Here is a 72,089-nt window from a genome sequence, read left to right on the forward strand (position 1 = left end):
TCATTCTTCTTAAGACCTTTGTTAGACTTGTCGCAATCTAAATCTTCAGGTAAATACATAAGTCCTTTCCTACTAGTTCTAATAACATCTAATTTACGAAGCATATTTGTAAGCTGATCCATCGTCTGAACACTATGACAAGCGATATTGTTAGCAACATTATCAGGCAACTGGTTCATTATCAATTGTATAACATCAACATCATTCGGATTGTTCACTAAATTACAATATGTTGAATGTGTTTTTAGTGCAAAGGTTTCTAAACTTCCATGTGCATTTTGGTCGTATTTTTGATTCCTTAAAATAGCTTACTGTGACTGTAACATTTCAGGCGAAGCAAACTGCTGAATAAACTTACTTTCGAAATCAGTGTAAGAACAGAAATATCTTTTGTGTGTTCTAAACCAATAAGCTGCTCGATTTGTAAAACAATTCTTAATGCTCTGCAATCGTTTATCAGCAGGCACTCCTATCAGATCTAATGTTGAGTTTAATTGTTCCAAGTATTCTCTTGCAGATTGCTTTTCAACTCGACCTGAAAACTTTGGTAATAAAGACAATTCATTTAACTTCAAATGTCTATCTTTCCTCATGTACAAGGGCAAAGAATCAGAGTTCGGTCTTGTATTACAATCTTCTTGAAAATTATGTGCACCATTACAATTTTCTATTCCTTTCACAAATGCACTATCATGAATGTTTGGTGACTGTTGATTACCAGCAAAATATGTGCAAGGGTAAGAACGATTAAACCTTTTCCTTCTAGACTCATCGTTATCATTATGAGAATTAAATGTTCTCTGTGTATTATTCATTCTTGAACCTGTGTTATCAGACCTGTCTGGATGAATTTGAGTATAATTAGTAGAACCGGAACACCAAGTGCAAGGATAGTTTGTGTAATTCAAATTACAATATCCTCCATAACTGCGGAAGTCCTCTGGCCTACCTAACATATTTGATGTTGTTTCAGGAAATGCGTTATTCGAGGAAAAATCAATGTTATTCTCAGTTTGTACCCTGTGTTCGTTTAAAATACAACTAGATCTATTCATACAAGAGCAATTAGAATTTACTTGCGTCTTTCTAGAATTATGTAAACTACGTAGAATGTTTGCGATTTTGCTTCCAACTTACATGCTTAAGATGTGGTTCCCTTACATAAAACGTCTTTACTTTAGTAGTATCCGTAGAGTTAATAGAACTTCCATCTGAATCACTCAAACCAGAATCATGATTATGACCAGTTCCAGAATCGCGCCTTACATTTAATCTTCTCGATTGGCGATTTGCAATATTATCAATACCATGAACTTGAGTGTTCGTATTAGAATATTTGTTATGAGAAGTATCTGTAACAGTACAATCAGCACCACCATAATTTACATTAACTGGTTTGTGCATATTATTCTCAATGACATCAACACGTAATGCAAGCTGTTTCAAATTATTATCGTACTGATTAACAATTTCGAAACACTGTGAAACCTTAGAATCGAATGTTTCAACTTGCGAACAACAATCATCAAATCCACATTTGAGTTTACCTATATCGTCTTTTGCACCTTGCAAAGAACCTTCAATGTCATTTATTTGTTTCTCACGAAGATCTTGTATACTAAGAATGTCTGATATTTTACAGTCATAATTTTGCATGCTTTCTTGCAACTTCTGGTTTAATTCTGCATTTGAACTTACACACGTTTCTGCTAAAGATTCGATTCTTATTGCTACATCAGAAGCCAACATATCTATACGGTTATTAACCTGCTTAAAATCAAAATTCATAGATTCAATTTTAGACTGTAATTCGACATTGGAAGCTTCAATTTTGGATTTCAACTCTTCGTTAGAAGCTTCAAGCTGAGATTTTAATTCCTCGCTGGAAGATTTCGATTCTCTATTGGAAGCTTCAAGCTGAGATTTTATTTCCTCGATGGAAGATTTCAATTCTCTATTGGAAGCTTCAAGCTGAGATTTTAATTCTTTGTTAGAATCTTCAAGCTGAGATTTTAATTCCTTGTTGGAATCTTCAAGCTGAGATTTTAATTCTTTACTAGAATTAACTACCACGAACTGAATGTTCTTGATTGTTTCTAGCAGATCGTTAAAATTAGGACTAATACTCTCTTTGTAAGCTGACAATTCATATGGATTATAACTAGGTTCACAACATTTACAAAAGTAATTCTCTACCGTAGTAGAATAAATAGACCAATGAACAACTGACAACTTAAGACATGAAAAGTGAAACCATGAAAGACATTTATAGCACTGAACAAATCTGATGTCAGCTTTCGTATCACCACAACATTCCACCTTGCGAGTACTGGTATCAGTCTTATCATCAGAATTAACTTCTTGACCTTGAACGTTTGTAAACGTTGCTAGATATGTGCCCTCGTATTGAATAGCAGTCTTCTTTCTGCTACGAGATTTAGATGAATCTCTGGAAGACATTTTTCATTAACGAAAAAAAACTTACACACACTTAAATCAATCCCAGACGTACTGAGATTATATTTCACATCATTTATCCGAAGAACTACTTAACTTCAGAGTCCTGTCACACGGTCGCCACTTTTTGCTAGTGTCGTAGAGGCTTGAGCATTTTACATTATACTCAGTAAATCACTGTTCTACTTCACAGCAAATTATGAAATAACAATAATGTATATAGTTCAAAATCACAACACTGTTCTCTGATGAGTATACTTATTATTTGCACTGAATAAATACATTAATTATGCACCAATTACTATGATTCGAACTATATGCAAAACGTTCTTGTTATCTCCTTTCACTTGTTTCTTACAACTGGTTGCTAAGCAACAAAACAGTATGCTATAACATTTCTTTATTTTTCTTTTACACAAGAAGTGATTATACATTTTACAATTTGAAAACAGTCACATAATGGATCTCGTAAACTTATGCTTGTGCCAAGACTCTGTGTATTTCTTATTCTATTTTCTTCAAATATTACTATATGAATGTGTATGCAAAATAAATTCTTAACATTATTCTTTTTTAAAGGTATTCTGTTTAATTTTCATTTAATGCAATGATTTCTTGTCAAATAAGATTTTTCCTCTATTTCGTTTGCATTTTCTAAATCACGCTTTTTCTCGTCCAATTTCAGATTGTCAAACTTGAGTACCATCTCGTGTGTGTTTATTCCTTAACAGTCTACACAACCGATAATGCCTAAATGTGAAAATAATGGGTTCCGGTTCTTGATTGGACACTAATCTAAAATGAGGTGTAGATGGGAAACAAATATTGTCTCCAAATGCTTCCTGATTATGCCGAGCTATTAAAAAAGGTACCCTTGCGAACAAAGCAGTTCAGTACATCTGATCTGTACCAGAGAGAAGACGATTTATTCACAGAATTCCTTCAGAGTTGTTAGAAAAGAGAAAATGCGTTTTACAATTCCAAGGATTTTACTTGCAGCATGTCTTATACATCTGCATTATGTCGCAGCTGAATGTAAGTTTTTTTTTACTGTTTTAAATCTTCTTACCGGCAAGAATGGTATCAAGATTACCCAAAAGGGGGGGGGGGTCACTCTGCTTGAGATAACTGCCTGTAAGTTTTGCATCAAGTTAATTCTTAAGTTGAAGAGTGACAGGTTCGCACCAGACATGTATTTATTTCATTATCGTCGGAATGGGCACAGAACTTAAAAAAGAAACAACGAACAAACAGTATGAGGGTAAGTCATAACTTTTTACAAGAGTGCTTACAGAAATTGCGTTTGTCTTCGACATAGTCGCCCTGCTTCGCAACAAACTTGGTCCGGTGGAACCGCCATGTTGTACGAGCTACTGCGCAGGCGCATACTGCTCGATCATCACGACCCCCCCCCCCTTCCCCATTTTTGGCAAGGAACCATTTTTGAGTCCCGAAATAAGATATTCATATGTGCTTACTTGTCCATGTACTTTAGAGTAAAATTCCTGTTATTTAATAACCTTACCTCGTGTATGTATGTATGTATGTATGTTCGTATACATATGCATAACCAAAATATGCCATATAGGTTCCACATTTGATAAAACGATTATGACGGTATAGCCTATACATACTATGTACAAACCTACACAGTATAACCGCATTTTGAGATATAAAAATACTCAATCTAAATGAATAATGATTAAATGATCAAAGAATAAAAAAAATGTGCATATTTTTTGCAATATTATTCTGCTTAAAATAAAGTTATATTAACGGTAATACTTATACAACAATAACTAACATAGTAACGCAATTGTAAATTTCCCATTACAACAAAGCGATAAGCCTCCCCGATGGCGCAGTGGTAGCGTCGTCACCTTGTAATCAAGGGGTCCCGGGTTCGATATCCGGTGGAGGCACATAGTGGTTCGCATCCTACTTTAAACTGTAGACCCTGTCCCGATTAGCCTTACTGTGCATAAAGTGGACTTTAAACACGAAATCAATCAATCAACAAAGCTATAAGTAAGAACTTTACAACGTTTTGTCGCAAGACAGTGTGTATTGAACGTTGCTCTATTTAAGAAACAACAATTCTTCTGTTGACTGAAGTGAGCATTTGAAATAGTGAGAAATAGCTGCTTGTTCTCGAATACTTATAAGGAAGGCCAAGGAAGAAAAGGGTGTCGAATTGGACGGAGAGGCGGGAGGGGTCGAATTTAGGACAAGTCCCAATTAGCTTATCTGTGCATAAACAAAAACTCGAACTCAATATACGTACATGAATGCTCTGATGTTCAAAAAGAAGCAAATTACGCTTGACAGAGAAAGCAGAGGTTTCACAATTACATGTTATAACTTCAGAACTCTTTCATTGCGGAGTACATGTAAACCAACCCTAAGAAATAAGACAATTTGGTAATCGGAATATCGGAAGTACTTATTACATGCAATTAGTTTAAACTGTAACATACGCAAGGAAAGTTTTCAATTTGCATCATTGTGTCAAGCACTGGATATCTTATACAGTTTGGTTGTTGCTGACATCTAGCGACACTTTGCTGAACTATTTGAACCGTACTGCCAGATTCGGCTGTTCTGCACCAATGTTGGGGATTTCAAAATATGGAATATTGTGCTACAATGCAAGAATAATATTGGCACATTTTGGAGGGGGAGTTCGAAATATTTTCGCAAACTAATTAAACAGGTCATATTGCATGAAAATACCACACTCAAGTCGAAGTTTCATTTGAAAAACGTTTTAGCAGAAAAATATGACTTTGTGAGTGTAATTCTTATTTTATGTTATTAAAACCCCACTAGCCGTTGACCCCTCCCTTCGTGTATTTTTACGTGTAAAGTGAAGCTGAAAGTATGATTATTCAAAATTTTTAGGAAGTAAAGATTGAGAATTCATGTTAAAATAATTAATTTTTGGAATAAATATTTTTATCTTGTTCTTGTGTACTTTCAGCAGTAGCAGAACCTAATGACCCTCTTGGAAAATATTCTACAGGAGAAATCAGAAGCATTTTCCCGTCTATTGGAAGCGGATCCAATGTTCCGTTCATTTCAATGTTCACGCAAGCTTTTGATCAAATACAAAACATAATGTCAACGCAATCGGAGATTCTGAAAGAACTGCAGAAATGCATTAGCTCTGGACTTAGCTCTAACGTTAATCCAGCAGAGAAAAATATTTTGGATAGTATACTTCCTTCATTCATTGACACATCAAACGTTCCATTCGCTTCTACGTTCAGCCAAGTGTACCAGCAACTGCAAACCGTACTGTCAACACAGAAGGAAATTTTTGAGAAGTTGCAAACGTGTTTCTCAATGGGACTAATTCCAAGCACAGGTACTGGCGGCAGTTCATCCGAAGTTGTGGATAATAGCTCTAATTCTGGCAGCGCCTCATCCGAAGTTGTGGATAATAGCTCAAATTCTGGCAGCAGCTCATCTGAAGTTGTAGGCGGAGTCTAGTCTGGTATCACTCTCTGAAGTTGACAGTTTTAATTCTGGCAGCACCACATCTGAAGTTGCAGATGACAGTTCTACTTCTGGCAGGTCCCATCTGAAGTTGCAGATGACAGTTCTAACTCTGGCAGCACCCCATCTGAAGTTGCAGATGACAGTTCTAATTCTGGCAGCACCCCATATGAAGTTTTAGATGACAGTTCTAAATCTTCATTCAGATTTGATATTACATTAGTATTCAAATACAAACTGTACCGATTACGAGCAATAACATTTAGTTTTCTTATGAAATAATTAAAAACGACTGCTTGTAATAAGAATTGTCAGTCTCTCAATAGTCGTTCCACAGAATTTCATCACAAAAAAATAATTTCTATTTAGAAAGTGAAACAAATCTTTCGTCCTTTTCTGAAATGAGTCATTGTGCATTAGAAATAATTATAGCAATATCTTGATTAACGTTTGAGATGTTTAGTAACATTTTATATTAATGTACTTTTCATAAAGAACAAAGAAATATTTCCTTTTTCCACTTGAGTTCAATAATTCCATTAATGCCGAATGTAGTAAATAAGAGAATTGCACTCAGAATTTCTGTTTGTTAATACCACAGTGATTAAAAGATATATTTGTAAATGTTACAGTGTACTTGATTTTTTTAAGTTTTCCTAATATACCCTTTTATTTTGTTTGAAGACTTGTAATAAAATATTATTAAAATCTTCGAAATTAATATTTGCTTTCCAGTTTAATATAAGTGTCTCCAGAGTGCCATCTGTTCGCAAATAGTGTATTTTATTTGTGGCGTGCTTAATTTGTTATCCATTGAAACTAAAATTAACCAATGTTCGTAAAGTTACTTTTTAATAGTAAGTAAGTTACAACTACATTAACTTGTTTCAAAAGTAACTGAGTTACAGTTTCAGCTATTCATTAAAAAGTAACTCATTTATTGTTACTGGTACTTAAAAAAGTCACTGAAAATTACTTCTTCAATTACATTGTGCTCAAAATTTTCTTGCAATAAATGAATTATCAGAGAAGTAATAGATTCAAAAAATGTACCTAGGTAGGCATAGAGAGAAAGAAAAAGAGAGAGAGAGAGAGAGAAAGGAAAATAAATGACAGAGAAAGGGAAATGAACCGTGTAGTCCCGTTTCGTCTAATCCCCTTTATCCAAATTACTTATTATAAGCAGAAGATAATGTTATTTTATGACCTGATCGCCATTTTAGATGAAACGGGATAACCCTTTTCGCCAAATCCCATTTCGTCAAAACTAATTGAAATGGAAATATTCAAAATGAGGGAAATTTAACTGTCTCAACAGTGAGATACGTACTCTGATTGGTCATGTTAATTCATCGTTAATTAGCGCTTAAGGTTAGGTTACGTTAATAATACAATAACTACGTTAATTAGCGTTTATCATACGACTAAAGCTATTGTTTGTTATATTGCTGATTTTTGGCTCATGAGGCTGCCTGGCACACTCGACCATTTGGTTCATGTGACTGTTCGCCGGCCCCCGTCGCGGAGTGGTTAGCACATCGCCCTATCACGCCAGGGGACCCGGGTTCGAATCTCGGCCTGGGAATGGATGTTTGTGAATATCCATTCATCAATTTCATCATGTCATCAATCATCTCCATTTTCGCAACTTGGCCAAAAGTGGCACAAAAAGCAAAATAAAGTAAAGCAATTCAATCAATCAATCAATCTTGTGACTGTTCGTAATTTGGCATCTGTACATGTTCCGAATTGTTAGGTGTTTTCGTTGATCACCGTGCGTTAGCTGCATCAGAGAACGTCAAAATTCCCCTCCCATCCAGCCGGTTTAGGTGAAATGGGATTAGGCTAATTGAGATATCCCGTTTCGCCTAAAATGGCGGACAGCTGTCAGATCTGATTGACGGGTGCTGAACGCCATTGGGTGAAATAGGGTGCGATCAAATAAATGACTGAGAATAGAAGTAATGGAGAGAGAGAGAGAGAGAGAGAGAGAGAGAGAGAGAGAGAGAGAGAGAGAGAGAGAGAGAGAGAGAGAGAGAGAGAGAGAGAAATGGGCGAGGGAGGTGAGAGGGGAGGAGATGGAGGGAGGAAGTAATATGAAAAGCTATGGAAGAGAAAAAAATTGACGAAGAAATTATCATATTATCATTATTAATACTGAGAAAGCTTGGAAGGCGACAAGAAAAAACAAGAAATGGATTAAAATAGAAGAGAGAGAAGAAGGATGAATAAATATTTTTCTTTTTTCGGAGGAGGGGTAAAATGTCCACCCATTTAGTTCTCCTACATGTCAAAATACCCCTGTGAAAATCAGATATCAGTATAGGGGGAGCCTCTATGGTCTCAAGCCGGCGCGAAATTTTTCACTTTACACAACACAATTTTTTTCTCTCTCTCTTTCTTGAAATACAATTTTGAGATTCTAATTTAGCAACATAAATAATTATCATCCCTTGGTATTACATGATCCACACTAGCAGTTGCTTGCAAGTGATGGTGAGAGTGCTTGACCCTTGAAGGCAAGTATAAAGGGTGGAAGATTTTCCTGTACGAAGGTAGGGGGCAACGCCCTAAAGCAGTGTTACCAACCGCCTGGCCGCGGCCCGGTACTGGGCCCTGGCGTCAATGTTCCCTGATAGCCTTTCGATGGGGTTTTTACTGTGATAACAGGAAACGCTTTCGCGACAGTGGCGGTGAGCGAACAAACGATCTAACCGGGGGCCGCGTTGCTTCCCGCCTCCAAATTTGGAGGTTGAGGGACGGGCAACATGGTCAATTTAATTTTTGTGATTTGATTTGCTTTATTTTACTTCGCTTCTTGTGCCACTTTTAGCTAATTTGCAAAGATGGAGATGAGTGATATTATGATGAAATTGATGAATGGACACTCAGAAATATCCATGCCCAGGCCTGGATTCGAACTCGGGACCCCTACGGTCAATTTAGTTTTCGCAGCAAATTTCATTAACTAATATAATGAAGTGGAAATATTCTGATTCATTGGAATTTTTCGGTGTCTGAAATGGAACATGCCAATAAAAATCAGCACTTGCCAAATTAACTTAATGATATTGGCCAGAAGAGACTAAAAATTACATTATACCCAGTCGTTGTCGACTAATTTAATACTAGATATAATGGAACTAATACTCTATGATTATGACAGAATTTATTTTACATTTCAAGGGTACTTATTAAAGAACGCATAAAGTTGTTTTTTTTTTAAAAAAATAGAAAGCTATTAAGGAGTAAAATTGTTGTGATGGGAAAACATCGACTTTTAGAGAGCCGCGAGCTCACGAAGGTTGAGAACCATGGCCCTAGAGGAACGTTCTTCCCTGGAGATGAAGTAAGAACGCTTCAGTTGAATTTTTGTCAAACAACTGGTGGCTGGGTGGCCGAGCGCATGAGGTGGTCGAATTTGGATCTCGACAAGGAAATTCCCTGGTTCTAGTCCCGGACATGCATGGTGTTCTTTGTGAGTGTCCCTTCGTCAATTCCATCCAGTAGTCACTTCATAAGCATCGTTGTGATTAGCCTAAAGTGGCAGAAAAGAGAGAGCGAGGAATTATGGAAAGAATGAACTAGAGAAGCAGAGGAAAAAGAGAGAATGGAAGAAATAGAAAAACAGGGGAAGAAATAGCGGGTGATGCTAAAAGAAAGAAAACGAGATAGGAGGAAAGAAGAGAAGGAAAAAAGAGAAACAGAGAATGGACGTTGAGAAGAGAGTGAGAAAATAATTGAAAAAAGAAGTAGAGAAACAGAGAATGATAGAAAGAAAGAAAGAGATAACATAAAAAAGAAATAGAAAGTAATGGAAGAAAGAGAGAGAGGGTACAAAGAACGGCAAAGAAAGAAATAAAGACAGAGAGGATAAAAGTTGAAAAGAGAGAGAGACAGAGTATGATTGAAATAAATAAATAGGCAAACAGAGGGAGAAATTGGGGTGATAGTGAAATAAAGAGATAGAGGATAAATATTGACATAGAAATAAATAGAGAAACAGAAAATGAAATTTAAGAAGAGAAAGAGAGATAGAGGAAGAGAGAGAGAGAGAGAGAGAGAGAGAGAGAGAGAATTATTAAAATAGAAAGAGAGACAGAGGAAAAATAGTGAAAAAGAGAGAGAGAGAGAGTTAATAGAATGACAGAAATAAAGAATTAGCGAGACAGGGAATGAAAGTTGAGAAGAGAGAGAGAGAGAGAGAGAGGATAATGAAAATAAAGAAATAGAGAATCAGATAATGAAAGATGAGTAAAAAAGACAGAGAGAGAGAATGACTGAAATTAATAAATAAACAGAGGAAGAAAGTATGACAGAAAGATATAATGAGGAATACAGAGATAATCCAAGCAGCCAAGGCCACTAAAGCAGGGACTATATGAACATTCTTTATCTCCACTTGAGCCAACCGAAACGCAATCCTCACTCACTACGCCACTGAGATCAATAGTTGATTGCAATTATTTAAATATGTCGTAGGGATAAGTTTAGGTCTAAAGTCAAAATTCAAGACGACACCAAGGTTTACTACTCGGAAACTCGTCCACTCCGAGCGTTCAGTAATTTCTAATTTAATGTGTATGAAAATTTGGCTAAAATGTAAACAGATTTTTCACTTCTCAAGACACGACAATGGGTGATTTTTTATAGATACTTATTACGTTGTAACACCATTAAGCCTTGTTCCCATGATATGAGAAGCTCAATATGTTGACCAAGGCAGTAATTTATTTTATTATAAAACATAAACTAAACGTAACGTTTCAACCTTCTAGCAAGGTCTTCTTCAGACTCTGCACCAAGTACAAATGTAACAAGGTACAAAAACAGGACGATATATATATATACACACACACACAAACAGAGTTCAACCACATTCTAGATGGAAGTAAATACGTATGTTTAGCCTTTTAGGTGAAAGTACAGTTGACAAGGGATGCTAGAATGTTCCAGAACAACTTTCTAATAGTCTCGAGGGGAGTAAAGTTTGTGTATATATATCGTCCTGTTTTTGTACCTTGTTACATTTGTACTTGGTGCAGAGTCTGAAGAAGACCTTGCTAGAAGGTTGAAACGTTACGTTTAGTTTATGTTTTATAATAAAATAAATTACAGCCTTGGTCAGCATATTGAGTTTTTCTTATTATGTTGTGTAATGTGAAAAAGTTTTGATATTTCTTCAGTAATACATTTTACATTTTTGTAGCAAATTACTTCGATACTTCAACGAGGACGAGACGAGAAATAAGTCAAGTTCGAATCTCGAGACGAATCACTGGCGACTCGAAGCAAGTACATTCGTAAGCAGGGGCAGCGCCAGCGGGGATCGAAGGGAATTTTCTTCCGCACTCCCTTTTCAAAACCTATTCTCAACCGAAGTCAATATTAACTCTCGAAGTGTCACATTACGTGAAGATACGAACCATTTGTTACCCAACGCACGCAAATTGAACAAAGGAGTGTGCTTTTAAAAGCAAGGATGAGATTTAAGGTATGACGCTCTCCGAAGACACCCAAATATTAATCTCTCTTCAACCCTGGACTGCGTTTTGTAGAATAAGGAGGCTCTGGCGTCTGGAGTCACACAGCCAGTGGGGCTTCTGTTTGTGGACTGTCCATGAACGTTTGTGATTGTCCCTTCATATTCATCTTCGCGATTAGCCAAAAGTGGCAGAAATGCGAAGTAAAATAAACAAATTCAATCAACTAATCAAAAACCTTGACATAATTTCATAGATGTCTACTAAAAGTTGCTTGGTATTTGATGTAGTGGCTTAAGCGTTAATACATGTGTCATGTTATGTTTGTTTACAACATCGCACCCGCCCCTAAATCTCATTACGCACCCCCTCAGCATGTCGAGTAATGCTTAACGTCCACTGAGACGCGGAAAAACGTGGGAACAGAATGCAACAGGACTTCTGTTGTCTGTTTACATTGAAATGAAATGATGTAACGCCCAGTGCAGGGAAACGCGCGGAACCGAAGCGGGAATTTCCGTGCCAGAAGTCTGCAGGTTATCTTATAGTCGACGCGCTAGCTACGTTAACGACCGGCGGGCTTTGAAGTCCACGGAGCGCGCCCACCAGCTGCAACAATCACATTCAACGTACAGTGTTGACACACATCTACTCTACGCCACCTTGTCCCTCCGCCTTCCCACGGTCTCCACATTGAAGTTGCAAAGTACGGCAACAGCGTATCCGCCGTCATGTGACTGAGACTCCACGTGGAGTAGACGAGCAAAATGACAGCGGCGCCCATTGGCTGAAGGTTGAGTGTGATTGGACGAAAACAACTCGCCCGCTGTTTAACCCCACCCACGTTCGTGGCGGCGGCTTTCTTCAGTTCTTCGACGTTAACGAGGTAAACGCGTGGACTATAAAACATTATCGCCCATTGAGACGTCGGAAATGCGTCTGTTGCTTTCTGTTGTCGCATTTCTCCGCGTCTCGGTCAAGCTTAAGAGGACTAATAAATAAATAAATAAATTGACCTCTTGGTGATATTATCAAACAGGTAATTTGTGAATACAATCTGCATTTGTAATCTGTTCTTCAACGATATGAATTTCACGGCGGCATCTTGCAATTGCTTCAAATCATTGCATCAGCTCGACGGTAGAGATAACGGATAGACATAAATGCGTTTTTTATTTACTGAACTCACAGAAGTTACCACGTGGTTTAGATCTAGTTTTGTCTAAACAGATAGAAATGCCAGGGAATTTTTTCTGACGAAAGGACAGACATTATGAGCTCATTTCATGAAGATATTCGCAGAATGTAAAGTTGTATTCAAATATGAACTAACAGTAAAGTAAGGTTAATAACTCCTACACTGTTAGATAATGCAGTAAAATTTACAATATTCTATTGAAAATTTAACAGCATGGACGTTGCCAGAAATTTTTGCAGCGGGGCAGGTCAGGCCACTGATAAAACTTCAATAGTAGAAATACTAACAACAATAATAATTATTATTACCGCAGTTGTAATTGTAATTATGCAATAATACATTACAAAGTAATAAAAATAAGCCAATTTTATTCCAAATTTATTATTATTATTATTTACATAAGTGAGAAATCATTGGTACTCGATCCCCAGACAAGTGAATATCAGCACAATTGTTTCCCATTACTTTTTTTACATTTTATACAGTTATTGTATTTTCGTATTAAATTTTACAAGTTTCCTTCAAGAAAACACTTTAAAAGTTACTGGGGAATTTTCCTCTTAAGTTTATATTATGTGACCAATCACCTAAAAGTAGATAGTTTTAAATTTTGAAAACTGTGGAGAAAATTGTTATTTGTATTAAATAGTAGAAAATGAAAATAGAAGTATAACCTTGTTCCTGTATTTTTCACTCGATTTTTCCATCTAATGAATATTTATTATGCTTATTCTGCTCGGATACTAAATGAACGTTATTTATGTTAATAATAAAAATAACAAGCTTCCTGCTTATTTGTAAGCAATGCCAATTTCCAGGAAGGTCTTCGACTCGTTCGACCCCCCTTACCGACGGCGACGACCATGTTTAACAGTCCCCCCCTCAAAAAATGCACTTTTACAGCACAGTTATCTATTTTTGCTCTTTTAATAGCAAACATTCTAGACATGACATACATATTCGATAATCACTGTTCAGCAAGGACGTATTTAGAGGGGGGTTCCAGGGAGTCTGGACCCCCCCGAAAGACTTATTAGGTACGAAAATTAAATAATGAAAATATACTCGTTTTTACGTTTCATACGGTTTTGAATGACATTACAAAGAAGATTTATGTACACTACTACTTAAAATAATATGCATAAAATTTTAATCAAAAACTTACTTTTCTCCAACTACATGTAACATCATTTTTATTATTCGATAAATATTCAATTGTTCATCTATTTGACATTAATTTCATTGCCAGGGCACTTGTTTTTATGTAAGATGTTCCGATCTTAACTACAGGTAAGCTACGTAATTAATATGCGCTGTTATTATCTCTATTCTTATACAGTCTTTTTATCTATTCGTATAATTATAATGTAATATTAATTTATGTATTGTAATTAGTATTAATTTGATTTAATATAATTATTTTAATTTAAACATTATTATTATTGCTGAGACACTTAGTTCGGATCCCCCCTCCTAAACATATTTCTAGATACGTGCCTGGTGTTCAGAATCTCTACACATGCCAAAGATAAATTTATACTTATAATATTTTCTTTAATTATTTCAGTGTGACATAAATGAAAGCAACAGTAAATCGCAGTTTGGGACTTACGATCCTTTTCCCGAACACCCTAGCGCGCTGTGATAAGCACTCCGTCACGGAGCCGGCAGTTCAAAATGTCTTCGCTCCAGATGACATGATACAGAAACAGGAATAAAAATAATACAAGGATAAGGATCTGATGCAACAATTTCCATGAATGAAAATTACATATTTATTAACTATATCAATTGACGCACCAAAATTTAAAGCTCTGTTTATAGCATTTTCCACGAATCATAACCAGTTAGCGACCACCTGAGAGTAAGTAATCCGCTATCGTGCGATAAAAATGAAATTTTGCACGCCATAGCTCGAGGCCAACTGGAACTGGTATTCTCCAATTATAGTCAGAAACTTTCAATGTGGTGTAGTTTCTTTCCCAAGGCACAAATGTATGGAAGATAAGCTCAAGTAAACAAATCGATTGTTTATCGCCAGAGCTACTTTGGCCCACCGGTATAAATGACGGTCTTTCTTTGAACGCAGCACAGTCATCCCCAAGCTTGAACCATGCAGATCATCCTGGTTTCTCTTCTGCTCATCTCTTCTGCACTCGCAGAGCCGAGCAAGATTCCCAAAGCATCTGGTAAGTAGAAAAATGTTTTCACGTTCACTCAACAGGAGCACTTCCCTTAAGCCCTTCCACTTTAACACTTTAAACCCGAAAGATAGGATGAAAATACAGAAAAAGTCGTGAGGAAAGTATGCTCTAAGAAAAGTAATGTACGTACAAGCTCAGCTAGAGTTAATTTCTCAGGAATTTTCTTAAAACTAATTTCGAAAGATCTTATAAATTTTCTCTGTTAACTATAAGGAAAATCATATTAAGTGTGGATAATGTTGCAATTGTTTTATATCATAATTTATTATCAACATTCATTTGCTTGTAAAGATTTTTGTTACGAAGTTCAGACATCTTGAAAATTTGTAAATAGTTGGGTCGTTGTTATTATGAATTCTCGTGATGATATTTATTGTGTGATGAACCTACGTGTGTGCAGAAATTAACCACCTAGCATATGCCCTTGAATTGGTTCCTTCATGCCTCAAAATTTGGCAATACACCGCCGGACCCGTTTTGAATAACCGACGAAAGAATGAAGCGACTTCCAGTGCAAGCTGGCAACCAAACGCAACGATGGCCGGCCATTCGTTTGCGTTTTGACTGCAGTAAGAGAAATTCCTTTCACGCCCGTGGTGGTCAAACATTCGAACCGAGTTTGGTTTTCTCATGCCTCCAAGTTCGAAGATTGACAGTCTGGCCCTTCTGGAGTTAGGGCATGAAAAATGAAGCGAAGTCCATCGTTCGCAGTTTATACCTCTTGCACTTACGAGATTTATCCTACTTTCAATGTACTCGCCACACTATATATTAATAATAATATTAATAATAGGAAAATCTTAAAATTTTAATAAAAATGTAAATGTTAGGCAAGACAAATAATTTTGATCTTAAAAATAACTAATATTAGATAAGAATGGAACCGCTTAGTGATACACGATACCGATCTGATCTGATCTGTTGTTAAATAATTCAAGTCTTCCTCCATTATTATTATTATTATTATTATTAAGCAAAATTAGGTGGAAACAGTTTACGGGGTGTAATTTTTTAGTGTGGTTTTAATACCCTTTTCGAAACTTGAGTAATATTTGTATCTATGAATAAACAATTAAGAATGAAAATATTAATTCTCATTTATTTATCTTACTTCAAATTTGTTTATCACATATCTTTAAAATATCCTAACCACAGCAATATTCTAAAACTTATTCTTATATTTTCGGTTTATAATAATTTCATATATTCAATTCAATAAATCTTCTATTAAGAATATGTTTCCCTACTTATAATAATTACAGTAGATATCTTTCACTGGTTAATATTTAGAACACATAAAATTTTATGTATTGAAGAAAAAAGTTAGTGGGTACATAAAACGTGAGGATTAGTGCCATGTTTGAAGAATATCCATTGAAGAATATATTACAGCAGCCAGACAGGGGGCATAGAAACCAGGGGGAGAATTAATTTTCACCCCCTCCCAACCCCGTTATATACCACAGTGATTTATAAATGATTACAGTCACCTAAGATAAAAGATTTCCAAGTGCAATAATGAGGCAAAAAGGTATGGCAATAACAATATTTAATTAATTAATTTACTTATAAAAGTTTACAGTTGGAATTACATAGAATAATTGATTTTATAATGATTGCATTCATAATGTTGATATTATACTGACCAGACTATAAATAATTTTGTTAACTGTTGCTAGAACTTATCAATATCCTTCTCAATTGTAGAGTTGCGGGAGCAGAGAAGAAATGAAGAGATTGAATCTCTTTGCAAGTTGGTGGATGATCTTTTCACCAAGCCAGTACGGTTGGAAGGTAAGTTATACTGTATAAATGAAGAGGTTCTGTCGAGTTAATTAACACTACCTCTGAGGGAGATTATTAGTCTTGGGTTATGTTACCTTGTCCTCTGCTCTCTGTCCCTGGTGCTGTGAGCTCGCTGCTGAGGGAGGTAGGGTGTAACTGTTCCCAATGTTCATCGAGTTGCAGTCAAACGTGACTGATGATGCGTGGGTTTATGGGAGCGGCTCCTTCTCGCTGCTGTAGCGAGAAGAGTAAAGAAATGTGTAAAGATAGATTGGAGAAATGGCAACCATTGATGACATGCAGAGAAGAGGCGAGTCAGTGTATCTTGGTGTGTTGAATGGAGCAAGTCACTAAGGTGGAATCAGACGATGAGGTTGGGCGATGTGAATTGAAGCTACTAGTCGGCGTGGACGATGAAACAGGGAATGTGGACTGACGTGGATAACTGGGTTACTGTGGACGCCATTTCTTGCCCATATTCTGACCGCACATTCCTCCATAAGGTCTTCTAGATATGAAAACCAGAAGTCTTAGTGTAGCTGTATGATGCGAACTGTGGGTTCATGTCGACTTCTGTATCTTCGTATAAAAGTTTTTCAGCAAGATTCATTCTACGGAAAGTGCATTACCAATGAGTAGAATCACATATTTTTGGTAAATAATAAAGCAAAATTTCGATACAAAAACAGAGTCAATTTCGGGTTCAAAAGCGGTAAATAAAATGAAATTTCACTGTTATAGCGGTGAAAAAGCGGCATATAAAATGACATTTTGGTTTTAAAAATGTGAATATAATCCCAAATTTGATTTAAAAACTGCACTATTACACAAAATAAACATATATCTTCTAATAACACATTAAATCATTACCAGAATATTAAGTCTATTCCTGTATAAAGAGGTCGGTCCATTTTTGCTTCTCAAATATTTACAGCAGAATTAATCAATTTTCCGTGAATTGCATAACTCGCAGGATAATTCTGACTTCAGAAAGTGTTGTGTCAGTAAATAAACTCTAAATTTCGTGTTTAAGAGTTTATTTCGCATTTTTCAGTTCATTTCGCATTATTTCGTGACAAAACAGGGTAGGAAAATGCACCTCACACCTTTCAGAAACATGAAAAATTAACATTACAATGTGTTATTTCACATTTCGAATTTTCGTCAAAGAAGGTCGTTTCATTATATAGACAAGAGCGCGGACCGCCTAGAAAACACTGTAAACGACTGATCTGCCATCTACCGAGCTACAGAGTCAACGAACACACATAATGAAGCAGACTCTGCTTGACGCTCTTCATTTAATTTGCTCTCGAAATCTCGGATTCTCCTTCAGAATTCATCTTGTCCTTAAGCCCTAGAGAATCTCTTCGTCAACTTCGAACATAAATAACTAACTAACTAACTCTCTAGCCTTCTTAAACCCGAAGGTTCATGGCTGCAGCAACACAGGCCTTCCAGCTTTCCCTATCTTGAGCAAGATCTATATACTCTTTTCCATCCCTACCGATTTCCCTTAGGTCCATCTCAACGTTGTCCCTCCATCTTCGTCTTGGCCTTCCTACTGGTCTCTTACCATCAGGTTTCCCAACAAGAATCCTGTAAACTCCTCTTTCCTCTCCCATTCGTGCCACATGGCCTGCCCACCTAAGTCTTCTTGATTTAATTATTCTAATAATATCTGGACATGAATACAAATTATGTACTTCTAAATTATGTAACCTTCTCCACTCACCTGTCTCCTCATCCCTTTTAGGTCCAAATATTTTCCTAAGGATCTTATTTTCAAATACTCTCAATTTATGTTCCTCTTTCAATGTAAGGGACCAAGTTTCACACGCATATAATACTACAGGCAAAATTACGGTTTTGTATATTTTAACTTTTAGTTTCTTAGATATAAAGTGAGAAGACAAAAGTTTATGAAGAGAGAAGTAACATGCATTTCCTGAATTAAGCCTACTTTTTATTTCCTCTTTAATATACTTTTCGTTTGTTAGTATTACTCCTAAGTATTTGAATTTGGAAACTGGTTCAAACGAGTTGTTATCAATAATTAGATTTTGATTATTACCTAACACTTGGTTTCGGCCTGTAAGCATATATTTAGTTTTCTCTTTGTTAACTTCCAAACCTATCTCTTTAGCAGTTTTGAAAAATATTTTAGCATTATTCTTAATTGTAATCACATCATCCCCTAGTAAGTCTACATCATCTGCATATGCTAACAACTGAGTCACACCATTTAATTTTAGTCCTTCTTTAGTTTCTTTTACCTTCCTACCAGCATATTCTAAGGCAAAATTAAAGAGCAATGGATATAATGCATCTTCTTGTTTTAACCCATCATGAATTATAAATTTGTCAGACATATTAATACCTACACGAATTTTACTTTCTGTTTCACTGGTGCATATTTTTATCATACTAACAAGCTTCTTAGGTATTCCAAAATCTACTAATATATTATATAATTTATCTCTTTTGACCGAATCATATGCTTTTTTGAAATCAATGAATAGCTGATGGACATTTTGATTATATTCCCACTTTTGTTCAAGTGTCTGTTTGATGTGAAAAAATTGATCTGTAGTTGATCTGTTACGTTTAAATCCACATTGATAATCACCTATAATTTCATTAGCATATGGGGTTAGTCTTGTTAAAAGAATGTTAGACAATATTTTGTATGTTGTTGAGAGTAGAGAAATTCCACGGTAATTATTGCAGTTCATTTTATCACCTTTTTTAAACACAGGAACAATTATGAATTCTTTCCACTGTTGAGGGATTTCTTCTTTATTCCATATTAAACAAATTAATTTATGAATTTGACATATTAATGAATTTCCACCATATTTAATTAACTCAGCTGGTATTAAATCAATGCCAGCTGCTTTGTTATTCTTTAGCCTTTTAATAGCATCTTAAACTTCAGTCAAGTTAGGTTCTGGAACTAACTTCGAAGTTCGAACATACCACTTCGAAATGTAAAACGAAGGTAACTAATTGAATAAGCCGAGGCAGAAGGATATATGTTTATAGTCAAATACGCAGTTGTCATTTTCTTTACTGTAAATGAAAGGTTGGTAACTCAGAAAGCCACTGCAGATAAGAAATAAGAAATCGTTTACATAATTATGATACATAAAAGTGAAAGAAAGGTTTCTGTGTCAGAATAGGATAAGGAAATTAGATACATGAAGAATGTAAATAAAATACTTGTATATCCATAGTATTAAACTCATAGCAAATTCCTTCTCGCAGATGCAATTATATCCGACGACATGAAAGTCACAAACCACACCCCTTTATCAATCATCACGAGAGTCACTGGAGGATTAACGCAGTCACTTTGCGACGTGCACAAGGAGATGTCTGCAGCAGTAGAAAGTAAGTAGATGTTAGAATAGGCTCCTAAAATAGTTCACGACTATTTATGGCAATGAAGTTATGAATTTGAAACCAACCAACCATCTCCACTATAGCTTCTTGGTAGGTTTTCTGCTCTAAACAACATTGGTACCATAGAAAATATTTCTTGCAAACATTGACCCCAACAATATGCACTGTAGTGAAACAAAATGTTTGACTTCAGTATTGTTGCTACGTTGCGTTGAGTTTAAAATTCTCGAGATTTCTGAATAGCAGCCAACTGAATAACAAATGTTTCCTCACAAGAAATGTGTATCTGTTTGTATTCACTTCGGCTCCGGTACCTTTTTCTACACCCTCGATTTTTCGCACATTTCAAATATTCTCGTTACAAAAATTAGTTCTTCATAATAAACGATGTTTCTAAATAGCGCAGAAAGTAATTTTGTAGATCTACGTGCTACGAAACTTACGTTTTTTATGAAATTAAAATTCCTTGCGTAACGTCAAAAACGTTTTTCAGAACTTCTATGATGGCGAATGATGCATTCATGTCACAGGCGCAAGTCTGAAGATTTCGGATGATCGATTGATGTTACAGGCGCACGTCTGATTTTCTTCTTTTTCTTCTTATAATTGACTTGTGCAATAGGAACATTTGCGATTGCGATATGATATTTGTGTGATATATTGGCGGATTGGACATTTCAGACATTGGATTTCATTTATGCGACTTCAGAAATTGGAAATAATTATTTTTTTTGCAACTGCATGCCGTAAAGGGGAGGTTTTTTTTTTTAAATGACTTGTGGGATGGGATAATTTGCGACTTCTTATTTTTATGATGGGAAGGGAGTGGAGGTTGGTATTCTGTTTAAAAGGACAACAAGGACTTTCAACGTAGGAGTTACTTCATTTTTGGAATTACGAACTGAACTTCGACCCACAATTCAATACCTGGCCTTGGTAAAAAGAGGTAAGTTACCTTCTTTGGTGTAATTTTAGCCTTCATTTTTTGTATTGTCATGTGTCAAGGCGGAAAACAGTGAAAAATAGTGTTGGGGGCAGGTGACTTCGGCCAATTTCTAACATGCCTTTAAAAGGGACTCTGTAGATAAAGGCGGGGCCGCGGTAGCGGTAGGGGGCGGTAAGTCAATTACCCCAGGGCGGAGCCCGGAACCGGTGGGAAATTTGGACTCAACAATTTCAAACGACAAAATCACAACTTTAAACGGTTTTACAGTCGTAAATACTTCTTTCCGCTCTCCAATTTTTTTAAATTCACAAATAGGATCACATAATCTTCATAATGAAAAAAAAGAAAAACTTTCAAAATTCGAGGGTGTAGAATAGGGTACCCGACCCTTCACTTCATTCTTCAGTGATTAGGGTAGGCACAGGAACGTTGGTAGAAAAAAAATAGGGAGGGTTCTTTACGAAGGTGTTATTGTCTGCAATAGAGTAGGTATTTCAAGGAATGGCGTAGATTAATCACAGCTATACGAAGGACTTTCCTTCTTAGATTTACATGAAAGAGATGAAGACTTTGAATATGATTTTTTACAGGTTCAGTAAACGGCAGCCGAAAGAACATGGGCCAGGTTGAGTCTCTTGAAGGCCAGATCCAGGCGAAAGAAGGTGAAGTTGACGCTGTGTGCGACATGGTTGGCAAAATTTTCGATAAGAGATCTATGCCCATTGAAGGTAAGCAGATACAGTATCTTCTATACAGGGACTCTACTAGTACATAATGTAGATGTTTAATTAAAAACCGAAATGTAAAAGCATTACTAGGAAAGGTGACTATAATGCCTTTGAATGCACTGGCACTATAGTGAATTTTCGTATCATCGACCTGGTAAGGTTTGTAAAGGTTTTAAAGCTACTCTTCCCTTCAGAGTGTGAAAATCAGTTGGCAGAATCGGATTGGTTAAAAGTTGAACTGCATGTTTTCAAGTGAAATTGCTATTTCTGTCGCGCAATATATTCATGGAAACTTCAATTTTTCTATGCTTTTACTATAATTTGTGACGTTCGTTTTGGTGGGAGCCTCAGGATTGACACGTAACGGCAACTGGCCTATCTCCGTGTGCGCCAGAGTTATGGGACTCTCCTTTAAGTTACTGCTACGCTGAGCCCTCTGTTACCATTAACATTAACGACACACAATATCAATACAATGATCCCCTTAAAATTGTCTTCATAAACCTTGCATCTTCTCACATGTCAATCAACGTTCGGTCTCCTCAGTCTCTCTTGTCCTGGCAACTGATTCAACAACAGACTGGACAGTTCTAGATACAGAGTGGCCCAAAACAGTGTTTACACTCTTTGAATGTTATTAACAGAGAAACTATTAAAGATAACTTGACTGGACTTCTTGTATTTGTAGCTGTAATATCTACATTGTGTGTGTGAGCGAGTGTGTAGGCATTCTGTTGTTTATAGTTCCATCACAGCCCACCAGGCGGTAGGCATTTATGTACCCGAAGTGGCAGAGGTGAGCGTTTTTTCTTTTGAGCAATGTAGGAAGTGTCAAATACCACCCAGATTATCCTAATTTAATACCGTTAGATTTCTACCTCTGGGAAACTGAAGAACGATGTGTACCCCACAACGCCATGGTCACTGGATGACATGAAACATGCGATTGACATTACCTGTGCTTCCCTTCCTGTGGAAACCATATCTGCTGTTTGTTGATTTGTGGATCTGTTCTACATCATTGCAAACAAAGTATTGCTCAATATGCTGACCAAGGCAGAATTTATTTTATTTTAAAACAAACTAAATGTTACGTTTCAACCTTCTAGCAAGGTCTTCTTCAGACTCTGCACCAAATACAAATAAAATAAGGTACAAAACAGATATACAGGGTGGGCCAAAAGTCAGGTGACAGCATTGCCATAGGAAAGGCTGGTGTGTTGGAGGTCCACTTTGGCCACGTGTGATGTTTGAGGGGTGGGGCCAACCCAAGGACACATGTGACCACCCCGGGCGCCATCTTGGAATCCGCCATCTTGAATGCAACTTAGGTTTCTTAAATGGAAACATAGGCATGTGACATATGATTTCCAATTGTTTTTTCGTCAGGAGTTCAATGCCGCAAACAGTTTTGTCCTATCGTGAACCTTTTCCTAAGTACGGCCTGTCTTTCCTTCTTTGTGTCTCCTCACAACACATGCTTGAAATGACCACCCTCGTGCACAATGGTTTGTGCCACACGCCTCTTCCAGTCCTCATGCACAGCCAGCAATGTACTTGGACGCACAGCAGCACAGGCATTCACAATCCGCTGCACCAGATTCTGTAAATTCTGGATTTTCACGGCGTAAACCATGGCCTTGTGGCTGCCCCACAGGTAGAAGTCGAGAGGCGTGAGGTCCAGTGACCGTGGGGGCCATTCTACCGGTCCCCGACGCCCGACCCACTTCCCAGGGAACTACTGGTCCAGGTAGTCCCGTACACAATGTCCGTAGTGGGGAGAAGCTCCATCCTGCTGGAAGAACGTTGGGTATTGTGACGTATTGTGACCTCAGCAGTGCTTCAGAGACGCTTGTATCGACTGGAACGGAACGACAACAACCCTTTGGCTCGACCTAGCCGGCGGGAGACGTACCTAGCGTGCTGCCTTGGTGGACGGAAGCCTTCCTTGCTTGCCACTCGTGAAATGGGCCCCTACTAAGAGAATAAGGACGATAATCGGAGTGCGGCATTACATGGCTATTGAGGTTGAACACTGTTGGTTTAGGTACGTAAAACTCTCTGCTGTGCTATAAGGACTTAATAACATCGTGCCAACGTTCCACGTCGTCCCTTTTTATTACGCATAAGGTGCCGTACAAAAAAAACCTTTTTTTTTTGTACTCTTGTTCCCCTCTTTCCCTTGTTGTGTGTCACCTTTTTGGGTGCAGTGAATGTACTAAGTGACAAACGAAAGATATGTATTCACCAAATTAGTGAGAACAGAATTGCTTAACTTTTACTTGATTTTTGGTTCAAAATACTATTCCGTCGCTAAAGATTTATTCTTCTCGTATGTGATCTCTTAACAAGTGAACTCCTTTTTGAGTGGGCGAACGTATTTATTGCATCTCGTCGATCATGTAACACAATTCTTCGACTCACGTTTGACGTTGTGGTCTGATGGTCAAAAAAGGCTTCGGGTTAAAGTCCTCGCTTGCAAAAGGAAAAATCTACGAACCTCCACTCCCCCTTCATTAATTGACTCGGGACCTCTGTTCCATTTTACACCTTTCCATTTTGACGGTAGCATTAAAAATCGGGAGAATTGGGATAATATTAATTCAATGGGAAAAACGGCTATTGTAAAGTAAATTAGCGTGATGATATGAATGAAGACTAGCTGTGTATTAAACACGTGTAGAAGATAGGTGGGGTACATTGTTAATTGTCAAATGTTTATTGTCTGATTGGGATGAGTGAAAGACACGTACGCGTACTTGTTACGTATTGTTAATGGTGCTTGATTAATTGTTGTAAATGAAATTTATGCACGCAGGACGTGTGGGGAATTTTGTCGTGGACGCACGTCTCTCGTGAATTTGCAATTTGACTTATACCGACCTGTTAATATTGGGCTGTTTCACGAGTTGTTTGTTGTTTATGAAATATATGATATTTGAGTAATGCATTTTTGTTGTTGATAATCGGTCATCGTAGATTGCAACTTTACCTTACCTGGAATTTATAGTGTGTAAGTCAATAGATACATGCATGAAATACGCGTTACGTGGTAAATATAAATTGGAACCAAAAGCACTATTGGATAATCTTGGACGTATATAATAATAATAATAAGAGTGGATAATATAGTAATTACGAGGACAAACAAACGCAATGGAGAAGGCACGGTGTGCTATTCATTGCCGGACCCTTTGACATTATACGTACATTTATATTATATATTGTGTGTATATTTCTTACAGGGCTTTGTCTCGCGCTTCTCGTCGATTTTGCTTGTTGACTCCTGCATTGTCGTGCGAGAAGGGCGACACAAAATTGTAATTTGTGATATATAGTGTGGGTATTCAACCTTATCTTGAAGTTGCGATTGCCGCGCAGCCGCTTCCAGACAAAATATCGCGTGCAATCACAACTAGACCCCACTATACCATTACAAAAAAAAAAAAAACGTCCTCCGACAAAACCGACGGAAAAATCTCCTCATCCAACAGTCGTTGGTAGTGGTCGGCGTTCAGCATGCCGAAGATGAAAAATGGGCCAATGTTCATCGGGCCAAAAATACCACACCATACCATAACCTTCTCGGAACCAACGATCCGCGATGCATCAATCCAGTGTGGGTTGTTGTCACTCCAGTAACGGTGGTTTTGTTTGTTCACTTCTCCGTTTACGTAAAAAAGTGCCTCATCGGAGAACAACACTTGCAAGGGGAGATCCGGGTTGGTCTCCAGTTCCTCCGTCGCCCATTCGGCAAACTGTACCCGACGATCAGGATCGCCCTCTGTCAGATGCTGGTGCATCTGAATTTTGTATGGGTGCCACTTGTTAACGGCAAGTATCCTCCGTATGGACGTTCGGCTAACTCCAGATTCAAGGGCGATACGTCTGGTGCTACGTTGGAGGCTTATGGAGAAGGATGCGAGGGCAGCGATAGTGGTTGCCTCATCTGTTCAAGTTTTCGGGCGACCACTGCGTGCTTTATCGGCCACAGATCCCGTCTTTCGGAATATGCTGATGAGTTTGGCCACACCATTGTGCGAAATGGGCTCCCTATCGCGGTGTAATGCATTAAACTCTGCAGCCACTACACGCGAGCTCCGATTTCACACATGAGGATGATCCCCACACGTTCTTCGGTCGTCAGCACCATTATTCAGTCGGTGATACCTGCATAGATAAAACAGGCCATAATTAGGAAAAGGGTCAAGATAGGACAAAACGGTTTGCGGCATTGAACTCCCGACGAAAAAACAATTGGAGATGATATGCCACATGCCTATGGTTCCATTTAAGAAACCTAAGTTGCGTTCAAGATGGCGGATTCCAAGATGGCGCCCGGGGTGGTCACATGTGTCCTTGGGTTTGCCCCTCCCCCCAAACATCATATGTAGCCAAAGTGGACCTCCAACACACCAGTCTTTCCTATGACAATGCTGTCACCTGACTTTTGGCCCACCCTGTATATATATATACACAAAAATCACTCCCCTCCAGACACAAGATTATTAGAAAGTTGTTTATCTGGAACATTCCTTTCCAGGTGTTCCAGCAGGATACCTTCTCCTGTCAACTGTTGTTTCATCTGACAGGCAATATTTTTGAACCCTTGGAAAATAAATTCAATAAAGTTATTGAAGCGTTAGTGAGACAGCAAGAAAGCAGAGCAGTGAGGAACAGTGAACAAGTGGTGGAACTCATAAAAATACTTATGTTGAAAGGGAAGAAGACGACAATGTTTAGCTTAGACGTGAAAAGTATGTTCCCAAGCATCAAGGGACACGTTTTGGACATTGTTAGAGAGAAAATGTGACAAGAAATTATATTTTTATATATTTATTTAAGAAGAATTCCAAATACAGTTTTAACCATTTTACATTGGAATGTATAACAGTAGAAAATGAACAACAAAAATAATAACATAAAGAAAAATTACGTCATATGGGACAGTGAAAGGGTAGTGAAGGCGCTGGAAACTATTTGGAATAACGGTTACAGTAAAATGGGGGATAAAATAATGTTAATGAGTGAAGGACTGAATATAGGTTCTAGCTAAGCCCTAAGCCCAGCATTGGCTGAATTGGTTATGAATGAATGGGAAAAGAAAGTGGTCGGAAAAGGCAGGTGACAAAATGATTATGTTTTGTAGACGATTGTTTTGGCATATGCAAGGAAACAAAGAGGCAGCTTGACATATTTGCTAAAGAAACACAAGATGACGAAAGAGGGATATTGCTGGAACTCGAAATAGAAGAGTAAGACAAGATAAGCTACCTAGATATAATGATGAAAAGGAAGAGAGGACAAGAAATTGAAACCACTTGGCATCAGAAGAGGTGTGCAGCAGGGGTATTCTGTCACAAAAGAAGTGATGTAAGTGAGGTGAAAAGGAAATTATAAAGAATATGGACGACAGAATCAAGAAAATATGCACGAAAGAAAGTGAAAAAGAAGGCAAAATAAATAGCCTATGGAAACAGTTGGAATAGAATGGCTACGAGGATGAGGATAGACTGGACATAAACAGAAGAAGGAAGAAAAGTGGCAGGGGAGAAGAGGAAGATAAAGGAAAAGAGTGGTGGTTTGGCATAAGGAGTATGGGGAAGACCACAGAGGAGATATGCAAAGTGCTTAGGAAACCGGACATTAAAACTTACAGGAAAGGAGGATGAAGCATCTTAAGAATAGCGAAGAATGCAAACAATAAAAATGAAAACAGAGAAGAGGAAGATGAAGAGATTATCTACGAAGTGAAGTGTAAAGAATCAGAGTGTGTACATAGGGGTAACAAAAAAGAGGCTGAAAGACAGGTTGAAAGAACATAGGGATTTTGTAAGACCTAAGAGAGAGAGAGAGAGAGAGAAATGCGATATTTAAGCACACGAACGAAACAGGACATGACATATTGTGAGATGAGGCTAAGCAGATAGGAAGGGAGAAGAGAGTACTAGTGAGAAAATGGAAGGAGTCCAAGGAAATGGAGAAGATAGGGGAAGAAGACACAAAGAACTGGAATGGGGGACTGAAGATAAACAAAGAATGGAAGAAGTGTAAACATTATTTTGGGACACACTGCATTTCTCAAAAACTGGAAATGGCTTCAGCTTAGACACTTCATTCCATTGTGTTTAATCTTTAACATAATTTGAAAAGTACAAATTAAACAACAACATAAACAACAATATGAAAACACACATTAAATGTATTAGCGTGAAAATAACAAACAAATAAAACGTATACATGTTGAAGAAAGCAAGGCGTAACAAATTTATGAAGTTGGTTTATGTGTGTGCATTAAAATGTATGTTTATGCATCATTTTGCTTTCGTCTTATGCATTTCTCAGTTTGTTCACACTCTCTCTTGGGGTATGTGCATTCTCGGTACAAAGTTTTTAATTTTTATATTTTAGTTTATTTGCTTCAGGAATGCAATGTCACGGCAAGGGTCGTCGAAACTACATTGTACTTACCCCTACATGTTCAATTACACGCCCACGGGGAAATCTTCTTTGCTCATCGTGTTTTACTGCAACTTCTACCCCATTCCTGTGCTGTCCCCAGCTAAATCCCGCTTTTTGGCGTTTATGCATTTAATTGCCTATGCTTCTTTCATTTCCACAGGTGTTAATAGTGAAAAACCAGAGAGTAGAAATGTGTTAAATACGTTGGTGGACGTTACCCGCGTAATGACAAACTCACTCTGTGAACTGCACAAGGATTTATCAATTATATGATCTCAAGCTGCCAGCAGTAAGTATTTTTAGTTCTTGCACAAATATAGTATAACAATTCCGCGTGACTTGTGAAAAAACATAATTTTTTCGCTTATCAAATTCTCGAACAATTCACAGAAGAAGGCTGATCATATAACAGCGTAGCCATAAGATAATTGTAACGATACATGTGGCCAACTTTGAACAATAGATGTCAATCTTGGTTATAGTCTAGTTAATTAGAAATAACTTGTTCTTAATTTGTATTTTTTTTTAAATAGGTTGCCAAATATCTTAGGTCTGTTTGAGCTGTTCTTAGAATTGACTTTGTGTAGATATAAGTAGATCTTGTATAATGCATTGAATTTGTTTGTTGCTTGTGAAAAGTCTTGTTGCCTTGATTAAATACAAAATGCTGGCAACGTACAGTAGGGTGCACAAGTATTGCTTGGCTGGTGTAAAGGTTGTCAGCAACTTGTTTGGCGTTTTGTTTCAGTTCTTGAAACTCTCATTAAAACTAAGCAAATAATCATGGTAATGTTCAATTTGCTTGGTAATACTTACGCATCCCACTCTACATATTACTAATAATTAAGACGTTATTACATCACACAATAATCTAATCCGATTTATTATTATTTCAGGTGATTAAATCATCTAAGGAAGTAATTATATCCATTGTCTATTTGATTCTCTTTCTACGATATAATACAATGATTAAATGCAGATGATGAAAGCGTCTTATATGGTGAAGGGTTTTGAATATGATCCGTGTCAATTAAAATGACTTGTAATTTTTATTTAGAGATAATGTAAGAATAGTCATGCAACAACTGTAACATATTTAACTTACTTAAATATTAATAAAGTTTTATACGAAACATTTCCTGTATTCATTATTTTACTGTACAAATTACAAATAAACAATTAGTATATGTAATCAAATTTAGTTACGATAAAAATAATTGTTCATAATCACAATTGAGGCGCTCAGAATAATAACGGTAGATCCCAACCGACCTCGAATTTTGAGATATAAGTATGACGGTGTACTGCTGTCACCTACCTTTCATATGCTGAAGTATCAAAAGAATTGGGATATGCCAAAACTCTCAAATTCCACCTTTAAAATTCGTCCGTAAGTAAAATGGAAATATTATCAGTGAAAAAATGACATATCCCAACTGTATGTGCTTTTGTTTATGTCCGCTACGAGTTCGGTGGCGTTGTAGACAATATGGCAGCGTCCGTGACTGAGTGTGTTGTTATGCCAGAATCTCCGAAAAAAGGTAAAAAAACGAGTGAAAAACTCAATTGAATGGGTAATAAACAAACGGAAGTTATGCAGAAACAGTGGCAAGTCATATGCAGTGATCAGAACGCTACATTTTAAAAGTAGCTTCGTTACATACTTTTATTTTATTGACCTTTAGAATGTATACATTCATAACTTTATCATATATTTCATTGGATCACTACATTTTCACTACATCTCATTATAATATAATACTTTTTGAAACACATATACATATCTAAAGGGGGGAAACCTCCCGAAGTAGCCCGCCTCCACCCGCGTACTTTCGAGGGTATGCTCTTAATGTCCTGGTACCTTTAAATAAACCAGGACGTCAGTTTCCTGAATTTAATCGGTTCCCCCGCCTTTTTATCCTACTTCTTCTCGTCTTTATTTTCATACATAAAATACAAGTACAAAAAAATAAAAAGAAAATACATGGAGATTCTATACATAGCTACATTTAATAATTTTTAGTTTGTATTATTTTAATAGACCGTTCTGGTGACCGGAACAAGTCTTAAAGATTTCTTGTAAATTTACTGTGCATTTGTATGATTGGTAATTAATTAAATTTGTTGATAGTAGTTATGGAGTAATTTATGTTAGTTTATTGGTTAGTTTTAGTTATCGTACAGATAGTACGATAGGAAATGCTATCTACAGGAGGGACAACCATTCTGGTATCCAGAACTGTTTCAAGCTTGAGGGGAGAGTATGATGGGGTGAGAGTTTAGATTGGGGTGAATGATTGCTTGGATTAGTCTGCACGGACGCAAGTTCCCTGTCTGGTTTCCAGATCAGGCTTTATTGTAGTGTGTGGGGAGAATTTGCTATTTGGAAGTTAAATGCACTGAAATACTGGGCTAGTTCATTAATTTAGTGATGTCGATTCCTAATATACACTTACTGTAAGAGGTTATGTAGTTTCTTATTTATCTCGCCGTTGTTGCATTTATGTGTTGAAGACACACGCCCGATAAGATACCGGCGTCAGCACTCCGTGTCAACTTGGTTATGCGACATAAAGCTGACTCTGCATTCCACGCGAGCGACAGTGGCCGTGCAGACTGAGGCTGCTACGAGATCTCAGAATGAAATCACAGCCGCACAATTTCACGTGAATCAGTAATACAGGGTACTAAGTTTTAATAGCATGCTAATTTTGCGGAAACTGTAATTGTTAGATATGTAATAGATAAATAAATATGACATAAAATACGTAAATAATTATATGTAGACTTGATAATAATAATAAAAAAATTAAAAAAGGGAAAAGATAAACAAACTTTTATATTAGATTATATTAATTAATAATAAGTATATAAATGTATGTTCATGGTTTTTACTACACTTACATTGTTAAGAAATTAATTTAAATTTAATTTGTTTGTGTTTTCGAAATTTCCTTTTATATTAAGTCTCTTTGGTGCCTACTGGATTCCAGCAGATTCCAAGTCTAGCAATTTTCAAGTTAAAATTTCTAAGTGTTTATGGTCCCTCATCTTGGATTTATTATTAAAGAAAATTTAGTCACGATTTAATGTGGGGTTCTGATATTACTTTTAAAGTGTTTTTTTTTTCGTTATTATGCTATTGTATTATTTTATCCCTAGAGATGGTTTTTAGGTCATTTTCATCTTCGACGACTTCTCTCCGGGCAACCTTCATGGCTCTCCCCAGGCTGATTGGACGGGCGTAACCCTCTCCTGGCGGCGGCTCCTCGTCTCCCAGTAGACACTCTGAAGTTTCTCCTTCGGGTTGAATCTTCCGGTGCCGACTCCTCTTCTTCCTCTGGTATCTGCTCCCGACGCGATTGTGACGGTCTCCGGGGAGGGGGTGTGGGGACTTGGTTTCGTATCCTGCTGCTTCTGCGGGGCTCCTGTTGAGGAGGGGGGCTGGTGGGCGCCGGGTTTCCGGTTCCGTCAGGTACCTCCGCAACTCGATATTGGACACTAAATCTGCGAGGTCGCATAATTTCTTTACATGTTCGCTCCTTATCAGTTCGAAGATGTTGTTATTCGGCAGGTCTCTTCTGGCCGATATTATCTGTTCATCCGAGGCGGGGCAGGAAAAAACTCTATGTTCTGGCGTGTCTCTTTCCATCCGGCAGTCTCGGCATACGTCGCTTTCCCTTTTACCTATTTTTTTGAGGTAACTTCCGTATGGTCCGTGCCCTGTTAGAAGATGTATCAGTCCTCTGGATGGCGTGACGTCCCTGTTAAAAACCTTCTCCTGCGTGCAGGGGAGGAAGTTATGCAGTCTTCTACCCTTCTCGCACTCGTCCCATTCTCGCTGCCAGTCTCGATGAATCTTCGCCTTGATCTCCTGGACGGTGGGGAGGAATTCTCCCATTTGTTCGGTTATCTCCCTCTCGTTCCCACGTTTGAAGTGATAAGTCATTGCCCTCAGCTTAATTTGATAATCAATTGGCAAAGTTTCCATCATGACAAAGAGCGCTTCCGACGAAGTAGTTTTAACAGCCCCAGTAACTCTGAGAATTACTTTCCTGTAAGATGATCTTAGCTTACGAACGTACGTTATTTTATGCAATGACGACGAGGTCCACGCCGATGCACCGTAAGTGATGATTGAAAAATAGATGGACACTAGATAAGTTTTAATAACTGACGGAGGAAGTGTGTAGCTGTTGGATGCAATGGTAGCTATTTTGTTCATGAGAGCTTCCCCATTGGAGGTTATGTTCTCAATGTGGCTTTTGAAAAGTAAGCCCTCTTCCAGCGTCACTCCCAAGTATTTAATCTCAGTTAACCTTTTTATTGATTTGCCTTTCATTCTTATTAATGGATTCCGATGTTGGCTAAATTTTCCTTTCAAAACTATGTATTTGGTCTTTGTATCCGATAATTTTAATTTAGCTTTATCACACCATTGTGTCAATTTTTGTAACGCGGTGGTAGTATTTTTCTCAATTTCTTCTCTTGAGTTTCCTGTGGTGATAATTATCAGATCATCGACGTAGGCTATGCACTTAACTACTTCCAGTGTTTCTTGCAAGGTCTTGATGCAAGGTTCGAAGTTTACGTTCCATAGATGGGGTCCCAAAACGGAACCCTGTGGGCAACCCTTTGTCATTGTTTTAACGATATCTTGGTCCGGAATATGTAGGGTGACTTTTCTATCCCTGAAAGAGTCTTCCAGAATTCTATACAGGGTGCCCGGGCATTTCATTTCTCTGAGAGTACAGAGTAAGTGAGGCCATCACAGATTATCAAACGCCCCAGTTATATCCGCCAGTGTTGCCACCACGTATTTGTTTTCGTTCGAAGCGACGGTGTTTAATAAAGTATTTACTGCATCCTCCGTGCATCTCCCTTTTGTGAAGCCGTATTGGAGTCCTGTATTTGGTTTCAAAGCAAGGAATTCTAATAATCTTTTTGTTATCATTTTTTCAAAAACCTTTCCCAGAACATTTATGAGACAGATTGGGCGGTACGATCTCGACTGCGTTTCGTCACGATCAGCATCCTTTTGTATTATAATAACGTTAGCCTCCTTCCAGGGCGTGGGAAATTTTTTAGCTTCCAAGCATCTGTTAAAAAAGGACGTTAGGTTTGGAATGAGCTTCTGCGCCGCCATCTGGATTATTTCTGCTGGAATATTATCCGGACCCGGCGATTTTTTTCTTTTCAACGTCATTATCTGGAGAGCTACTTCTTCCTCCGCGAAAGGCAGAATTGGATCATTGTTGTAAGTCTCCTGGATTTTCAATCTTGTATTTGTGTGGTAGTCGTCCTCATTCTCCATCGCATCGTCCGGCAGGAGTCCATGCAGTAATTGTTCTGCCGTCTCTCGCAAATCCATTGTGTGTGTTCCATCTTCCTTCTCTAGTGTTGAGAGAGCTTTTCCTAATTTAATTTTCCCAGATGCGATTTTATACGGCAGTCCCCATTTATCAATTGTTAATTTGTTTGTAACGAAATTTTTCCAGTGTTTACATTTGTAGGATCTTAGTTCATTTTCGTATCTTTTTTTGGCCGCCCTGTATAATTACAAGTTTTTAATTCTCATTTCATTAATGTTTGTTTTTTGACAAATTTTCCGTGTTTTTCTCATGAATGCTCTGAGCTTAGTTAGCTTTTTGTTCCATGGCTTGTTGTTATGTTTAATCTGTTTTTTAGGCGTTGCAATTTCTATTGCGTTTTGTATCGTTTCTGTCACCACTCTTGCCCATTCGTTTATCGTTTTCGTGGAGTCCGCCTGTTGGGGGAGGTGTATTGATTCAATTAAAAGTTGTTGATTTGTTCTTCCCCAGTCATATCTTATTTTTGGTGATCTTTCTTCTTCCGTTGAATGTTTGGATATTTTAAAAGTAATCACATTGTGATCGCTGGTAGTTTTCATGTCATTCACTTTCCATTCTTTTACTTTTCCCAGTAATCTATTGTTGGACAAAGTTACGTTGATGTTACTGGATGCCCCCGCCCTGCCTCTATAAGTTGGAGGATTGTCTGGTAGATTCTCCACAAACAGATTATTTCCTGCCACGAATTTCTCCACCAGCTCCCCGTTGGGATTCGTCTCACGCCCGTGCCACCACGGGGAGGAGGAATTCGCATCCATTGTTATTAGGAGACTTTTGCTGCCATAGACGTTGCACGCGTTGCCCATTTTTTCCAGAAACTGTTCGATATTATGGCTATATTGGCAATAGCAATTTACAATTATGAATGATAAATTTTCCAAGGACAATTCTACACAGTTAATGTGACTGGTAGAAAACTGAGCGATTTTAATTGGTACAATCTCTCTGTTTAGAATAACTATTGCAGATTTGGCATTTTGATGATGCATTATAATTCTCGCCCCTATCGGTGCAGATGGAATCTTGTTTTTAAAAATATATGGTTCCTGCAATGCAAGAATATCCAGTTTTTTGTTTTTAGCGAAGTCAAAAATTTCCGCGGTTGACAGTTTTGCCCCCATTAGGTTTGCCTGTGCAACGCTTACGTACCTTTCCATTAAGGGCGTCTCGCTATCTGAAAGCACTGCGGCCATTCTGTTCTTGGGATAAACACCACCCTCCCGTGAGCCCTCGCGAAGTCTGAGTAAATTTCGTTTATATCCAGGGAGACGCCTCGGCGAGCAAAAACTTTTTCCAGCAATGATGATAATTCCTCCGTTTCAGTAGGAATATTGTTAGACTTTAGAGTTATCATGTCGACCGCCTCCGGGTACGGGAAGGTGATAGATTTTCCCTTTTCGTGCTTATTTCTAATCAAAATCCTCAAAGCCGTGAACAACTTTTCTTTTTCCTCGAGCCTGCTTTGTCTCAGCGCTTCTTCAAAGTTGTTGTAGATTTTTTGCTGGATTTATTTTACATTTCTCTTCTACGACCAGACCCGAAGGCGGTTCAGCACTCGCCGGAGAGAATGGCGGATGAAGAGTCTGCGGTTTACTGAAATTACTATACTTGATCTCCGGATGAAAGGCACGGGCGTTCGGATTTAATTTCGTCGTTTTCTTCTCTGACATGTTAGTGTAAGTGGGGCCTTCGTCACTCACTCCTGGATGTTGATCTCTCTCTGTGCTTGTTACTATTATTTCCTCTTGTATCCCACTTTCAATTTCGTTATTGAGCGGGAAGGGTGGTTCGGGAGCTTCGTTACACCTACATCTACTCTTCCAAAATGTAGCTTCACTACAGTAACAGCCACATTTACGAAAAAGAAGATCGCTAAGCTGCTCCTGTTCGCTACTCGCTAGTTTGCTACTTTTGCGCCTTCTGCATAAAAAAATGAAAACAACCATATGGATATCCAAAGGAAGCCCCTAGTATGATAGTTGTACTTGCTGGAAAATTGATTGTTATTTATTATCATGGTTCCCATCATTCGATAATTTTGATAGCAGTGTTACTTCAGTTACTTATTTTTACTATAGTGTTTGAGAATAATGTACCTATGTAATTTCAAATTTGATATAAGATGTGACGTTCACTAGTCAATCATTAGCACGATTACATTTCGTTCATAAATATTTGAAACTAAAAACGCGAAGGTGAAGATACAACTTCTATGGTTCTGTATATTAGTGAAATAGCTGAGCAATATGCAGTTCACTATTACCTATATTTCCATTTCTTGTCACACACATTACCACATAATGACTATTGATTCTCGTTGCTTTAGCAACGTTAGAATTCCAAGTATCTCGTTTATACAGCGTATACAGCAATAAATAACATAAAACATAATTAATGTTGTACAAAGTAATTATTATACATTTTTTTATCCGTTAATATAAAGTGATTTGTATAATATGAAATTAATAATTTCAATAAACATATAAAAATATTGTGCGGATTCACAGGACCGTCACAAATATGAGTATTACAATTAGGATGATACCCAAATTATTGATTACAACTATACACAAATAAAATTTGGTAGGATTATTTACATTTTTTTTTTGATCAAAACTTACGACGAAAATAATTGTAATTCCAGAAAGTGTATGTCTATGGTTCATGTAACAATAATTTATTGCTGGTGATATCCTATCCTAATAATGGTCAATGCTGTTAACGTACTGAGCTATTGGTTGCTAGCACTATTGCTGTGTCATTGCTATGAATCGCTCGTTTTTCCACTGCAAGTTGTTTTACACAGTAATTAATAACATTTTCTGTCCCTTACACCATGGATATCCACACGATATGTTCTGGCGCTGCCGCAAACGAGACATTTTTCTCCAAGGGTTCAGCAAATAGAGATGCAGCTCAAAACAACATAGCTGTTAGCCGGAATATATTAATATAAGTACAGCGCCTTGAATAACGTAGTGTGGAAAACGGCACAGTTCTGCACGCTCTGGCTGGTTCCACTCGAAAATGATCCGCTAGAGGCGCTGGTGTTCAACCCGGTGCTTGGTATTTGTCTGCTTATAATGGAAGTAAATGGAGTTTTCGCTGCAACGTCTGATTCTTTTACATGAAGCATTTCTATGAATGTGATAATTGCTATGATATTTGGAACAGTGGTCGCGTAGATATTAACGAACATTCTAGACAGTCGACCACGTCCTGTTATCGTCATACTTTCGTTAATAATACGGGAGAAAAAATACGCGTGGAATGCTCTTGGCAACTAAATTTTTGTGTATGTATTAGGTTCATTATTATTATCATCATCATTTCTTTTAAAGATATACACACTGAAGCATTTGTATTTTGGATATTTACTGTCTCTTTTCTTCCGCTTTAAACTAATCGCGGCGATGATGATAATGATGATTCCATGAAACGACAAGAAACAAAACTTTCTTAGTGCCATCGACATGAGTGTAAGGAAACTTTCAAACCAATGGGACAAGCGACACGGGATGTTCACACTGTCACACTAGTGACACACACTTCCAGACTGTAAAATAGCATTCATTGCACATGAGGGTCCAAACAGCAAACAATACGTTCATATGGCGTATTCGCGTGCTACTTGTTACTTCGGTCGGAAAGCTCTTTAAAGGAAGGGTGTTCAGACCGAAGCGACGCGCTACAGGGGGAGTTCGCATAAAGTGGCAAGCGACATGGTGACTTCAGTCTATTGGCAAGCGTTCGATGCTAATTGTGCGAACAACAGATAGGCGACAAGAAAAACCGCACATTACAACAACAGATCTAGGCGACACGATAAGTCACACGTGTCGCTTTGTCGCTTGTGCGTCGCTCAAACTGGGCTATTTCCTCAATAGCTTGCAACATGTTGCCGTGGTTTGTTGTTCGCGCATGCGCGATGCAATGAGTGTCTTGCTTTAGGGAGATTGCGCACCAAAGCGACAAGCGGCACTTATCGCTTGAGGATTTCACCAACCGAACGCTGGCCTGTGCTTCCCGTCATGCCGCTACGATGTGAAATGTTGATCTTGATTGGCTTGTTTCCAAGCAACATGTGTCGCTTCTGTGTGAAAGTTGCCTTGGACCGAAGGACCCGTGTCGCTTTGGTGAGAAATCCTCGTATCGTTTGGCGCGTGTCGCTTTGGTGTAAAATCTCCTTTAGGAGACGGTGCAGTCAGAGCTTGTGTCCCTACGGTTCGAAAGGCTGCATTGATTACGGACTGCTCGCTTCCAAGCGACACTTGTGGTTTGTCGCCTCGGTATGAAATATCTCTCAGGATACTATTTATATTCTAATAACATAGAAAAATAAAACTCTAGTACACAATCGAACACCTGACGTCCGGAATCACTTTGCGATGTTTCTTCTTGTGTTACGCACGCTATTTATTTATTAATTTTATTTTACTTTTCTTTCCAAATTAATGTCATTTCGTGACTGCAAATCACTCCACAAATATAACTGTTTCCATCAATTCACGTACCGCCTTTCAAGACAAACAAATCTACATAATATATTCCAAAAACTAACAAAGCCGCATTACTTTCATAAGAAAATTAGCACCGACATTGATCGCACTGCCATCTATGTTTCTCATCCGTCTGGGGAACCAGTTTCTTGGGTCGTTTTCCACACTACGTTATTGAAGGCGCTGTAATATAAGTCAGTTAGTTATCTGGATACTAGAATTATTCAGACACTAATAAAATTAATTTCGCGGATGTCTACAATGTAGATTATCCATATTTCCATGTAATAGACTGTCTTTATATCTTCCTGCAAGCGTAAACGTTATTGCCGATTTTTGCCACATTAAAAATTTGCCTCAAAATGCTGAGAAGAAATGTAGCTGTAGCGAAATTTTCGCTATAACTACAGGACTTTTGTAGCTTCCCTACCGCTACAGCTACAATTTTCTAAATGTAGCGCCGCTACAACTACAGCTACAAATTTTGTAGCTAGCTACAGTAGCGCTGCTACAAGTAGCACGCTACTTCCGACCACTGGTCATATGTAACAAAAACTTGAACTGTGATTCCAGAAAAAAGACGTCAACCATTAGAGAAGTGCTGTAACTTTCTTGATTCAACTTGCGTGTTTCAACGTTTATCTGGCGATGTGAAGGACACATTGGTTTTAGAGTTTTGTGGCCTTGGTGATTATAATAAGCAGGATGCCTATTTGTTTAATTTAATCGAGAAAAATGAGACTCGAAAGACATACAAAAAGGACAGAATAATCAGAGACGAAAGTAGGCACAAGTTTACCTATAAGTAAAACAAAAATTTTCATATTATTGCTCTTTGGATTTACTTAGCAAAAATGAAAGTTTTTGATTCAATAGCACATAGATTTTTGTACCAGGACACTCATACATGGCTTCGGATAGATATTTTGCAGATATTGAGAAGAAGAAAAGGAAGATACAGTGTGTGAATTGCCCCAACCAATGGTGTGATAACATTGAAGCAGCAAGAGTAAAAAAACCTTTTACTATTAATAAAATGATTAGGGAACATTTTGTTGATATTCAAAATGGTATTAGTTCAAACCTTGTCATCAGAAAAAAAGTTGTTTAAGGTGCTCCTCTGCTTTTACGTAAGGTTACTTCCATTATTGTGGAACATGAAAATCCTGATATTGTAAAATTTAGTATATCTTATTCTGATAAACAGTTTTAGGAAAAGAGGTAAAACTTTAGATGTTTCATTGTTTAAGTTACAGCAGAAGTACAGTAAACAGAAAAATTAAGAAAGCTAAATACAATGACCTGATGTAACTATTGAATTATATACATGATTTTTATAAAAATCTTGTTCATGATGGTGTTGATGTTGAAGAAGAATGTGAAAATCAGGGAATGGAGTGGATTAATACATGTTAAATAAAGGTAAACTCAATAAATAAGTTTTACCTCATTTTTCACTTGTGTATATTTTTTCCTAGTAAACAGCACAAAATCTGTGAAACTATTAACCACAATGGTTCAAGAATTTGCAGATAACTTGAAAAACCATATTTAAAATAACCTAAAGAAATTACGTCTAAATGTTGTAACGGTCGGATTGACCATTACTGGTTTTGGTATATTGTAATATTTAATTGCTGGCCAGCTACAAGGTGTAGGGTTAAGTAATATATTTCCATGAATGTACTTTTATGTTATTATTGCATGTAAGTGTATGTGCTTATTGGATTGTGCTTTGCTGGATGTTAGATTCCCCTGTTTTTTACCTCCCCGGTTGGGGGAGCTAGCTGTCTTTCAAAAGACCGTTGCAGTGGAATTTTCCAATGCTACGGGGTCCACGTCCACAGACGTTTACCCCGACTATAAAAAAAGGTCAGTGGGCTTCAGCAAAAAAACAGTGTTTCCCCATTGATCGACGAAAGAGGAACGTCTCCTCAAGTTTAGTCCACTTATGGTGGCTAAACTGGATATAATAATGTAGCATCTGGCTAAGCCAGCTCCTGTTGCTGTCCCAAGTCCCCTTTTAGAAAAAGCTTTGATTATGTGGATATTTCCGTATTGATTAATTGATGCCCAAAAGAAAGAGTGAAGGAGTAAGGAAAAGCATTTGTAAGGAACGGAATATCATTTAAGCTGAGGGTAGGCCCACCGAGATAGTTATGCTAACTCTGTGGTAAAGGAAGTGCCGATAGTTATGCAATAGGTGCGCAATTATATTGATTTAGAGATTTGTTAGCAGCGAATAGGGCCTATTATGGACTACAGAGACATTTTAAGAGCACCATATTGTCCAGAACAACTAAGTTAATACTTTACAAGACACTGATAAGACCTGTATTGACTTATGCTGCGGAAACTTGGACCAGTTCAAGGAAAGATGAAGAGTTGGTAGAGACCTTTGAAAGAAAGATATTACGAAGAATATTGGGACCAGTATGTGAGAATGGAAAATGGAGAAAGCGATTTAATAAGGAGCTCTATGACTTATATCAAGAACCAACAGTTATTGGCGTAATAAAGGCGGCTAGATTAAGATGGGCAGGTCATGTGATGCGCATGAGTGATAGTGACCCTGCAAAGAGAGTGATGTTGGATAGCCCAGGTGGACAAAGGAAACGAGGAAGGCCTAAATTAAGATGGGTGGATGGAGTGGATGAGGATGTTCGGAAGCTCCAGTATAGAAATTGGAAAGTTGTGGCGAAAGGTAGAGATAGATGGAGACAAATCACAGAGGAGGCCAAGGTTCATCAGTGGACTGTAGCGCCATAAGAAGAAGAAGAAGAGATTTGTAATTTGGTCTATGCAAGATACACATGGAAACGCTGTGTAAAATATGTATATATATAACTACGTATAATAAACCAATATATCCTACTAGAGTGTTATGATTTAAAGAACTACGGTACTGTCCATTTAACAAGTTGTATATTCACTTTCTGTATATGTATAAACGAACCACGGAACATAAAAGTATAAATTATTGTGTGAAACTCTCTTTTTGTAATTCCGGCGCAAATATAATCTGCTCGCTTGGCACCCAGGGTGAGGTGAAAGGAGAGATTGAGATATTTAAAAAGGAAGAAATCAAGAGGGCCGGATAGAAACGAGGGATTGGGGGGCCAAACTTTCACAATGTTAAAAATCTCCTGAGTTTTGAAATTAAACAGATAATGTCATTTTTCTTAAAATGAACTTTGATTGGGATCTGCCGTTATTATTCTGAGCGCCTCAATTGTTTTAGTAATTCTAACCAAATGGGACCAGTTGGTTTAAGATTACCAAATAATTTAGTCAAGATGACCAAATCTAGTGAAGGTAACCATTAAGATTTTGGTTAGGAAGGCTGATATGGGAATACCTGCATGATAATAGATGAGAAAATTTACCTTAACTTTACCACAGTCTAATGTTTCTCAAGGCACTTATGGGGATCATTTCGTTTTTACATTCTTATCTGAAGCCATTGCTTAAAATGGAGATAACAATGATAATAGTGCCATTAGGCTTAAAGCATCGTATTTTACGAGAAAGAATATAAATGTACGAAAGTTTGGAGGACACACACTAATGTTGTAATGTCCAGTATGGATAAATTCATGTTACTTCTCTTCTTCATAGCTTGTGCATATACAGAGGGAGGAAAGATCCCTAGTAAACCTAGTAAGTGCTTCATTTTTATATTAGTATTGTAGTTATTTTACGTCGCTTTTCATCCTCTTCAGATTAATCAGGACTATGGCATTGAATAATACATTCATGAATAAAATGAGAGAGCAAGATAAGAAAATGGAGCATCTATGGTTTGCATTGTACTCGAATTCAAGAACCCTGAGCCCGACCCTGTGGCCGAGTGGTTAGCACATCGCGCTGCGACGCCAAGGGTCCCGGGTTCGAATCCCGGTCGGGCTTGGTTGTTTGTGAATGTCCATTCATCAATTTCATCATTTCATCGCTCATCCCCATCTTCGCAAATAAGCCTAGAGGCACAAAACGCGAAGTAAAATAAACTAAATCAATCAATCAATCAATCAAGAACCCTGACTTCCTAACGGAAACTCACATGTGAAACCATATATTTGAGATCACACTCAGAAGCTTATTCGTGAACAAATAATTTAAACAGGGACAGGAGCATAATGAAATCCACATTTTTAGTAAAGGTTTTGCAAGGATTAGCTATCTATTACAGGATGGGACACTGAGCATATTCTCTATTGAGTCTAGCGAACACTTTTCTAATCTATCTATCTATCTCATATATATAAAAAATGGATGTATGTGTGAGCGTGTGTGTATATGTTTGTTCCGGCATAACTCTCGAACGCCTGGAGCAATTTAAACCAAACTTGGTACATGTATCACTTGCAATCTGGAAAGAATATTTTTGGAGTAAGACAGCCCTTGCACCCCTAGGGGTGGAGTGGGAAGGGGTGACATGTAAAAATAATCAAGAACGACCGATATTACATTCCGCACAGACATACATTCGTGACTCTATGCAATCCAGCACAACGATAGTGTTTCTCGGGTTGTCTAACATTCAGGCTGTGTTGCGAATGGAATGCATAGTTTTCGTGACACTCCCAATGCGGTTCAACTTCAAGTTTATCACCTATCGGTATGGGGGGTGAGAGGGGGTGAAAAATAAAATGCCACAAATGACCTAGATTAGTGTCTAATCCATAGTTTTCGGAGTCGCTAAGCTAATTGGTGACATTCACGATCACATTTAAAATTAGTTACATTTTACACTATAGTCAGAATTCATAATTTTCCTCTCTAATACAAGATTGGGATAAATAAATACCCAGACAATGCCGGGTAATCAGCTAGTGCCTTATAAACCACAGGCAGTGCAAGCAGAACCATCTGGCGGGGGAAGACAAAGTACTCTACAGTGAGGAACTATCGATTAATATCGATTGAGCTCGATACTTGGAAAGCAAATAGACTTTTTTCATTCGAATCGGAATGCAATAAATAAAAAAACGAATAATTAATTTTATTGATTCTCGTCTTGGATTGTTCAAAGGAAATACCTAGAAAATATTCTAATATCTTATACATTTACTAAATATATATGATATTGGGTCATTTTCTGGTTTTCGTAAAATATAAGACAAGAAACAACATTTTAAGTCTTACACTAAAAATCTTATCTGATGGTTCATTACTGCAATAGATTTCAGGATGTTTATATTATTTACATTGGAGTTTAATGATTGCAATCCACGTGATATGCAATGAGATTAACAATAATAGGACCGGAATATATTCCCCTTGCACTAAAATAACAAACTACCCGTCTCATTTGATTCGTCAAAGTTTACCTTGTACAGTGGGATCCATGAGTATTACCGTGCAAATTGTCCATCACCATGTTCGTGCACTTTATTTGACCCAATAAGAGCTTCAAGAATTAAAAGAGAACTCAAAACAAGCTGTTGACAACTTCTGCACCAGCATACATAAAAATCCATCGCTTAAAAACACACAGGATGTAAGAGAAAAATTAATGAAAATAGTCATGGACAATTTGCACGGTAATACTCATGGATCCCACTGTACATTTAATTAAAATTATTTTCTATTCCAATATCTTGTAAATATGTATAGGTTTTCCTTAAAAAATAATAACTATCCACGTATGCAGGCAAAGCTAATTTGTAGGATATAAGGGAAATTTATTTTCCAACTAAACTTAAATATCATTCTACATCAATTTAAATTACACACACACACACAAAAAATGTAGAAGATTCTAACTTTGCTTGGAGCGATCAAACTCAACCCGTCTGCTTTGAGACTTCTTAGAGGATGGAATTTAATCATTATGATGGTAGAAATCAGGCTAGTGCAATGTTACATAATACTCAGTTAGCGACGCATGTAAAAGTTCTGTAATGAAATGTCTATGTAAAACATAAAAAAAACAATTCTTAGTCTTTCTATATTGTGCTTGCCAAAAGGCAAAATCCATCTTTTACAGCACAGGCCTTAATTACAAAATACTACTTTCTAAAATATGACAGGAATGGGATAAGATAAATTACAGAAGCTTTAAAATGTTCCACAATGAACGCAAATTTTGTTTCAGAAAGTAAAATATAGAAACACAAAATCCGAACGCACTTACAAGAACTCTTGGTCCCCCGTGTGTTTCCACAGGTTGGTCAATAACCAATTTTGAGAGTAGATAAATGCGTCATAATCTCCCATCAAAATTTAAAACTTTTACAACAGTTTGTTGTGTTGAATGTGCACGAGAAAACGCAGTGCCACACACAATTTAATACAAATATACTATACAGTGTAAATAGCTTGAATGTATACGATCATTTTATGAGTTAGCTTCTGGTCATGGACTTTTGGCACATATTGTCAGGTCAGATCCTATTAATTGTCCATCATTTTGAGGCTGTTCGTTTTCGTCCAAAAGGTTTCAGGGTGAGGATATTAATATGTCTGACAAATTTACAATTCATGATGGGTTAAAACAAGGAGATGCATTATCTCCATTGCTCTTTAATTTTGCCTTAGAATACGCTGTTAGGAAGGTAAACGAAACTAACGAAGGGCTAAAATTAAACGGTGTGACTCAGCTGTTAGCATATGCAGATGATGTAGACTTACTGAGGAATGATATAAATACAATAAGAATAATGCTGAAATATTTTTCAAAGCAGTTAAAGATATATTGAAAATAAGATCCTTAGGAAAATATTTGGGCCTAAAAGGGATGAGGAGACAGGTGAGTTGAGAAGGTTACATAACAAGTACGTACATAATTTGTATTCATGTCCAGATATTATTAGAATGATTAAATTAAGAAGACTTAGGTGGGTAGGCCATGTGGCACGAATGTGAGAGGAAAGAAGAGTTCACAGGATTCTTGTTTGGAAACCTGATGGTAAGAGACCAGTGGGAAGACCAAGACGAAGATGAAGGGATAATGTTGAGATGGACCTAAAGGAAAGTGGTAGGGAAGGAAAAGAGTATATAGATCTTGCTCAGGATAGGGACAGATGGAAGGCCTCTGTTGCTGCAGCCATGCACCTTCGGGTTCAAGAAGGCTAGAGAGTTAGGTTTGAGGGCGTTAGCCACTTCCGTTTCCAACGGAAATGTCGTATAACAAGTTCCGTATCCGCCTAGAGATTTCTGCAGTCGGCCTGACTTATGGGACTGTTTTATCCTCTTATATATAATCCTTGGTTATAGTGCAGATTCACAACCAGATTACTGTGTGAAGTATGAGTCGAAAATTCACAGACCACAGGCTATGAATATATCCTTTCAGGATGATAAACAGATGAGCTCTGGAAAGAATTCAAACCTTTCGAGAGCAAATGCTACTCATCTTCAGGGAGTGAAGTGAAGAGATTCTATCTTGTTACAGACCAGATGAATTTTGAATATGATTTTGAGTTTGGGGAGTTAACTTCGCTCCCATCTTCAGGGACTGAAATGAGAATATTCTCTTAGGTAATCTTGAGTTATCCAGGTGAGTTCTGGAGAAGATCGCTAGCTTTCAACAGCTAACATCATTGTCATACAAACGTATTATGGGACAGAAGTGAAGAGTTCGTCTCGAGTTATCGACCAGGATAGATAGCTGTAGAAGTGGAAGCAAGATTAATGGCATATTGAGTACTATATCAAGAACAATACAAGTATGAGGCAAGGTGTCCACAAATACTGACACTCCAAAATGTATTGCCTGCAGAAGGAAATCGGGGCTTGTGACTCGTGACCCCGCACTTCAGTACCTGAAGATGACCATGGTGATAATTATTAAATGTACCCATAACTTACCTAGCCCTTAACTCAAAGAACTTCCTCGCTTCATTCGACAAAAGCTTCTAAACTACTCCGGAAGTTAACCCGTGGTACTTCTTTACGTCATTCCATGAAAATGCTTTTCAAAAGCTCGAGAAGCCATCTTCAGCAATGTTCACCAGGAAAACATAACACCATTGATTGCATTCCATACGTTTACAGTCAGACGTTTAATTACAAGAGTTTCTATCCATTTTTTTCCCTCAGGCTATCCTATTCCAGTTGGGGTAACTCATGAATTTGAAGATGGCCCGACAGCAACTACAACTGAAAGTAGTGGAGCTTCCTTCGAAGAAATTTTTGATTTTGAAGACATCCCATTAGAATCGAGAACCCTATCAGGTCAAGGTAAGCTTACAATAGGTAAGAAAATATCATCAGAGACACGTTGATCATTTGTTGTTGTAGCCTAAGAACTAAGACACAAATTAATATTCCATAAATTTTATTAAACCTAATATTGTGTCATAGTTCTATTAGAATCCCAAGAAAATATTCTTGCTAACCAAAACATAATGGTTACCTTTACAAAAATTTGATCATCTTGACTAAATTATTTGATAGTCGTAAACCAGGTGGTCAGATTTGGTTAGAATTCCTAAAACGATTGTGATTGCTAACAATTAATTTTTTATCGTATAGTAAATTTTGTAATCTTGACAAACTTATTTGGTACTTCGAAAAAAATGGTCAGATTTAGTTAAAATTACTGCAAAATGTGATTGTGAACAATTGTTTATTTGTCGCAGATTTACTAAATTTGGTTATCTTTATTAAATTACTCGTATTTTGTAATTGTAAACATATTGGTCCGCTTTGGTTTCAATTACTAAAAAATATGCTTGACAATCATTTGTTAATTTGGTTATCCTGACAAATTTTTTTGTAATTCTAAGCAAATTGGTCAAATTTGGTTCTAATTTTTAAAAAAAGTGCTATTTCACAATCACTAGCAGCATTTCTTTTGTTCTTCCAAACAATCATGTCTTTCTGTGTTCTTGTCTTAGCCATATTGTTATACACAGGAAATTGCCCCTTATCGTCTAAAAATTGATAAATAAGAACAAATAAACATCTGTAGAGCGACCACAAGGAAAATAACCTTCTACGAAAAGTCTCCGCTGACATTTCCCTTACACCGTTCAGCTCGGGCCATAACAAAGCATGCTCCACTCTGCCCCTCCCCTCCACGCGGGAGTAAGGTGCACAGGAGTCGCGGGACTGCACAGGGTTTTTTGCTTGTGGTGCCACTATAGTTTTGTTAGTTCTTAATATACAGTTTATAAATACCTAGAAAACAATAATTAAATTTTATTTTACAAAAATATTTAACTTTTCCGTAAAATAAAAGTTTTAGTGACACTTCTATCGAACGAGATTTTCTGTGGCCACAATGTGTTGAAAACGATCTATTCTATATAAAAAAGTCTCGATCCAGAAAAGTTTAATGAAAGTGTATTCGCCGGTATAGCAAAAAGAAAGTCCATTGTTAGGTATAATTCGAAGATGCTCAGAAAAAGGCATATAAATGACAAATTGCGATTTTCGATTGCTTGCATTTAAGTCACACTGATCTAATTAAAGAAAAATATTATAAATATAATTTTATATTGGGTATGTGTAAAATTCTAAGCCGTTATGATCCAAGACTTATATCACGTGTGTAACGTCTGCTATTAAAAGAATAAGTCTGCTGTAAAAATGCATTTCCTAACTTAAGTGCTTTTTCCCGAGCACCCTAGAATTCACATCTAGGTCCACTAAAATTAAACAGTAGTAGTATTGATACTACAACCAGTGCGAGAAAGTACGAACCCCTCTCCAGCAGCTTTGGACATACTTAAAACTTGGTTAACATGCCCATATGAGTTTTTGCTCAAGTGTGGAGCTCTTATAATTCAAGATTTTTGTAAAAAATGCCCTCGGGAATTTTTCAGAAAGTACGAGCTCTTCAGATTGATTTGAGCATACTTACAAAAGTTGCATCAGCCAGATTTTTGTTCATAAATTTGTCAATTTTTGGCTACACCAGAAATTAAGCTTATAGTATGTTTTTCTGTCAATCTTGAATTGATATCTATTGGGTTCTGAGACCGAGTGGAGTGTGGTGCATTGCTTTGTAATCAGGAGGGTTTTGGGTTTGAGTCCTCATGCAAAATGTTAATATTGTTGTTTTGTAAACAAAGGGGCTTTGGGTTCGAGTCCTGATAGATGTGGCACTCCATACGTGAGATTTTGAGAATAATTACTGCTGGTTGATAGCTCAACTTGCTCAACATGTCTATTTGTTTAAGTGTAGCACTTGCCTAACACAAGAATTTTATAATTCGGAAAAGCAGATTTACAAAATTGCATCAGTTTGTCTATAAACTTGTATCCATACCTACCTATACATATTTACTTCCAGTTTAAGTTTAATTGGACCCCAACCTCAATTTGCTTATCTAATATTAAAACAATGCAATATGCAGAGCCTACCTCTAGAATTGCCTCGTGTTTGCATGTTTCTCCTCTGCGTCAGTGTGCGCAATTCCCGAGACCGTAGTATTGATTTTTTTCCTCAGCGCCAGTATTTACAGAAATTCCCGAATATTGCATCAGCCAGTCTCACAATACTGATTGAGGAGAACAGACGTGTTGACACAGTGCTTCTCATACTTACTGGTTTAAATTCATATTGAATAATATAAAATCTGATATTTGTTGTAATCTATTCATATTTAGAGTCAAGCTTATATTTGTCCCAGCCTGTTATACATAACAAGATTATTGCCATTCTATACATGCATGTTCGTGCAGGCATTTGTGCAGGGTCAGTGTGAAGGATTTTCCACTTGTGGGCTATTGGTATTACAACCTGTCATAAGATTAATATTAATAATATTAATCCATAGAGATTATATTTAAAACCCAGGAAATTTTATATAAATACCAAAGCCAAAAATATTAAGTGTATACACACATATATACATATATACATACAAATTACAGTGCTGAACCCAACTGATATTTTTTATTCAGTATAAAGTTTTGAATTGAAGCCCAGGAAATTGTATATAATAAACAACAGCAAAAATGCCGAATCAAAAACATTGTAATCAGTGCAATAAAAATATATCTAGCTCTAATTGGGCCAAGCATCAAAAAATTTGTAATCCAGACAAATACAAAACTCCCACAAAAATTTGCCCCAAATGCAATAGAAAATATAGCATGGAATATTTTACATATAAACATAAAGATACTTGCTCTGTACAGTCATCAGCACAACCATCCACATCTGGTCTGAAAAGAAGGCACGAAGCACCTCTTAATGCCAGAGCAGCAAAGCAGCCACGCCATGAACCTATCCGTAGCAGTTTTAACGGCCAATTAAGAGATCACCGGTTTGTATCAGAGCCAAGATGTGACATTGAGAATTTCTTGAACAGTGTAAATCCTGATCTCCAGGCAATTCTAAATGCACAAAATGGCTCTTATAAGCTATCCCTCAAATTGTTTGTACAATATAAGAAACCAAACGGCACAAAATTTACACAGCCCCACATAACAGAAACTGTACCTGTATATTCAAATTCAAATTCAGACACAATAATAGGCAATTTGATAGATCAATTAAATATCAAACACTCTGAATTTGCGGCAAAAGAGTCAGGATGGAGCCTTTGCGGTTCATCACACAAATTATATGTTAATATTTCTGAATTCAGCCCATTACAAGGATCTACATATGTGCTATTACCTGCCAATATCAAAAACAAACAAGCCGTGGTTAATATAAAAAACACCGACCAGAAATGCTTTTTGTGGTGTATTTTAGCTGCTTTGTATCCAGTTTCAAGAAATCCTGAGAGAATAACTTATTACAAACAGCATGAACATGATTTTGACGATGTAATGGAGGGTTTGGAATATCCAATGTCAGTTCAGAATATTGATAAATTTGAAAAAAAGGCCAAGCATATCAATGGCAAACAATTATCTATTAATGTATTTATTTGTTCCACTGGCAATTGCCCGATAGCACCTCTCAGAATCAGTACAATTGATGATGAATCTGCAATTCCGATTGATCTGCTCTTAATTGAAGGGGATTGCACATACCATTACACTCTGATACATAATCTTGAAGCTTTAGTGAGAACACAACTAGACAAAACTCATACAATATTCAAGTTGTGTAGAAGATGTTTAACTGTATTTGATGGTCAAAAAATGGTGAAAGGGGTTCGTGAAAAAAATGCTGAAATTGCCAAAAACAAGTTAATTGAGCATCTGAAATACTGTGGGAACCATAAACCTGTTCATATGGTGATGCCCAATCCAAGTGAAAATTGCAAATTCAAAAAGTTTGAAGCCTTGTTGGAACACCCAGCATATATTGTCTGTGATTTCGAATCGAACCTCAAACCTATTGCATTCTGTAGCCCAGATCCAGAAGAATCATCAATTACACCATACCAGCAACATGAACCTTCCAGCTTTTGTTGTGTGGTTGTACGGGATGGTGTAGCTAGTAAAGAATATTCATACATGGGACCAAATGCCATCAAAATATTTGCACATAGAATAGAAAATGTGTGCCGTGACATAGCATCTAACAACTTATTAAAATCAAAGCCTATGTTGCCTTTAACAGAGGAACAGATTGAGGATTTCAACAATGCAGAAAAATGCCCGGTATGTGATTCTGAATTTTCAGATACAAATATCAAGGTTCATCACCATTCTCATACGGATGGTAAATTCTTAATGGCCCTGTGTAATAGCTGTAATATTAAGATCAAGAGACCAAGATTTATCCCCATATTTTGCCATGGAGCATCCAATTATGATTTCCATCATCTGATCAGGTACGAGGGGTTTGACAAGCAGAATTTAAATATTTTAGCTGAAAATGATGAGAAATATATATCTATTAGCAAGATAATTAAAGTTGATGGTGTTTCTATTCAATTAAGATTTCTTGATTCTTACAGATTTTTACCTGCTAGCCTGGCTACACTGGCCTCTCAATTATCTGATGATGACTTGAAAATCACACGTGCATTGTTTCCAAATCAGGACCTGAAATTAATTAGGCGGAAGGGTGTATATCCATATGACTATGTCACAGATTTTTCTAAATTTGATGAGTGTTCCCTGCCACCACAAGAAGCATTTTACAGCAAAATCAGAGGATCTGGAATCACAGATGAAGATTATCACCATGCCAAATTGATGTGGAACAGTTTAAAATGCAAGACATTTGGTGATTATCACATGGCTTATTTAAAACTTGATGTCACGCTCTCAGCTGATATATTGCAAGCATTCAGAAAATCTTGCATGCAAAATTATGGACTGGACCCAGTGTATTTTTACAGTGCCCCGGGCCTAGCATGGTCTGCAACATTTTTCAACACCAAAAAGCAATTGGATTTGATCCCAGATCAAGATACGTATCTGTTTGTGGAGAAAGGTATAAGAGGAGGGATGGTGCAATGTCCTCAGAGATATGCCAGAGCAAATAACAAATATATTCCTGATTATGATCCAGCACGGCCATCAAATTATATACTGTTTGTAGATGCGAACAACCTCTATGGTCATGCCATGATGGATAAACTGCCATATGCAGAGCTTGAATGGGTTGAAGATTTTAATATTGATGATCTTAAGGACTTTGATGACAGTAACTATGGACTCTTCTTAGAGGTTGATCTGGCAATTCCTGATGATTTGCACAATAAATTTTCTGATCTGCCCCCAATTCCCGAGGTTCAGTGCTCACCTGGCTCTAAACAGAAGAAGCTCATGATGACTCTGGAGCCGAAACAGGGGTATGTCACATATTACAAAAACCTCCAGTTCCTGATGAAACATGGTGTTCAAGTAACCAAAGTTGGAAAAGTCTTAAGGTTCAGGCACTCAAGATGGTTGAAACCATACATTGATACAAATACAGAGCTTCGAACATCTGCAAAAAGCGAATTTGATAAGGGCTTGTTTAAATTGATGGTGAATTCTGTGTATGGCAAAACAATTGAAAATGTCAGGAAACATACCGATGTTAAAATAATTACTGACCCCAGCCGGAGCAAAAAATTGGTTGCAAAGCCCAACTTCAATTACAGAAGAATTTATGATGAGCACATGGCACTTTTCAACATGATGAAAACAAAGATTAAGTTTGATAAACCTATTTATGTAGGGGCTGTGATATTGGAATTGTCCAAATTACATATGCTAATATTGTATTATGACGTGCTGAAACCTTTTTATGGTGATCGTGTAAAACTGATGTACATGGATACGGATAGTTTTATTCTTGATATTCAAACAGAAGATATTTATCAAGATATGTCACAGCCTGAATTGTTTCAATACTTTGATACCAGTGAACATACAAGAATTCAACACCACCACAACAAAAAGGTGCCTGGCAAGTTAAAAGATGAGACACTTGGTGATGTTATTGTGGAATTTGCTGGGTTAAGTGCCAAGATGTACAGTTTTAAAACATGTAGTGCTGTTGTCAAAAAGGCCAAGGGCATTGGCAGAGTGACTGTTGACAAAGAGCTTGTATTTGAAGATTATAAAAATTGCATCAAATCACAGAGTTCAATTAGAACATCAGAAAATAGAATTCAGAGTGAGAATCACTTGCTGACTTCAAATATTGTAACAAAAGTGGCCCTGGACCCACATGATGACAAGAGATGCATTTTGTCATGTTGCATACATACTTTACCTTGGGGGCATTGTGATTTGAAAAGTGGCAAACAATGCCCAATTACAGAGCATGATTTGAAATAAATAAACATGCCTATGAACTTATTTGGGTTCAAAAAACAGGCTATTATGGAGCTGCCAACACCACAACCCTCTCCTGATATGCTGTCTAAACTGAGTGGCTTGTTAATTATTCATCTGAACAGCATACTTACAGAAGTTGATGATGAAACAGGCAAAACATTGTACATATTTAACAATAATTTAAATCATTACCAATTACCTGTAGGTGGGCAATTGCAATTTATTACAACTCCTGAGGGTGATGTCAAGATTTCAGTAGGGAGAAATATTTACAGAATTAAGCACTCAAACATGATTTCTGGCACTGTATATACTGTTTCTGCTGGTGACTGCTTATATATCGAGGTCCCTGGATCTTATGACAAGCTTATACCCTTTTTTATAGAATTAAGAATCAGATACTCTATAATAAATAACCACTAAAAGAAAATGCCTAATGATATATTTGGCCATACAAGACATGAAGATCACAGTGATGAGATTCTGATGCTTGATGTCAGAGTCAAGAAATTAAGAAGTGATTTGCAAGCTTTACAAACCACACTCAATGCCAGTCTTCAATTAGAAATTACAAATTTACAATCACAATGCATGGACCCTCTTCTTAAAATTGATTCCGAACTCAAAGTGCTGCTTCAGAAATATACTGATCTGGCAACATTAGATAATTTTCAAAGTTTAGAAGAGGCTGTAGCAGCTCTTCAAGCCAAATTTAAGACCCAGACCACCAACTCTGAGCAATTGAAACAGCAATTGGAAGAACAGATTAATAATGTCCAGACACAACTCCAAACAATTGTCAAAAGCATAAAGTCACAAGAAGATTTTGATCTAGTGATTTCCACTCTAAAGGAACAGATTCAATCACTCCAAATACCTAATCTGGACCCTCTGAACAATGCCATAGCCGAGGTTAAAGAAAAAATTGAAACACTTGAAAATTTTATGAACAACTTGCCATCTTCTGATGCTTTGAATGCAATAACTCGGAGTGTAGCAAACATTAAGCTGCAACTTGAAACATACGAAGATTTTGGAAAAATTCAAAGTTCCATAACCTATCTTGAGGGTACAATAGCAGCAGTGCAAAGTGATTTGGCAAATGTACTAGAATCCAGATTGCCTGGGATTGTAGATACCCTTGTTAGTGTCCAGCAACAGATCACAAAGCTTGAAAACCTCAACACTGAATCTGAACTATCTCATTTTCATCACTTGATCGATGATATCCAAACAAAGCTTGAAATTTTACAACAATCAACACCCTCTCAGGCAGATATAGCCCTGCTCCAAAATGCTATGCAAAATGTGGCTGATGCTTCTGAATTAAACAATGTGAAATTGGCACTTGAATTTTTGCAAAATACAGTATCAAATCTTCCTACATCACAGGAACTTAAAAATATTAAGAGGGCAGTGAATCGCATATTGAAATCAGAAGATATCAAGAATATCCAGACAGAGATCAAACATCTCACTCAGACAGTGGCCACTCTACCAACTAATCAACATATTAATGAACTGCATGCCCTGTTTGAGGATATCAGAAGACAGGTCCATGACCTTACTGCTCAAAATTCAAAATTGGCAATTGTTGAAAATTTGCAACAAATTGTAGCTAATATCAAGCAACAGCTAGGGACCATGGAATCCAATCAAGCAAATGCTCTGTCTGTTTTTGCCACCCAGCTTCAAGAAATTGTGCAACAATACAAGAAACTTATTGTGGACATAAAAATCAAGCCAGGCCATGATGATGTTGTTAGAACCATCAATGAGCACCTTGAATCTGTAACAAGCAGATTGCTCACAGCAGAAAAGGAAATAACAGGCATAATCGAGAATCCAAAACATTCGGTAATTCTTGAATTGTACAGCATCCCCAACAAAGAATATGATTCTCCATTTACACCAGGCGGCAAAATATATATGCTGTCCCCTGCACAATTTTATTACCAGTTTTTTGTTGGGGGTACATTGAGACCAATCAAGATCAAATATTGGCATCAGCCACAGGCACACCACTACCCCACCTTATCAATAACAAATGCTGAGAACAAAGTGAAAATCACCAGTGTAGAGTTAGAGGATTTTACAGACCCCAATACATTAGAAACAGCCTATGCTGAAGATGATGGCTCTCTGGAATTTCATATACAAATAGGAGACAAATTATATTTAGAAAATCCTGCAGTCTCAGCTGCTGAACACCCCATAGTTGCAATATTCTTGTTTTCATATTATGTCTAGAGAAATTATTGTTGATGAATTACACAGACAAGCCAGACATAATTTTAAGAGACTCCCAGTAGTCACAAAGGGCATAGATGATTTATGGCAGAGCGACTTGATTGAGTTGTCAAGTGGGCAGTTGAAAAACTTAGACAAAATCAACAAGGGCTACAAGTATCTACTTACTGTAATAGACACATTTTCAAAATTTGCCTGGGCTCTGCCACTCAAATCCAAGACTGGAGCATGTGTTACAGAAGCCTTCAGGACAATCATCAATCAGAGTGGAAGATCCCCACGCTATTTGCAAACAGATAATGGCAAAGAATTTTATAATTCAGTGTTTCAACAATTTATTAAAAGCCAGGCAATAAAACATTACTCGAGTTACAGTGATCTCAAAGCCTCAATTGTAGAGAGATTCAACAGAACCTTGAAAAATCTTATGTATAAACAATTTACCCTCCAAGGTAATTATAAATGGATTAATATTCTTCCAGAACTTCTACATAAATATAACAACTCGGTCCATTCCACAATCAACATGAAACCCTCTGAAGTAACTTCATCTGATGAGCAAAAATTGATCAGGACTGTTTATTATCCTAAATACCAGCCAACAACAAGAAAGGCCAAATACAGGGTGGGTGATCAAGTAAGAATCAGCAAATATAAGCACTTATTCAAAAGAGGCTTTACAAGAAACTGGAGCACTGAATTATTTACAGTAGTTCAAGTTAAACCCGGGACCCTTAACACATATATAATAAAAGATCACCGAGGAGAAATTCTCAAAGGCAGGTTCTATGAACAAGAGCTCAGCAAAACTAAACAGCCTGACACATATCTCATAGAAAAAATCATCCGCAGAAAAGGCAACAAGTTACTTGTCAAATGGCTGGGTCATCCGGAAAACAGCTGGATCGATGCAGACAAAATAATAATATGAGCACCTGGGATGTTATAAAGAGGCTGCCAGAACCTGAACAGCAGAATAAGAGAAATGGAAAATTGCTGCCTGAAAATATTAGGTGTCTTATTGTTGGGCCATCTGCTTGTGGTAAAACTACACTAATGGTTGATAATTTTTTATTGGCACCCAACTGGTTAGACTGGAAAAACAGGCACTTGTATGTCTTCTCTAAGAGCTTGGAACAATTAAAATATCAGCAGCTGATGAAGCTATATGATGGATTGGATATTGCCACTTTTGAACCAGATGTTAAGCCACTCCATGAATGTCTCGATAATTCTGTTGTTGTGTTTGATGACGTTGTACTGGATAATCAAAACAAGGTTAGAAATTTCTTTACACAGGGCCGACACAGAAATATTGATTGCTTCTACCTGGCACAGACTTTTTCAAAAATACCCAAGCAGCTGATCCGAGACAACAGCAATTTTATATGTGTGTTTCATCAAGATCATACCAACCTCAAACACATACATGATGAATATGTAGGTGGGGACTTGAGCTACAATGATTTTTCCAAGTTTTGCAGTAGGTGCTGGAACCAGGACAGTTATGGGTTTGTCACTATTGATATGACAAGAACACCCAGTAGTGGCAAATACAGAAATAAAATCAACGATTTTCTAGACGTTGAGACGTATATAAATAACCATGAAAAGGCCAATCATTGATGATCTTAAGTTAAGAGATTATCTTGTAAAAAGATTTAAGGGATGGAAATCAGAGAACCGTGGAATTTATGAAAAACACAAACAAACAGAACAGCCTGTAATTGATGCTATTAATAATTTAGGTAAGAATATCAAAACTGTTACAGAGCAAAATCAAGATTTGATCACAGAGCTTGTACCTGTAGCTGCAAGGAACATATTAGATTATCCATTCACCCCACTTTCCAGTATTCATACACCTAGTCCTGTTGCTCCTCGAAGAATTGAAGCTACTCAGGATCCTATTGAATTGGGTCTTCTTGCTCAAAAATATTTAACCACACCTAAAGACAATAAAGATGAGGTGTTTGGCTTATATGCCGACACAGAGCTTGATGGCAGCATCATACATAGAATTGGCAATTTCAGAGTAACATTTATGGGAGATGATCTGATTGTATATTCAGAATCTCGTCTCGGAGAAAAAGGTGCTTTTGTTAAGTACCCCGGAACACCTGGATTGTGGGAACTGATGACTAGGAAGAGACCTGGCAGCTATACAGATCAAGATTATGAGCATTACAAGGAAATATTAATAAAATCAGATGCTCTGTACCAGAACAATGATCCCACACAAAAAAGGGTTAAGTCGAGCAGTGGGGCAAAATACAACAATTTAATCAAGCCCATATGGTCACAGATCAAGACTGGCAGTGGAATCAAACAATACAACACCCTGCCCAAAGAATTTGTGTGGGTTGATGATGTCAGGAAACTTGTAGACAGGTTATTGGTGATAGCTGGGGAGGAAAATGCTGGGAACCACAATTTTTACAATGAAAAGGTTGGAATTATGGACATGATAAGCACAAAATTGTCTAATTTTATAGTGAATGACCCTAAGGGGATTGGATATCTCATAAAAATTATTAATACTCTACCACCTAAATTTTGGAATATTTCTGAGGGCCGGGGGTTGGTTAATGACATTATAAACAAGCTGCCATTTGAACTACACATTCCAGGTTATCAGTATTGTGGTCCAGGCACAAAATTGGAGCATAGATTAAACAGAGGTGATCCTGGTGTTAATCCCCTAGATGCTGCTTGTAGAGACCATGACATAGCATACAACACACATTCTGATCTTGACAAGAGACATGTTGCAGACAAGAAATTAGAAGAGGCTGCATTTGGCAGATTTGTAAGCAAAGATGCTTCTTTGAGTGAGAGAATATCAGCATTGGGAACCACCATAGCTATGAGCACCAAACAAAAACTGGGGTGGGGGTTGTAAATATGTATATAATAAACCTACAATGAAGGCCAAGGGTGTTATGTATCAAATACCTTATGCAGGTCTCAAATCTCTTAAAACTATTGATAGTCTTTTGACCAAAAAGCAGCGGAAGAAAAAAAGCTCTTGTCTTGCAAAAGGACATGGTATGAAATTGTTGCTTAGCACCCCCCAATTAAAAAAATTACAGCAATCAAGAAAAAAATCGCATACAGGGGGCTTCATATTTACCATCCCTGCCATCTTAGCTGCTCTCGGGGCTGTTGGGAGCTTGGCCGGGGGATCAGCCGCCATAGCAAAAACAGTAATAGATGCCAAGAAAAATAGGGCAGAATTAGATGAGCAGAGGCGCCATAACCTTGCCATGGAGAAACAAGGCAAAGGTGTTAAGAGAGCCATGAATAAGTTTAAAAAAAACAAGAGCCGCTTACAAACCAAGATATTGAAGCTTTAATCAAGCCACTGGGCATCAAACATTTTAGAGGTGTGTACATGTCTGATTCTTTACCGGAACAACCACTCAACAAAGAGTGTGGCATTGTTAATTTGGATGAGTACAAAAATCAGGGCACTCACTGGATCTGTTATCTTAAATATTTAAAAGATGAGGCATTTGTGTTTGATTCATTTGGAGGTGTTCCACCTGAAAATTTAGTAAAATATCTAAAATCAGCTAATCTTTATTACAATAATGCCCGTGTTCAAAACTTCAAAGATGTTAATTGCGGACATTTGTGTTTATCTGTTCTTAGATATATGTCTCAAATAAATAAACCATCAATTGAAAATTTTCAAAAAGCCTTGTGGTATTTAAAACATCATGGGGGTATTCCATCTCACCAGCCAAAATTCAATATTGAAACTCAAATTACATGATGACATAGTGTATCCCAAAACAATAGCTCTCAGAGCATTTTACGGCATGTACCTAATCCCTAATATTACACACCACAACAATACAATTGCAGTAGGGGATCAAAAAATTGTCATCACTCCAGGGCAATATAATCTATCCACTTTAAATGCTCAATTACCCAGAGGTGTAGTGTTAAGTCAAAATTCTGTCACTCACAGAGTAGAGATTGTATCTGCTACAGAAACAGTGGATCTGAGTACTATAGGAGAGCTGTTAGGCTTTGAGAACAACACAAAACTCGAACCGGCCATCAAACACACTGCTATGAATATACCTAAATTCTTAGCCATAGAGACTCTGAATATTCACTGTAATGTGGCCGAGGGTATGATCACCAAATCAAATGGCATAGGCACTCACAAACAAACCGGCATCATTGCAACATTCAAACCTAATTCCGAATTCATGGAGCCCATCATCTACAATCCATCCCCAACATTATATTTTCCTGTGTGCCATAATAGAATAGATTATATTGAATTGATGGTCACTAATGAAAAAGAAGAATTAGTTGATTTTGCTGGAGCCACAACAACTGCAATCGTAGAGATTAACATTTAAATAAAAATACATACAATGGAAAATATTGAGAGTTATGAGCTGCAATCATTCCCCCCAAACAGGAGGACATTTGCAAATTTAAATCAACCCAACACAGAGATAGAGGTGGATCTTGATGTAGGGGACGGCTTTATACACCCCCACAGAGCAGATCTATACATCAAATTTGATGTTGTAAAGCTCGATGGAACAGATTATCCGGCAAATTCAAATATAAGATTGGTAGATAATTTTGTACCGCATCTGTTCTCTGAAATTGAGATCAGAAAGCATGGTGTTGTTATAAACAGAGTGGATTATCCCGGCATTACATCCACGGCTTTGGCCACACTAAAATTATCCAAGACCGAGGCTTCATACTACCAAATAGGTGGATTTGAAGCTGGTGATAAAATATTATCTAAGAGCCACACTGTGCTGTTCCCTATGCGCCTGTTGCCAGGATTCTTCTCAGATTACAAAGATATTATGTGGAAGGGTGGGTTAAGAATTACATTTAGAAGAGCTGCAAATGATAACAATGCTTTGATGAGGTACAGCACATTAAACCCTACAGGGGAAGCTCTGCCTAATACCTTACCTGATGCAGGCAAATGCATTATTCAGACTATGGAGTTAAGAATCCCAGTTGTTGAATATGAAGCCAGTTACGCTCTTAAATACAAAGCTGATATAATAAAAAATCCACAGGTTCCTCTGCAATTTTACACATATCAATGCGTACAGAAGCCTGCCTCTGGTACTTATTATGAGTTTGATGCTACAAATTCATTCTCTAGTATTCAATTTGACATGCCCGATTTTGTAGTGGTACTGTTTCAGACTGGAAGACACAACAATCAGGAAAAAAATTCAAGTAAATTTGATAGCTGCAACATCAAGAACATATATCTTAAAAATGGCAGAAATGAGGTCTTTCCTAGAGAAAATTACAATTTAGACATGTCCAAGGATGATTTTCTCAAATTATATGAGGCATTTTCGGCTTTCAAAAGAGTCACTACAGGCAATACCGACATGTATTACACACCAGATGAATTCAAAGCACAGAGACCCATGTTTGTAATTAACACTTCAAAAAGAAAACAAGTTGTGGTGAATGACAGGACAAACATTAAAATTATCTGTGAATTCCACGAGGCATTACCTGAAGACACCATTTGTAGCGTCATTCTCATAGGTGAGAAATCATATATTTATGATGTAAGAAATGAGCGGGTCACAGAGCAGTTCTAAAGACCCGACTCAAACACAGAGGCCCCTTGATTATAAAACAATACTTTACCGTCAGAAAATATATTTACCTACCCATTTTATACCATCTCTGCTCGTAGCAGATACCTACCTAAAACACTGCCAAAAGCTGAAATACAGAAATATTGTTCTGTAAGTTACAGACTTGTGTACATCAAGACCAAGCCTAAATGCAATTCAGTTTGCAATAACAATATCCAGGAATTTCCTCAATATGATGGATGGTCCCTGAAAGGGTACATAATATAGATAAGAATTTCTCTTTGAGTTCCATGACAAATAACATGTAATTTCCCTCGGAAAAGGCACAATAGAGGTAATATCAATAGATATAATCACTCAGGCATACAGAAAGAAGGCAATTACTCTTTAATAATAAATAACTCTCTGAAAAGACGCAGTGTAGATTATATCTGTTGGCATACAACCCCCGGCCATGCATAATTAATTGTTGGCCGAAACATGGGACTGATCAAAAGATTGGAAAGAACATGCAATGTTTACTTGACCTCCATTCTATTGTATTGATTATGCAGTTTTGCCCCGTATTGTTGTTACCCAGATAACAAAACTCTGGTGATTCTTAATAGAGAATAATTTTGTTCTGTTGTACAATATTTTTTACCAAATTTAAGATCTGGGAGCTATCAACAGAGCAAAATCTCACATATGGAGTGCCACATCTATCAGGACTCGAACCCAAAGCCCCTTTGTTTACAAAACAACAATATTAACATTTTGCCATCAGATTTTATGAGGACTCAAACCCAAACCTTTTGATTACAAGACAATGCACCACACTCCACTCGGTCTCAGAACCCAATAGATATCAATTCAAGATTCATGGGATTTTGACAGAAAAACATACTATAAGCTTAATTTCTGGTGTAGCCAAAAATTGACAAATTTATGAACAAAAATCTGGCTGATGCAACTTTTGTAAGTATGCTCAAATCAATCTGAAGAGCTCGTACTTTCTGAAAAATTCCCGAGGGCATTTTTTACAAAAATCTTGAATTATAAGAGCTCCACACTTGAGCAAAAACTCATATGGGCATGTTGACCAAGTTTTAAGTATGGCCAAAGCTGCTAGAGAGGGGTTCGTACTTTCTCGCACTGGTTGTAGTATCAATACTACTACTTTAAACGCAAACCCTGTGCCCTTGTTACAACCACCGAGGACTTGCCCTTATCTCATGTTCCTGATTTTATTCACTTCCATTTTCCCTGAAAGTCCGAAATATGATAACAGAAACACGCTGTATACTTTTTATGCATTATAATTGATGCATTTGCTATTTTTACGTGTAACATAATATTTCATTATTTACTGTGTCAACAAGGTCAGAGGGGAATTTCCACGAGTTTCGTATCAGAAACCTAATTCTTGTCTCAACCATTCTCTGTCTCTTAAAATCGCCTTGTTTTCACGCATTTTTGACACCTGCGTACAAGAACTTAAAAATGCGTTTCGGTTCTGCTAACGACTCTTTAGATAAGAGGCTCGTTGTGATTAGAGTATATATTAAAGCAACTGTTGCGCCTAGAATTCTACGGTTCCTCCTAGCTGCACAACACGACTACATTGAAGATGTTGAAATTGATGATTCTAGCCATTCTGTTCTCAGGGTATGCCCTGAGTGAGGATGCGATGGAAAACATACGTGAGTATTCAAAGTATTTTACCATGAGGGTCTGTAGTAAATATAGTAGAGGAAGTTACTTCAAGTAACGTGGTTAGTGGCGGTGATTAGGGCGGGCGAGGGGGTACAGTTGCCATCCTACATTTCGACACTTTTGCCCCCGCACTATGCTACATCTTATCTTCAAAGGGAAATATACTGTCTTTGGCCTTCCCCAATTTTGGCATCTTTGCCCACCCAGTTTTGGAACCAAATCGCGGTCGCTGAACGTGCTATATGTTATTATACTTTTATATTCTAATATTAATGCTTTTTGAGTCGCAGAAGTCCAGTTGGAGTCGACATCCGCTGCGGACAGGTTGAGGTTCCGAGTTCGAATCCTTGATAATACATGAGTGTTTCTGTTGCTATTAACTGCAAACTAACTAACTAACTCTCTAGCCTTCTTAAACCCGAAGGTTCATGGCTGCAGCAATACAGGCCTTCCATCTGTCCCTATCTTGAGCAAGATCTATATACTCTTTTCCATCCCTACCGATTTCCTTTAGGTCCATCTCAACGTTGTCCCTCCATCTTCGTCTTGGCCTTCCTACCGGTCTCTTACCATCAGGTTTCCCAACAAGAATCCTGTAAACTCCTCTTTCCTCTCCCATTCGTGCCACATGGTCTGCCCACCTAAGTCTTCTTGATTTAATTATTCTGATAATATCTGGACATGAATACAAATTATGTAGTCCTAAATTATGTAACCTTCTCCACTCACCTGTCTCCTCATCCCTTTTAGGTCCAAAGATTTTGCTAAGGATCTTATTTTCGAATACTCTCAATTTATGTTCCTCTTTCAATGTAAGGGACCAAGTTTCACACCCATATAATACTACAGGCAAAATTACTGTTTTGTATATTTTAACTTTTAGTTTCTTAGATATTAAACGAGAAGACAAAAGTTTATGAAGAGAGAAGTAACATGCATTTCCTGAATTAAGCCTACTTTTTATTTCCTCTTTAATATAATTTTCATTTGTTAATATTACTCCTAAGTATTTGAATTTGGAAACTGGTTCAAACGAGTTGTTATCAATAATTAGATTTTGATTATTACCTAACACTTGGTTTCGGCCTGTAAGCATATATTTAGTAATATATATATTAACTGCAAAAGTAAGAAATTTAAAGAAAATCAAGATGATAAGTGAAATATAATTGCAAATGATAGAAAAAGTCTGTATAATAACTGATAAAAATTGGCAGGACGTCTGACTGGCACGCAGGTTCGATTCCAGAGGTGGGTCTTTTCAAGTAGGATTCCTATCCTGCACTATCTCATGATGGAGCAGCTCTGGGGTTTATCCAGCTTTAAATAAATGTAGTCTGGAGGAGAAGAGGCAGTCGAAGCAACGCGCTAAACACACCACATTCCCACAAATGGCCGATATTGTGTATGTGTCGAGCCATATCTTCACCCGCAATATGCCTCCACACATACTCCAATGCACAGGGGGTAACTGTACCTTTTAGTAGTAACGCTTTACCGTTACCTAACCTACACAATTGACACACATTTGCAACATATGTTAGGCATCTACGATTTTTCAACGGAATCATATCACATAGACACTATTTTCTGGATTTAGTGTAAATGTCAAAGTAACAAATTTTGTAAAGAATTCTGCTCTAATAATTCTCCCAATATTTGTGTCTGATACCTTAGTAGCTAACCAAACGAAACTCCATGGGCCAACAGCCCCCAATAGAAAATAAATATGTTATTTGCATGCAGATTTTAACTTTTTTGAATGAAATTAGACATATAGATATAAATTAATTGCAAATTGAACTTTTTCGGTTTATTATGCCTACTCTTTGGCTTTTGGTGTTTATTTTCCACACTCTAAATATATTTTTGCCTTCATATTTTAACCCAAATAAATGCCTGAACTTCCGAGTTCTAACAATAACATTTCTATTTCTTTCCTTTTATTTCTTGCAGCGGAGGAACTGCAACCGTTTGTGTCTACTGAATTCAGTCCCCCTCTTTCAACCGAAAACGAAAATACTGAACGATCACAGATAGATATCATAGATCGTTACAGGAACAGACCTGACCTCTGGGGTCTGGTGCCTGCAGCATATCCTGGTGTCTCTCCCATGGGCATATTGCCACAAACAGTACCAGGAAGCATGCCACTGAGGGACAACGCGGGCCTGTTTAGCAACTTCATCCCCAACATCTACCAATCAACGGCCGTGCCCCTGGTCAACATGTTCAACCAAATCATTTCCCAGATGCAGCAAATGATTTCAACTCAACAGGAGATTCTCAACAGGCTGGACAAGTTCAAGGCCTCAGGCAACACTGCACCTTCAGGTGTATCGATGGTGAACTCTGAGTAGAATCGGAGTCAGATAGTAATGTTGCAAGTGCCTCATCAAATCCTTCAGATACTGATAAGATGTTCATTATTCATTAATCAGCCAAGGAAAGAACATTTTAAGGTATAAATGCATCATAGCTCATTTGTATCACTAACAAACAACAGGAAACAGAAAAAGTATTACTTCCAAAGTAAATTATTAACTGAAGAAAACATCTATAAGTGGCTCTATCCGTTCTCATTGGTTGTCTAACAGTGGTGTGTGGTGCAAGTTTAGTAAAATTAATAAAAAATAATATTTTATTTTATTGCATATTGTAGGTTTTAATTTACCCGCATGCGTATAGGACACAGCCGTCTCACGCATGGTCACCTACTGCAAGGGCTGGACCCTCCGTTGTATCGTGCTTGTAATGTTATTTTAAGCATCCGACACATTCTCGTTGAATGTGTCGATCTTGCTTACTTCCGGCAGACTTTTAACCTTTCCGGCTGTTTGTCATCCCTCTTGGGTGATGACAGCAGCATTTTATCACGTGTTTTTAGTTTTTTGCGAAGAGCTGGACTCTTCCACCGTCTGTAAGGAGGTTTTTAGTTTGTTCTGACTTTTTAATGTGTCGTGTTTGTCTCGTGCAGGTCTCTTTACAACCTTGCACTTTTAGTTTTTCCCAAGGGGCTATGTACACCCTTTTTTTTTAAAAAAAAGTCTGTCAGAATTTTAGATAAGGGAACATTTCCCCGTATACACAGAAGGGTGCGAAATGGCCTTAAGTGCCGACGCACCCATAAATTTTAACTCAATCAATCAATCTATAATTTATTCTCAAATAGTTTCATTTTCGCTTATGTGATGATATTTGGTTTAGTTTGATTTGGTGTTTTAAGTCCAATTTGGGTACAGTAAGGCTAATCGGTACTGGACCTACAGTTTATAGTGGGATCCGAACAACTATGTGCCTCCACCGGGTATCGAACCCGGGACCCCTTTATTACAAGGCAACGACGCTACCACTGCGCCATCGAGGAGACCCTTATGTGATGATGTATTTAAGATAAATTCATTTAGGAGTTTGGTGGCTTGCTATTTTGGAGTTGGGTAACTTTTCCTGAAGCGATGTTCTAGGTTCATGAAGGGGACATGGATTTGCAAATTATGATTAGGAAAACGCGACAAGAATCAGACGCTGAACGAAGAACACATTTAATTGAAAACTGGACGTATAGACCAGTCTGAAGCGCAAGGATACAACTATCGTGTTGCCACCAACAGTTGCCTTTATCTGACAATCCCCATTAATGTACAGGGTGGCTCAAAAAGTCACTTAACACCCTCGGTACAAGGCCACTGCTGCGCACAACATGGAAATGGTGATGACCAATCGTTGCCAGGCCAAGGGAGAACCACATTGACGCCACCCGCACGGTCGGCGGCCATCTTGATGTCCGCCATCTCGAATTCAACTTCAGAATTTTAAATGGGAAGGAGGTGATATGATATATCAGATCAGGTTAGAATTTCACGAGAAATGCAATGGTGAAGGTTTTCTCGACATACCTTTAACCAGTAAAAAGTTATGACTTCGCGAACAATTACAGTGTGACGCTTCCATTAAATGAAAAGTCCTTCACAGTGACAAGGATAATGTTTATGTTCATAAGGAAGTTTATAAACAGAATATTCGGTGTTTTTTTTATCTGATAGCCCATTTTCGACAGATCAAAGCTGAATGGTTCGTGCTGGTAAGTTAATGGTGTGGCGTGCTGTGTGGAACACGATTGGTTAGTCAATTTTCCATCACTGGAACCTTAAATGATTAGGGCTACTTGGATTTGTTAAATAAACAGGTTTTTTTTCATCCTTGGTTATGGAAGAAGGTACTTTTTACAGTTCTTTTTTTCAATAGGGAGGAACACCAGAACACTATGGGAACCTTGTGAAGCAGTTTCTGTTCAAAGTTAGTTATCAGATGACAAGGGTCACATATTCTGCTTATGAACTTCCTTATGAACATAAACATTAGCCTTGTCACTGTGAAGGACTTTTAATTCAATGGAAGCGTCACACTTTAAATTGTTCGCGACAACCATTCATAATGCGCAGCTCTTCGTGGATGTATTCGATTAAAATCTTGTGCAATGGCATGCGAACTTCTCTCCCTAGACATCACTTTGATCTCGATGCATTACCGATGCGCTAAACAAATTTTAAGGCATTTTTCTAACACCTCGAAAAGGAGCAAATTGGTACAAGAATTCAGTCATAACTTTTTACTGGTTAAAGATACGTCGAGAAAACCTTCACCATTGCATTTCTCGTGAAATTCTAACCTGATCTGATATATCATATCACCCCCTTGCCATTTAAAATTCTGAAGTTGAATTCAAGATGGCCGCCGACCGTGCGGGTGGCGTCAGTGTGGTTCCCCCTTGGCATCATAACGATTGGGCATCACCATTTCCATGTTGCGCTCTGCAGTGGCCTTGTACCGAGGGTGTTAAGTGACTTTTTGAGCCACTCTGTATATCATCTTCAAGTTGGCCTAAAATATAGACTTGAGTTGAGTGTCAAAATCAAGCATTCTGTGTCTGAAAAAGCTTCGATTCGAAATAGTGCATCTACCAGTTTTTGAAAATGAGTTCTACTTATTTTTGATCCAGTTTGACTAACAACTCGAATTACAAGTCGAAAATTTAGTTTGATGGCCGATATATTTGAGACACTCAGTTTGGGTTCCAAGCAGTTTACTCGCCATTTTTAACAACATGAAATAGAAAAAATGGCAGTCAATGAAAGAAGTTCAACTTATCTTTTGATCCAATGGGCCAGAAAATTTAATATGGAATAAAAAATCAAGGTTTTTCAAACCAACTAACTAACTCTCTAGCCTTCTTAAAACCGAAGGTTTATGACTGCAGCAACACAGACATTCTATCTGTCTCTAACCTGAGCAAGATAAATCCACTCTTTTCCATGTCTACCGATTTCTTTTAGGTTCATCTCAACTATATATATATATCTCCATCTTCGTCTTGGCTTTCCGTCCGAACCTGTGGCCGAGTGATTAGCACATCGCGCTGCGACGCCAAGGGTCGAATATCGTTCGGGCTTGGTTGTTTGTGAATGTCCATTCATCAATTTCATCATTTCATCACTCATCCCCATCTTCGGAAAGTAAAATAAACTAAATCAATCAATCGTCTTGTCTTTCCAAATCATCAAAAGACAAATGAAATGGTTGGGCCACGTAACGAGAATGGAGAAGGAAGTGATACACAAGCAATTTCTGAAGGTAATAAATAGAAAAAGGAGGAAGGTCCAGAAGCACACCAAGGAAGCCATATGAGGACATGGTGGAAGTAATAGAAATAAAAATAGAGAAGACATTTCAAGAAATAAAGAGATGGCTAAGGGAAAAAAAAACTGGGTCGGGGGATTGCGGACATTGTAAATTCTCGAGAGGTAGAGAAAGAAGATATACCTTGGGTAGGCATCTTGATTTTGGTGCGATATTTTAGTGATATTTTCCAAGATTGCGGATTCTTGCAATAACTGTGATTCTACCTTTGTTCCGGCCTGGCTTAAAATTTCGAAATTAGAGTCAAAATCAAGACTTTCGTGGTCGAAGGGTCTGACAACGTTATTTGATTCCGAGTAGTCACTCAATCCTTCTTGGAAATTTGCTGATTCTTATAAGTTTTACTCACTTTTAATACGATGCATTCTACGTTGAAAATTGATCACTTCAGATTGAAATTCATCTACTTGCATCAACTTCCCCTTCTTTTCATTTCTCGCTATGTGCACTAATAACGGAGTTGCCTATGATTTTGGATTGGATTGATTTGGTGTTTTAAGTCCACTTTATGCACAGTAAGGCTAAGCGGGACTGGACCCACAGTTTAAAGTGGTATCCGAAGCACTATGTGCCTCCACCGAAAATCCAACCTGGGAGGAGTTGCATATGGAACCGAACTTTTGAGTCACCCTGCATTTCTAATAAACGGGAATTCAACCAATATTGTATTTGATTTCTGATCGACTTTTTCTTTTGAATATTAGGAATATGTCTATCAAAATCTGTTATCATCCATCACCTAACCTAACATACCCTGTCAGCCCTGTGGGAAAGACATAACAGCAGAACAGCGATCTCAGGTAACCCAACGTGTGAATGGCAATAAACATATTGCTGCAGGTGCAGCGTTCGATAATGTTTTACTTTTGCTGACAGATGCTGCAGCATATATGAAGAAAGCAGCAGAAGGTCTTGTAGTCAGTTATTCTAAAATGACTCATGTTACGTGCATTGTTCATGGATTGCATAGGGTATGTGAAGAAATCAGAAATGCATATCCTAATGTAGATAAATTGGTTTCGAATGGAAAAGAAGTGTTTGTCAAATCGCCAACAAGAATTGAAATCTTCAAGAAGGAAAATCCCCAAACACCTTTGCCACCCACATCTGTAGTTACGCGGTGGGGAACATGGCTTAATGTTGTTACATACTATCCAGAAAATTTCGAAGCCTTTTCATTTGTTGTTAATGGACTGAATAAAGATGATGCTTCTTCACTTCAAATTATTCAAGGTATGTTGAGTGACTGCACTAAAAAAAATGACCTGGCTTATATTTCTGCCAATTTCAGTTTCCTATGTAATACGACCAAGAAGCAACGGGCATTCCTTTGTCAGAAGCAATTAAAGAAGTTCGTGAGGTGGAGAACTAGTTCAATAAACTTAAAGGACCAAAGGCACAATTGCTTCGCAGAAAATTCCAGGATGTTATGGCAAAAAATTCTGGCTTTAAAATTATGTGTAACATTTCAAATGTATTAGACGGTGAAAAGGAAGAAAATATTAGATATTTAAGTGTGAGTGAAATATCATGCCTTAAGCATGCGAGGGTGACTTCGTGTGATGTAGAACGAACATTTTCGCAGTATAAGGCACTGTTTCGGGACAATCGTCAGTCCTTTGTGATGGACAATTTAATGATGACAGTCGTGGTGTATTGTACTTCACCATTATTCACCAAAACATGCTAATTTCATCTGGTGAGTAGAGCTGTTTTAAGCAGAAATTGTCAATATTTTTAGCACATAAAAATGCATATTTTCCATGTTTAAGTACATAAAATGTAAATATTTTCCATATTTTGAGCACATAAAAAATAAATATTTTCTGATTTTTAGCACCTAAAAATCCGAGCCCTAGTCATAAGAGCCCCACGTTAAACGTTCGTCGTCGCGTCTCGTCGTGTCGGATCCGGTGTGTGGCTGGCCTAAAAGTTTGGATGAAAAAATAAGGATTTTTTTTTAAAAAAACCGAAAATATTTGACAGAATAATCTTTAACACTTACATATTGCATAGTTTCGTATCCTGTGAAAATACCTAAGGTATTTGACACAACACTATTAAGGAAAAACTATATGAAAGCAAATAAATACGATGAACTGTAGTGTCTCCAAGACTGTGTCTGTCACCTTACTTGACCACCAAGATGGATTGATATAAATCAGGTGATTTTTTAAATCATTGATTTAAATCACTTTAAATAAATAACACTGGGGAACAAAAAAAAGATTTTATTTTGCGGCATAAAGTTTAATAACAGTTTCAGCACACAAAACAGCTGTGATTGCCAATTGTATGATTGGTTCAGTTGAATTGACTCCAGTTATAAAAATAAACACACTATGGAAAATGTAGGAGGTAAAATTACTCTACGCTTTTCTCGGTAATATCAAAATTTATAATGGGCTGAAATTCCCATAAGAAACTTATTTATTTATTTGTAAATTGTTGCTAGGCAACTTATGAAGCATTGCTAGGCAATATATCGGACACTCAACAAACCTTAAGGAAGAATACCAAAACATAAAAATAGTTTTAGAAAGAAATTGAATATGCTGAACATAAGTGGCTCGTGTGTGTGGATTTGAAGATAGTGAATTTTTTACTAGGACAGCAAAGTGGGTACACAAAATATCCCTGTTTGCTATGTTTGTGGGATAGTCGTGCTAGAGAAAAGCATTGGACGATAAACGTTTGGCCCCCAAGGGAAAATATTAGTGGAAAAAGCTAATATCATTCATGAACCGCTGATAGATAGGGACAAAATCATCCTTCCGCCACTGCATATTAAACTTGGGTTGATAAAACAGTTTGTCAAGGCCTTAGATACAAGTGGTGATTGTTTCAAATATATATGCCACACTTTTCCAGGACTAAGTATTGAAAAATTGAAGGCAGGAATCTTTGACGGACGACCACAAATTCTTACACTTATAAATGATGCCAATTTTACAACTTACATGTCTTACATCGAATCTGAGGCCTGGCTGAGCTTTGTGTCCGTCGTCAAAAACTTTTTGGGGAATCACAGCGCAGAAAAGTACCCCGATATAGTTGGAAATATGTTGAAAAATTTTGAGAAATTGGGAGCTAATATGAGTGTGAAGATACATTTTCTACATAGTCACATTGACAGATTCCCTGAGAACCTTGGTGATTTTAGTGAAGAACAGGGAGAAAGGTTCCATCAGGATATAAGGATAATGGAAGAAAGGTACCAGAGACGGTGGGATCGCCACGTGATGGCCGACTACTGGTGGAGCTTACAGAGGGATTGTGCTAAAAAGCAATACAGCAGGAAATCGTATAGAAAACGTTTCACATAGTTTGTTACTTCATTGTGTACATATTTTCTTAATTATTTGGATCATAGGCCTATATACATTTATTTTTATAATAATGATTGTAATCACAAAAAGAAATATTAAATTGTTGTTGGAAGTTCATTTACATGTATATCTTATGTTTCCGCCATTTTGGTTTAGTTGCATTTATTTCATAAATTAGAGCCAATTCAGGAAATATATTATTATATCATTATTCAGCAGCATGAAATTGCCCTAAATTAGCTCTCAAACACTGTGCCGCAATTTCACTGTTCCCCAGTGTAATTTATAGAATAATGTTACATAAGGATTTTGTATATATCAGAATCATTTTTGGTGAAAGTACATTAATCTCCACATCTAACGGTGCTTATTAGGCTCTAAGAAATGAAACAAAGTATATGTACACGAAAGTAAATGTAATATGTAAACTATAAATACTTAAATGTCTTGACTTAAAATTCAATAACTTTTATATGCAAAAATAACAAACATTTTGTGTAGAAAAATATACAAAATACTAATCATTTTAAACCGCAAGTAGTATCATTATCACTAAACTGTAAATAAACATGGCTGCTGATATTTTGCAACTATCATTAAAGAAATTGCCAAAATTCAGCTACAAAGACTTTAAGAAATAAGTTAAGTTACAAATTATAGATAATATTTTAGTTTCACTGGAAGGAAAGTTACTGCAATTATTATAGTTTCATTAACACACTGAACTAACATTTCCATAGTAGGTTTTTATATACAGTATCAGAAACAGAAAAATGTATATTTAATGTTTTTTTCTATTTGCTGTAATCAAACTGTTAAAATATTTTACAGG

This window comes from Lepisma saccharinum, chromosome 8 (genome assembly GCF_977018435.1).
Source record: "Lepisma saccharinum chromosome 8, izLepSacc3.1, whole genome shotgun sequence".
In the NCBI taxonomy this organism is placed as follows: Eukaryota; Metazoa; Arthropoda; class Insecta; order Zygentoma; family Lepismatidae; genus Lepisma; species Lepisma saccharinum.